A 52,174-nucleotide genomic window follows, 5' to 3' on the forward strand; every position below is an offset into this window, starting at 1 on the left:
TCTTTTTCCTTATAGCTCGGAATTGGGTTTATGATATATGGTTGGAAAGCTTATTTCAAAGCCTATCCAACCAAATAATAATTGGATCAAAATTATATATCTATAAAATCAGTTTCTCTGTTTTGCGATGTGGACACGAAAAGTGGATAACAAGTTATGGTTTAGGGAAATGACCTAGGAAATGGATTGGTTTATGAAATGTATTGGATAGAACATGGATTTAAGCACTCCAAAAGATTAAATACTCAACCCGAACAATAATGGTGGTGAAAGGTGTTCATCATCGGGTTTGGTTTTGGGGAGACATTTTTAGGTGTCTACACTTGCATAGCACTTTCTCTCTCTACACTGTACTGAATTCGGCATCGGAGGGGCCTTCCTCAGCACAACCCCAGAGGCCAGTTTACGTGTGTTTGCTGTGCAAGAAACCCTCGGCCCAGCATCACTTGGACCGAGCCCAATCTTCAGCCCACTTTAAAGGACCTTCGGCAAGGTCCCATTGTTTTCACCCGAAACAATTTGGCGCTGTCTGTGGGGAAAACTTTCAAAAAACTAAGCCAATCTCAATTGTTCTACTCTAATCTTAGTATCAATGGCTAAGAACCGTAAAAAGAAGAAATTTGATGGGAGTGGCCCTTCTTTGTCAAAGAGGAGCCACGGGGTGCCTGAGAAGCCCTCACCATCTCCGCGGCCTTCGCCAAGCAGACACTCCTCTAGGGAGGCCAGTTCGAAAGGGCCTTCTAGAGAGAGAGCCCGTTCTCCCTCTCATCACCTTCAACGGACGAACTCTCAATGTCCGAGCAATTCCAATGCTCGAAGCCCACCTTTGAGCTTCCATTCTCATTCCCATACTCAGCCTAGGACCCCTCAAACAGGGCCCTCAACTGAGGAAATAGCGAGAGTGCTTGCGGTCTTCATGGAAGCCATGAAGTCTGGAACTATACCACCTCCTCGTGACTGATCACCTCCGCATACCAGGCATCAGCGGAGGAGAGTCGGGAAAGAGGGGGGGAAGCCCCAATCCTTCAAGGAATTGGAGGATGGAGGATAAATGGGAGGAGGAACACATGGAGAACCGAGCGGGAAAGGAGAAAGAACCCGCATTTGTTCAAAGAGTCCGACACCCAAATCTTCCAGAGCAGCAAAAGCAACAGCTCTGCCTCTCGGCCAGAGAGTGCTCGCTGAAGCGTCTACGACCGTCTCGGCAGAGGGGAACCGAGTGTGCACAGACGCCTCTCTTTTTCTGACCAAGCCGAGGCTCATCCTGAATCTTCCCGACTAGGGACGAAAACTACTTCTACCTCTTTGAGAGGGCGGAGCGCGATCCCTTTGGCCAGGAATAAAGAAAAGGCTGTGATGCTTCCCACCAGTTCTCCATTCGAGCGATGGATACTAAAAGAGCATGTGCCAACGATTAAAATCCCGTCACACATTACTTATGATGGTACTTCAGATCCGAAGGACCACATTGCCTCCTATGAGGGGCACATGCATTTGAACCCTAGGTCTGAAGCGACCTGGTGCAAATACTTTCCTACCACTCTCAAGGGGGTCGCGCAAGCGTGGATCTCCAAGAGAGTTAAGGAAGGTTCTATAATTGGGTGGGATAATCTGTCCACCAAGTTTAAAAGCAAGTTTCCACGGCAAACCGCCGAGAGAAGACAATTGCAGAGCTCATGACCCTGCAGCAAGGGGAGACAGAGAGTCTCCGAGACTACTTGACTCGTTTCAGCAACGAGTCATCTGGCATAACCAGCCTTGACCAGGAGTTGGTCGTTTTTGCTTTACAGCACGGCCTACGAACTGGACCGTTCCTTGACTTCATGGTCATGCATATCGCGCACACCTTGGAGGAAGCTCTCAAATTGAACCCCAAAGTTGCTCCATTGTTAAACCCAACTACTGTTGCTCGAAGACACCTATCATTTTGCGTAACCAGCCTTGACCAGGAGTTGGCCGTTTTTTCTTTACATCACGGCCTACGAACTGGACCGTTCCTTGACTTCATGGTCATGCATACCCCGCATATCTTGGAGGAAGCTCTCAAATCGAACCCCAAAGTTGCTCCATTGTTAAACCCAACGAACTACCATTGCTCGAAGACACCTATCATTTTGGGTCTAATTTATGTTTTTGTTTCTCTCTCCTCCATCTACCCAGATTTGAGTAAAAGCAGTAGATCATTTATTTTCCTGTCAATTGGAGTTCTGCAACACGTTTTGTCTAAGAAATGGAACCAATAGGGTCCAGCTCGGCTGCAATATTTTATCAATACTTTTCCAAAATCTAGCCTATTATTTACAAGAATGCCATGATATCAACATTCTTTGTTGATATCTGATAACAAATACATAAAATTGAATCATATTAGGGTTTCCTTCATCAAAGCTACGATCGTTGAAAAAATCTTGCTAACAATTTGTTGTAGCCGTAAGGATGATTTTCATCTGATTCACTTTAACGTATTTAAAAACATGACAACCGTTGCGATCCCGAATAAATCTTTACCAAAGAACTGGCAATAGGGCAAAAGATGATTATATTTTTTATAAACCCTAACACACAAACAAACCCTAAACATAAACAAACAACTAAACCAACAAAACTAACGACTCCACCATAGGAAGACACTCCACTATAGGGAGACAGACGTATCCACACTTACTCGTGTAGATTTATTGAAACCTAAATTGCAAAACTAAAGAAAATTTAGGGAAAAGAGTCGAAAGTAGTCTAATTTCTGAAGAAATTAGATTATTTCAGGTCTAAACGACCAAGATTTTGGAGAAACCGTAGAAGAGAGGAGGAGAGAAGAGGAGAGGAAGAAAGTATTTGTTTGACTTGTTATTATTATTATTATTATTATTATTATTATTATTATTATTTTGATAGAAAGCATAAACTTTGTATCATTGTATGACTTAGTTTAGAACATAGGGGTCTGGTCTTCTGGACTTATTTTGTTCCCCACTATTGCCCGTGGCCAACATGTGTATCACACCTTCTCTTTTTTTTTTTTTTTTTTATTTATTTATTTATTTATTTTTTATATTTTTTTTTATTTGTGGATGAAATATATTAATAATTTATGGAAAATGTTATACATAGCCCTTAAGGCTACATATAAGCACTAATTTACACTTTAAAATCGTAAAAAGTTAAGAAATCATCAAAATATAAACACAATTAACACTGATTTACGCGTGTTTTTGTCATGAATTCCTAATTTTATACAATTTCCATAAGTATATTTAATGCTTATATATAGCCCTTAGGGCTACATATAACATTACCCATAATTTATTATTCTTATAAAAATACTTGGAAGTGTAAGTGACAATTTCCGTCTCATTGTACGAAGTATAATAATAACGAGATTGCCCGCCAACTTAAAAGTCATTGATCCATTTAAATTCATTATCAATTTATTTAATTATTTATTTATTCATTATAAATTGTTAATTTGGGTTCATTGGCATGTATAAGATTTAAAATTCCTACCTAATTTAACAAGTAAGCAAATCAGTTTAAAATATTTCATGAAGATTACCAAAGAATTTTTTCACTTATGTTAAAATTTTATTCCTTTACAAAGAATACTTTACGAAATAGTTACTAGTTAGGCACGATAATTTTTAAGGAAAGATTGTTAATGATACACCGTATGTAAGTGATAGTTTTTTTTTAAAAAAAAAAAATAAAAAATTAATTTTGTTCATATAACAATTTTCTTTGAGATTTTTTTTTTTTTTTTTTTTTTTTTTGTCGTTTTATTGTACAGTATTATACATCCGTTTCTTTTTAATTGACACATATTTCTTTTTATGAAGTTTTTTTTTTCTAGTTGACACATTTCATTTTAGGGTAAGTTTTTTACCTTGCATTTACAAGCTACCCCACTTGTTTTATCATTCTCTCTCACTCTCTCTCCTCTCCTTAATATACGTGCTTAAATCAAACGCGTCAACTAAATAGAAATGGAGGAAGTATTATGTATGGGTAAGTAACTAAGTATTAAATGTGGCTAGCCACACATATTATTCATAAGATAAACTAGCTACATATTACTAGCCACACGGTATGGTCACATTACTTTATAAGAGTAATATTCATTAAAATGTATAATTTTATTTTTTATTATTTTTCCCGCTCAAGAGGGGCAAGGCCCCAAATAAAAAACAAAATAAACTACGGGGGGAACAAATCGTGGTATAGCCACACCAATCATGTAAAATTCTCCCTAAGGTTAAAGGGGGGACTTGAATCAACTCCGTAGAATTGTTCTTCATTAAAATATATAAGTAACCAATATACTCATAATTGTAACTCCATATATTTGTTCGAGTAACCACTATTTTTTTATTTTAAAAAATGAAAGAATAATTACACTTATTTAAGAGAGTAACTCATTTTTTTCATTTAAGTAACTTACATATACGTTAAGATAACCCCATTTGCTCAACACCGTGACCATATCAATCAATATCAATATATATTATTAAAATCTATGGCAAGACATGCTATTTTGCCATGTGTCACCAATTTTGCCATTTGGCATATATTGTGACGCCACATCATACAAATTCATGAGGTTATATAAACGGAGGGTTGAGAGAGATGTAGAAGTATCTCGCAGGGGTAAATTGGTCATTTTATGTGGGATTTAAATTTTGCCCTTTTAGATTCAGTGGTACAAAATACACTTTTAGTGGTACAAAATATAATTTTAGTGGTATTTAAAAAAAGGTTCAAATGTCTAATTAGACTGTCAAATAACACTATTACAGCTCAGTGGTACAAAATACACTCCCAGTGGTACTCAATGCGGTTTCAGTGGTACTTATAAAAATCCTCAGTGGTACAAAATATACTCTCAGTAGTTGTGGTCCCAGTTTTTTTTGTCGTTTTTGCACGTGAAACCATTTCTGAAAATTTTTTATGGGGCCCACACCACATTTTTCACTCTTCCTATATCTCTCCTCCTTTCTCTCTCTTCTTTTTACTTTTATGTTATTTTAATGGTTGTGAGACATTAACATTTGTCTCACAACCCTCCATTTGTACTTCCTCCAAATTCATTAATGATTGGAAACTCAATATATGCATAACCTCAATACATTAATGTTTTGTTTAATTGAAAAACTCTTCATATACATAACACTCTATTTAAATTTCGTCCCTAACTTGGAATGTAACTCCTTATAATTGCATAATAATAAAATTTGTAAGAAACTAAACATTGCTCCATTTATTTATGCATTAATTCATAAGATTGTAATTATAGAGTAAAAATTTTGATTTATATATTACAATTGTAATTATAGAGTAAGTTTTTAGGGTGCATTATGGAGTACTGTACTCGTAGAATATATATTGACATTTATACATATTTGATTTATCAGTTACATTTTTTTTTCACATTGGATTGATTTATCATTTACTCTATATGGAGGGTCAAACCACCTCATACAAACAACTAACTACTTAAGCTTATCATATTTAAAAAAAAAAAAAGGCTCTTAATCTCTCAATGACAAACAAGCCAAAATATATATAGTTAAATTAAAGTAATAAATTTATAATGACCCGGGCATCGTCCGCGCTAATAACTACTTCTTTTGTTCTTTTTTACTTGATCTGTTTCTTTTATCACGCTGAGTATGTATGTACGTATGTGGTATGTCACCCGTATAAGAAAAAGAAAGGGGTCCACAAGTACTACGAGTTTATCCTAAAGTTTGCAGATTCCAAATTAAGATCATTTTACATAAATGACTGGATTTGGAATTTCTGAATTTCATTCTTATACAGGGGCTAAACGTCATATTCAATTTTTTTGTTTTAGGATTATCAAGATTATAATCAGTAGTACAGAATATAGTGCAAAAAAAGTAAAAATAAAAATAAAGTGCAAATCAGTAGATTCAGTATTCACTTTTAGCAAACACTTCCTTACCATATTTATTTTAAAGTTGCAAAATTTGTTCCTTAAAAAAATTAAAATAATAAATAAAAAAAATAAAAAAAAAAAAGCAAAATTTGTGTTTTTTGAAATTTAATATTTACCTCTATTTATTTTAATCATAAATTTATATAATTTAGAATTTCCAAATGAGTCATTTTGGATTTAATTTAATTGTTAACCAGTTTGTGATCAAATTAAATCAAATTCTGAATTGGGTCATTTTATAAGTTTTTTTTGGTGTTTAGAGAGTCACAAGGGCGGGGGTGAGAATCGATTCCAGGATCTCCTGAAATCGGGAGGGAAGCTCTAACCACTTGAGTTATCCCTCACTCTCGGTCATTTCATAAGTTGAGTTGCTTGGACTTGGATCATTTTTAACATGTAATACAAATAAAATATGTGTCGATGATAAAATTAATTGGACGAGTAATAATTATACATGTGCAATAAAATAACTACACAGCAAAGTATGTGAAATACTGAAATGTAAAGTATGTGAAGTGTTGAAGACTTTGAAGTTGAGTAGTAGTGTAGTACCAACTTAAAAGTAGGACAAACTTAACAGCCACTAGATCTCATAACTTCACAATTTTAACTAAAACAACATTGACAAACAATGAAACAAACGTGTCAGTTCAAGCAACAGGAAACTACAATCCCTTCTTTAACTCCCATTACTTCAAAAATATCTTCAACTCAAGTTAATCTTTTTTCTTATTCTAATTCTACCCCTTACAATCTCTCCAAATTTACACTTTTACCCCTTTCTAATCCTCATCATTAGTAATTACGGAGTATCAAATAATACAAAAAAAATATTATCTTCTCTCTTTTTTTTTTCTTTTTTTTTTTTATTAAAATTACTTAACTGCCGGATTGACACGCGGCCTTTTCTCCTTATTAGCGTGAAGCCTAGCCGCTCTCCGTTCTCTGCAAACCTGATCCTGATCCTTGTACTCCATATTAAGATCAGGTATCAACCGTTGATTCTGATGATGTGGAATCAACGGTGCTGGATAATGCATCTGCATTGCACCACTCGCTGCAACCGCATTCACTGGATCATTCACCATTCCATGATGATTGAGAATCAACGGTTGAGATTGATTATGATATTGCTGGAATTGTATACCCCAATTATTACCAGTGTTTAGTTGATGATGAAGTGGACTCGCATGTACCCAATCATTACTACCACCACCACCGTTTGATTGAAAAACAGGAGAAATCAACGGTGGTCGTTGATCATAAGATGGAATCAACGGTGGTTGATGGTGGTACTCACTGGATGTAGATGGAATCGCATGTACTCGATCATTGACTGCTGTAGTTGTTATTTGTTGGTGTTGTTGCTGTTCCATTCGAGTTGTTGTTGTACATGCTGGCATTACTAGCTGTAAAAATTTTGAAAATAAAATAAATAAATAAACAAATTAGGGTCCCACCTTCCAGTTGAAAGATTAATTTATTGGGAAAATAAAAGAAATATACAGAGATAATCTTTATGATAATTTTAGTTCTGTATGTAATTCATTATGTTCATGGAGTTTTAATGAAATAGGCGGTGATAAAATTGACTCATATCCGATTATAATGAATAAATCAAATTACCCTAATTGAGACTCGCATTCGACTTTGCGACTTAAAATTAAAAAAAATAAAATATTACCTCGTGCTTTCTAGCCTTCAAGATTGAATTTTCAACCATTAGCGAGTTACGATATTCCCTCACCTTGTCGACGGACTGCACAATAATAAAATTTTATTACTTAATTTTACACAAAGAATCAATTTGTCACATTTATAATAATATTAAATAAAAAAAAGAAAAAAATTAAATAAATAAAATAAAAACTCACCTCTTTGAGACGCTGCTGTGTAACCATTTTTTCCTTAACGCTATCTTCCAATTCCTTCTTCCTCTTAAAAAAAAAAAAAGAATTTATTTAAATTCAATTAATAACAAACACGAACATTATCATTATTAATTTAATAATAAAAAACAGGAATTAAAATATTAAATTAAATTAAATTAAAAAGTAAGAAACATACCAAATTCAAGGGAGGATGTTTTTTCTTCTTAAAATCGAGATCAATAACAGACTTGGAATCAGACTCACTAGGAGAGAAAGACAAAGGAGTATTAGGACTAGAAGCTTCAGCCTTAACCGGTGGCGGCAGTTGAGCAGACACTTTTCTTCGACAACGCGGCGGCGAATACGACGGAGGAAAAACAAGCGCAGATCTTCTCTTCTTTGACCCCCAATCATATGGAAATCGATAACTGGGAAGTGTGTTTGTAATCAGATACGGTAAGTCGAGTAAAACATTGGCCACTTCAATTTCATCATCACTCAATGTTCCATCAGTGTTATTGTTGCTGCTACTAATCGCCATTGTTTGTTAATGATGGTAATAATAATAATATTATTATTAATAATGGGATTTAGTAATTATTATTAATATTATAAAAAGGGAGGAATTAAATCGTTGTTGATTAGGAAGAGAGAGAGAAGATGAAGAGGTTTATTTAGGAGAGGAGAGGAGAGAGAAAGTGAAGGAAAGGAGGTAGGAAGTGGGTTGGAGGAAGGAGAGGAGAGATGTTTATAGTGGAAATCTAGGGACTCTTTCTATGATTGACACGTGTTAGGGTTTTCTTTATGACTTTTTTTTTTATATGACGGTCCTAATTTCGGGGTCGCCGGCGAAGAGACAATCTCTTGCCTTTTTTTTTTCTTTCCAAAAATATAGTACATAAAAAAAATGAAAATTAAAAATTGAAGAGAGCTTGTATGATGTTTTTTTTTCCCTTGTAGCGGAAGACAAATGAGGTGAAATGATCTCATTTTGCAAGAATTTTTTTTCTAAAATGATCTTTGTTAAAAAAATCACCGCGCTCACTTTTTTTGTTTAATGAAACCCGCACCCTCTTTTCCGGTTGACTATAGTTTTTAGGTGTTGACTCGTTATTCTCCCTACTTGCAGCCTATTGTTGGGTAATTTAACCTCCTTTTTTCTGCTCCCTAATCTCCCCTCCATAAATAACCTACGACAAAGCTTAGCTTCCCAATTCAACTGAAAACAAAAAAAAATTAAAAATAAAAAAATAGGGCAAACATCCCCAAATCAAATCAATTGAAAGATAAATTAGAGTTCTTATTCTATTTCTTCCACAATTGTAGTGATGACTTCACCATTGTAGTGCTCACTCCAGCGTTCTTCTCTTTTTTGCATATGTTCTCTTCTTGTGCGTTCTTCTCTCATCTCTAATAGTTCTCTTCTTGTTCATTCTTCTCTCTTCTCTACAAGTCAACAAATTCAACAATCCATCAAAGTTTATTGGTTTGGTATTAATAACACTGTACAAAATCACCAACAACAAGCTACAATTAGGTTTATTTTAAGTCCAATTTTTTAGGAGAGAACCCTAATAACTTATTTCACAAAATTTATCCAATGGAGTACGAAATTGAAGATCTTACCTTAGTTTGTACTTAACTACGTAATCAGGAAACCTTGATTTACGCCCAAATGACCCTTTTCTTTCTCCTATAGCCACATTGACAACACCAACTACATGAGTTTTTCAATTTTGTTAAAAAGGCCCCAATTTTTATAATTTCAGCAGTAATAATCTGATTAATTTACGTACACTTACCTTAGATTAGTATTGCAACATTTATGGTATGCAACAGAGGAGAGAGAGAGAGACTCAAATTGATGTGATAGTAGAGCAGAGCATTCATGGAAGCAAGGAAAGAGAGAATATAGGGGGGCATTAACTTTGAAGGGGAAATAAGAGGGAAACAAAACCATGGAGTGCAAATATAAAAAGACTTGGGTGTTAGTAGAGAAAATAAGGAGTTAGAACCTGAAACTAGAGTCAATGTCGGAAAAAGGGTGTTTGTTTTATTAAGCGGAAAAAAACAAAAAAAGCGATTGTGGTGATTTTAAAAAAAAACAAAGATCCTTTCAAAAGGTTTTTTCTTGCAGAATGAGGTCCTTAAATGGTTTTTTTTATGACTAATTTGTCTATTTATAATGGTAATGTTGAAGGTTTTACAGTTTTTACACGGTCACTTAACTTTCTAGTTCTTCTTTGATTTATCAAATGATACTTGATAAAATTTTCTAAAAATAAAAAGTGATAATATTATAGTATTTTTTTTTGGTCAATTAGCCACATTGGTATAAAAATTAACACCATTGCAACATATCTATATCTTTATCTATATCTATATCTATACTTCTATTTAAAAAACACAAATCACAAATCACTCCTATGCCACATGTCACTATATAAATCACTCATATGCCACATGTCACTATAAATCACTCCTATACCACATGTCAGTATGTCACCTCTCCTAATCCTTTTCTTTTTTTTAAAAAAAAACTTTTTAATATCAAATTAACTTAAAATAAAATAAAGCTAAATTCCTTATGCATTCTGGAACTTGTAAATTTAAATACTCTAAGAAAATAAAGTGTTTCATTTCCACCATAATAAATTAAAGTCGAACTAATTAGTACATATTAATGAACATATGAAGTACAATAAAAAATAATGTTTTCATATCCTAAACTTAAAATATAACTTAAAACCAGTATATCATTTCATATCCCACAATATTCATGTATATATACCTGACTAAATTCTTTCATCTTCTTCTAATTCCTCCCTTATTCTCTCATTGTTTTAAGTTTCAACAGTGATGAACTTCATTCACCTTAATGGTCATGAAACAATTACTTCGGTTTTTTATATCAAAAGTTTCAACTGTTGAAAAATAAACATGCCTACTATAAATTAACCTTAGTAACAACATGTGCATCAAACGGGCCAAAATGCTAGTTGATATAACTGGGGACATATTGGTATAAAAGTTAGCTAAATGTAACATATTGGTATATATAAAAGTTCACATAAGATGAGAGATTGGTATAAAAATTAGTAAACAACGTAACGACAGTTAGCCTTTTTTTCCTTTTTTTTTTTTATGTTCAAATAAGTGTGTATCATATTAGTTTTAAACTAGGTTAGGTTCCGTGCAATAATGCACGGTTGTTAAAGTTCCAATATATATCATATTATTATAAAATAAACTCTTGCTATATAGTTTTTGTACAATTAAGGCAATTTACGTTTTAGCCAATTTATATTTACCTTATTAAAAAATTACATTAAATAAATTTTAACCAAAAAAAATAAAAAATCAAATCTAAAAGATACACCAGGAGATGACACGTGTCATTGCTAGTGTGTCTTTTAGTATATATTATTGATTATTGATTGATTATTGATTTATAACTTTTTTCCTTAGCATTAAATATTATTTAATTTTTTTAGAACTCTAAAAAGCAAAGAACAACCAAGAATTTAAAAAAATGAAATCAAATTAAATAATGTAAAATTCATGACAATGCAAAAGATTTATTCAAGAAAAATTGCAAGATCAAGATTTAATTACATATTTTTGGCTTTAAAATGAGCTTTCAATTTTTTGCAGTATAAAAGGGTATATAAATAATGATTTCGTTCCTGATTTCTAATTTTTATAACCTTTACGCTAATTTTAACTAGTTTTAAGTTTCAAGACATGTAATCTTAAGCCTTCTCTAGAATAATTCTCACTTTTAAACACAATTAATTATAATTATAGTACTAGTTTTGTGCTCGGACGATGCACAGATGATATGGTTTGATAAAATTTTTAAGATAACGTTTTTACTTGAATGTTAAATACGGTCAAATAATTCGTTCGGATGTTGGATATTTAGACATAAGATATCATATGGAGTGTACTTTGTATATTTTTGTTTGTAAATAGATATATATCTATGTTATTATTGACTTGAAATTATTTTTATTGAACTTTAATTAGTTATTTTCATTGAACTTAAAGAACGTATTTTTATTGATTAAAACTTCTTTTTACTAATTCTTTAATATTTTTAAAATAAATGAAATAACAATGCATTTTGTATTTGGCTAACCACGTCATCTGACAGACTAGCCAGAAAAAGTAAACCCTATAAAATTGATCGAGTAACTCATGTAATACTAACTGAATAAATGCTAACACTAACTGCTTGTTCACATTTACTGAATTGAATTGTACTAAATTGAGCTGAAATGAATATTTTATAAGAGAATGAAATTAGGAGCTAAACTAAACTGAAATGATTGGAGCTGAACTGAAATTAAGCTGAAGTGAACATGCCCTAAGTAACTCCTATTTATAACACATATTGAGTAATTATTAAAATACTTACCAAGTAACCCCTATAGCACTAACGAAATAACTCTTGTAATAGTTGGTGTCACGATTTGGCCAACTACATATAAAAGTTTGTCATTAAATATATTATAAATGGATTTTTATTTTAAAGAACTTTATAAAACGAATTTATGATGGAAAATAGACTAAATTTATGATTAATTTTGTAAATGCGAAATATTAGAATTTTATCGAAAATAAAACACTATGCAACAATTTTATGTTAAAAAATCTATCAAAAAATTGCTTACTTAGCATCATAAGTGTCACAATAATGCCTATTTAATACGTGGCAAATACTAAGTGTAGTTGTTTCGTGGCCTGACTGCAAAACCAAATTTATTTATTAGCGATAAACTAAAAATTATAAACTAAAAATTAAAAACAAAAAAATAATGATAAAGTAATTTAGCTATTTTTTTCATTGGAAATAATTCAGCTACTTTCTACTTCGACAAATACGCCAATATAAGCCGTGTTTGATCAATACTCATTCTCCCACACATTTTCTCCTCTTCCCCATTCTATAGAGTTATCACTTTCTCTTTCTTTTTTCAATTCCATTTTTTGAGAATTCTATTTGATCTTACAAATTTTGTTGTCATTATTTGTTTTCATAAGAAAATAATATAGATGTTAGAAATAATAATAATAATAATAATTAATTAATTAATTAACTAATTATTATTATTATTATTATTATTATTATTATTATTATTATTATTATTTTGAATGGATTATTGTTATTGTTGTTGTTGTTGTTGTTATTATTATTATTATTATTATTATTATTATTATTATTATTATTATTATTATTAAAGCCGATATATAATCCGGGCTCCCACTCCTCTAGCTATAGCAAAGTCTACCCTAGTGAAGATATGAGCTGCCGCACGAGCCCTAATGTCTTGCGTCGTCGAGAACCTCTAAACCCGCTTCGGCAACACAACATCCTCCTTCTCTAATTCCCCAAGAGAAGAAAAGGAGAAGGGAATGAAACCATATCCAATCGTCCGACAACAAGCTTCGTACGTAACCCGCTTCCAATGAGCCGCATCATCCACAACCTGTCCAGGAACAAAGTTATTAGCTAGCCCTGCTTGTGTCAAAGGAGAAGACACTGTGAAGTCGACACATACATCATGACCACGATCCCATGAATAAAGTAACACATCGGCAGGTCTGAAGGCCCTTCATTCCCTCTAGATAATCCTATGTCAACCTCCTTTCTTGCTGAAATCCCAGATCTGTAGCAAATATGATCAACAAGGGTACCTTGAACAACATTATGCCGATATTTAATACCCACAATACTAGCACACGACACTGCGTGGTCACAAAAAATAACCCAGTAAAAACCTGAGAACAAGCAGAGCACGGCGTCGAGACAGAGAACAATGGAAACCCCACCCGGTAGCACAACACACATCGGTATGTCTTCGCGTTCATCGTCTGACCCAACCTAGAAATAAGGACAACCCGTAGCCAAGCAGAGGTGTCACAATATTAAAAATTAACACCATTGAAACATATATGATTAATTTATGAATAATTTTGTATATACGAAATATTAGAATTATTTATTATTATTAATTTTGTATATGCGAAATATTAGAATTTTATCAAAAATAAAACTATATGCAACATATTTATGTTTAAAAATCTATCAAAAAATTGCTTACTTAGCATCATAAGTGTCACAATAATACCTATTTTATACGTGGCACGACACTTGGCAAAAAACTGAAATACTAAGTGTAGTTGTTTCGTGGCCTAATTGCAAGACCAACTTTATTTATTAGTGATATATGATATAAACTAAAAATTAAAAAAAAAAATAATGATAGAGTAATTTAGCTATTATTATTATTATTATTATTATTATTATTATTATTATTATTATTATTATTATTATTATTATTATTATATTATTATTATTATTATTATTATTATTATCAACAGAAAACCTACAAAGTAAATCAATTTACAAGAAATTGGTGGGAAGCCGAGATACAATCTGGGCCCCACCCCTCTAGCTATAGCAAACTCGATCCTGCTAAAAATGTGAGCAGCTGCACGAGCACCAATGTCTTGCGTCGTCGAGAATTTTTAAATCGCTTCAACAATGCAAAAGCCTCTTTCTCTAATTCCCCAAGTGAAGAAAAGGAAAAGGGAATGAAACCATATCCAATTGCCTGACATCGAGCTTCATACTTAACCCGCTTCCGATGAGCCGCATCAGCCACAACCCGCCAAGGAATGAAGTCAGATAGCCTTGACGGTGTCAAAGGAGAAGACGCTATCAAATCAACACAAAAATCGCGACCACGATCCCAGGAATAAAGTAACACATCCGCAGGTCTGAGAGCCTCGTCGTTCCCTCCAGACAACCCAATGTCAACCTCTTTTCTCGTTGAAATCCCATAACGATAGCAAACATCAACAAGGGTATCCCGAACAACATTATGCCGATATTTAATACCCACCATACCAGCACACGACACCGCGTGATCACCGAAAATATCTCCATCAAAACCTCGAACAAGCATAGCACGACGCCGAGACAGAGAATAATGGAACACCCAACTGATAGGATAACACACATCGATAAGTCTTTGCGTTCATCGTCTGACCCAAATTAAACCTAAAATAGGGACGGCCCGAAGCCAAGCAGACGTGTGATCTCCCTGCTGAGATTTCCACAGTTGAGGAGATAATGAAAAGGAGGATTCTGCAAAAGCGGTAACCTTCGTGAATTATATATCTGCCAATTTCTTCATGAGTTTTGGGACAGCAACCTCACTAGGATTACTAAAAAAATCAGACTCCACTGTGCCATTAAACAGACTCAATGCATCTTTAAAAGCTTGACCAAGACCAACAATGTCAGCATGCCGTAGAAGCTTCGTCTGCACCCAGCAGACTGTAATCGAGAAGCAAGAAAAAATAATGCCGAACATCACTTGCGGAATAAACACCAAGCCCTCCAAACGCAAATGGTAAGGTGGCAAGCCGCCACTGCCAATCGCCAAACCCAGGCCCTGAAGCAGTAACAATACGCTCCAAGGAAGAACGAAGAGCCTCGTCGAATGTGCGCTGAGCCACCTCAAAAATACTAGGGGGACAAGTACGCAATGCAAAGTAGAGTTTCGAAACTCCGGTACACGCCCTAAGTAACAACAGCTCACATTGTGGATCATCCAGCATAACAACCTTATCCATAAGCGCAATGGTCTTGGTCACCCTATGCATCACAAGCTCACTACTAAAACTGGAATCAGAACTAGCGGGACCACCAAGCAACTTAACACCACGCAAAGGTCGAGCAATGATATGTTAGGTGGAAAGACACCCACAAGCCTGCTTCGAGGGTCTTATGTAGGCCAAATTCTTCGGTTTTTTCCACGTTAAGATTTTACCCAAACCGAGGCCCTTCCTCCATAGTTAACGACAGAACCTTTCCCACCACCAACGTGTAATACCCCGTATTTTCATCGTATTTTCCTAATTAATTAATTAATTATTATTTTTTAGAAAGGGTATTTTAGTAATTCAACTTACTATTTAGATCTTGGAGCCAAAATGATATTTGAATTTTGGCGCCAAAAATATTTTAAAAACAAATTATTATTTTGGATAAGATTTATTATCCATTTATTTTATTTTAAAAACCAGATTATTTATATATTTCGGATATTTTAATTAAGGCAAAAGCTATATTTTATTATTATTATAATAAGGTGCGAAAATCTCATTTAATGGACTAATAATTTCGGATTTCCTAGGGTGAAAATCTGATTTTATTAGTTAAATTATTTGGTGAATAATTGGTATTTTATTAATTAATTATTTTATACAATAAATATTATTTATACAATTATTTTTAATTCCCTAAAATTAGCAAAATAATTTCCTAAATACTAAGAGGAGGGCCGAAAATATGAGATTAGGAAAGCTCAAAAATTTCGGCCACCCCAAGTGGATTCTAGGAAAATTGTTTTGGTAATTTGTATTTTTAATTATCTCCTTAAAATCTCTAATTTTCCTAAATTTTAATTCTCCATCTTTTTAATATCTAATCCTCATATTTTCTTTCCATTCATTATCCTTGATTATTCTCCAAGTAATCCTTCTTACCATATTAATTTTTCATGACATACATACTTTCCATATTCAATTATCACAATCTCTCCAATATCAAAACTTTCCTTAAATCTTTACTCACTTCTCCAAGTAATCCCTTAAAGTCTTAAACCCTACTTACCATAATTCCTCCTATATTTTCCTACGTAATTCTTGTATAATCTAGCCTATAAATACCCCTTCATACCTCTCACATTCTTCACACCAATTATCTTCTTTTCTTCTCCTCAATTTTACACCAATCATCCCGTTTATCTTAGAAGCCAATTTTCAGGAACTTCTGTTCAGTTTTGAGGTATTGAAGTCTCACAAAAAAATGTTCCTCTCAAAAAATCCTTGAGTTTAGGCTCAAGAATCACCCAATTTGGAGTTATATCGCAGGAGTTATAGCCTCTGCAAGTTCTGTCTACTTTTTCCAACGCAAATCCAATTCTTCTTTCTCCTTGGTTTCTTATCTTTCTTCTCCTTTTTCTCTTATTCAATTATTATTATTATTATTATGGGAGATTTATATAAAAATTATTATTATTAGTTTTAAAATCATATTTTTTTATAATGTTTATGTTGAATTAATTTAAAAGGTTCATGTACATATAGTTGGGAGGGTTTAATTTAATTATTTGTGATTATTTGTTAACCTTATACTATTAATTAAGGTTATATTTATTTGTAGGATGTTTTTTATCAAGCTACTTGAGTGTTCTTTTGAAGTGTTTTTGACTAAGTGAGGATCAAGGTACGTTAGGTGGCTAGATACCTTAAAAGTGATCGATTTGAATGATTTATGTTGCTTGAATTAAATTGACTTGAATTATGGTTTATGAAATAAAAGTATGTTTAAAAGATTGGTTTTAATAATTAAATTGGAGTATTGATTTTTATTACATGTTTTGATTAAATAATTTATTATTCATGTTTAAAAAGGATTGATTTTGAAAGAGGTTGGATTTATTAAAAAGGAGTTTGGATTGTTATCATTAAAGGTTGAATTATTGGATTTAAAAGAGGATTTAATGAATCATTGATTTATTATATTATTTATGCTTTATAAGCATGTTGGTAATCCCACTATGCGGTTTTGGTTTATTGATAAGGCCTTGGACTTTTAATGACCGGGTCTTTCCTCAAGAATAGCCTTGTAACGTAAGGAGACTAGTTTGGGGTGTGCACACTTGGGAGAGGAATTGGTTTAATTGGTTTTATTGGTTTAATATGAGGAATTGGTTTTAAATAACTGGTATTGGGTTTATTGGTTATTGGAATATTGAGAATTGGTTTTGAATCATGAGTTTGGAATTATTGGATTAATTATCGGAATTAGTTTTAAAGTATGTTTGCAAATAAATTGAGTTTAATAATCTTGCACTTATCGTATTTAGCATATTTTGCTAACCCGTACTTCTTATTTGTTTTGGTTCGCCCTGTTTACCGTAAACAGTGTTATTTCAGGTGGAGTGAATAAAGTGATGCATTGGAGTCCCGGGATTTGGTTTCACTAAATTAGGAATCTTGGTCTTTGTATTTAATTTGAGTACTCATGACATTGGTTACTATTTATAGTTATTATTAATAAAGAAAGTTTTGGAGTTTCCGTTGCAAAGTATTGTTTTATTTAGTAAGTTGAGTAGCCTAGTGTAATCACGCGACGGTAATACACCCAAGTCTATCTTTACGGTATAATTATATGTATAATACTAGTATTTCCGTAGAGGGAGATTTTGAAGACATACATCAAAAGTGTCTCCTGATTTTTTTTTTTGCTATAGCAAAACTATGTGAGTGCGTACTACTACGTATTATACAAAAACGAGATATTATGGAGTATAAATTGAAACAATCAGGCCAATGGAATTTCAGAGCTTCTCTAAAACACATTCACTGATGAGATCTAATGTTGGTTACAAATCATACAGTACAATGTACTGCAGGACAGATCAATACAATTCTGGGTAGCTATCAAATTTTTAATTTCTAAAATTCATTACACAACTTGAATTCCCTACAATTTCACTGATTTCATTCCTTAATTGACTCTAGCCTTTTTTACCTTCTTCTTTGACAGAACATAATCATCTTCTGAATCTTCCTCAGAAGTTGGATCTTCTTCAGAGCTTGGAGCCTTGCGCTTCTTCGAATGTTTTGTCACAGTTGTGGTTGCAATTTTCTTCTTTTTGTCCGACGAATTCGGGGTGGAAGAAACTACTTTCTTTTTAACGGTCACAGATTTGGTTTCTTTGACTGTCGTAGTAGGTTTTGATGGTGAAGTAACTCTTTGGCTCTTACTCTTCTTCATTTTCTTCTCATATACTAGCATTGCATCCTTCAATGGAAGCAAACCAGATTCCATCATCCTGTAAATTTTATACACCAAGGTGAAAAGTTCAAAGGGTGCTACTTCCAATCATAGAAAATATAACTAAGGATACAACTACAGACTTATACAATATTAAAAAAAAAAAAAAATATATCACACACAACCAGATGTTTATAAAGGACTGACAGATACTAACACTACAGACTTATACAGAAGTGAAGACTTTGAAAGGTGCTGTAAAGACTGACAGATGTTTCTGTAAAACCTAGCAAGTTGCGACTAACTTACCTTCCATTTCCAAATACCAATATCACTAAATGTTTTATCCATAAAAAATTACTTTAAAGCATTCCTTGGTCCTCCAGAAGCTTCAATATACAACGACAAGTATATCATATCCATAAAAGAGCGTATGCTTTACAGGAATTGAAAGGGTTCTTGAATGCCGACACTCAATAGTCAACAGATGGTTGGCAAAGTACTCTAAGAACATAAATTATAGCTTTAGTGAACTACAAAAGAACGCAGTTCCCTTCCGTGATTCTTGAGAAGTTTAAACAAATACAAATAATGATGTCAGGAGCAATTTACATGACATCATTAAATCCTACAAGTCTAGGGTAAGAATCTACAATGCATCTTATATTCTAACAGCATCTAGGGACAGCAATCAGAAATCTCTCAAAAGTTTAACTGTGTGTTTGAGAAGAGTTTTTCTTATATCAATTAGCAATTTGACACCATTACTAAATGTAAAAAATACTGTGCAATGAAAGAGAGTCTAATAGATACAGGGTTAAGTGGTTTTCAAAGATAATGAAACTAGGTTCTTGTTTTGTTTTAAAAGAATTATCCCTGAATACCTTTTACACTATCTTAATCATTATACCTGTCCTTTAACATAAACTTATGCATAACAGCTAGCTCAGCCATGGATTTTGCATTTTTGTGGAACAATACGCACAAATAGCAAGTTACCAACTACTAACAATGACAGACAAGTGAACCAACAGGTTAAAAAACAGCCTACTTATAAGTGTATAACTGGTCTTTTCAGACTACGAACCTTTGCATATAATATAGCGGTATAGCCAGCCTCATGTTCATGAAATCTGTGTATCACATAACAAAATCTTTACAAATGGTTTAAAAGCCCTGAAGTGCAGTAAGGAGATGCAGGGACATGGAGCTTTGGCATGAGAGGAGATATGAACGTTCTCTCCTAGGTAGAGTGAGGAACATGATTGCACAGTGGAACATAGGATTTATAAAAAGAAAATAACTCAAAATTTTGCATAATGAATATGAGCTACAAGTAATAAAGATCACACAAAAGAATGAAATTGTAATCCTTTGTAAGATAATTTATTTAGACAAATCAGAGATATTTACGCAAAATTTGGAAATCGTAAAACTTTTGCTTCAGTTCCACAGCAACTCCAATGTTTTCATAACTTAAATTAAGTTGCAGACACATATACCCATAGAGTGATTAAAGGGATATGAAGTAAAAGATTAATGCTTTGGCTATGTGCCAAGGTAGAGGGTGCAGATAGAGGAAATCAAGTGTAGACATGATCAACAGATACCCAGAAAGTTGAACTTCGTGTGTACCAATGAATTATAACAAGATGATTGGATATATATAGAGTTCATCTCAACATGAGCAGGAGTTTTCAATTAAAAGGATCCTCCACAACAAAATTCTGTGTTGACCAGAAGATTTGATCATTAGATGTATCACCCAAAATACACACAACCCACTGGACAAGAGCTAATTCCATATATTGAGCAGAATAACATAAGTTCAGAACACTAAAAAAACATGGATTTAGTTAACATCATTCAATTTGAAATTTGAACAAGATAACAACAGATGACCATTAGAAGAGTCAGAATACAAATGTAGAAGGGGAACTTCAGCAATATCAGGATACCACAAGATAGATCTGATTCTGAACAAATTAAGAGCCATCATTCTATTGAACACTAAAAACTTAACAAGCTTGAAGTTTGAACGCATGGAAACCATTACAATGCTTTTTCCAACTAGACATTGATGTCACCTTAGAGACACTGGCAAGAACCTTACAAATATCATAAACTCTAAAATTACAAAATCCAAGTTCTACAAAAGCAGAGTCATTATGTGCAAGGAGCCAAGGATAATTACGTGTAAATAGACCGCCTAAATTTTCCCTATCATTACATTGTCTAATTTTGAAGAGTATCCTTGCTCATTCACCATTCAATTCATCCTCGAGTAAATTTGAATCTTTCCACTATTAGATAATCCCATAACAAAGACACAACAACACATTAAAAATTTTCTCAAATGATCATCTTTAGCCACACCTTTTTCCAAACAAAGAACACCTATAATTTAATCAGCAAGGTAACACTTGTTCTAGATTGAAGAAGTGCATTCCATTCATGTAATTTCCTACTTTTCAAATTTCATATGAATAGATAAGAATTCATAACTATTCAATTTCCAACCATCAATTAAAAAGGATAATGAAAACACAAATCCCTTCAATATAAATGAATAAATTCTCACCAAATTGCAGCCAATTCACTGGTAGGTATTTGCTGATACAATGTCTCATAAAATATCCTCAAAGGATCTCTCTGAAAATAACAAAATCACCACATACTAATCACACATTGCTCCCATTATATTTTATAAAATCATTCTAAATAATAAAAACAATAATTTAATAAATTTAAAAAAATAAAATATACTTCTTCAGGAGGGTCGCGTTTTTGCCCAGGCAATTCATACACTTTTCTCTCTCTCTTCTTCACTTCAACCTTCTTCACCTCCTCCATTTTCTTCTTTATTTTTTTCTACAAACCAAGAAAAAAAAAATCAAAATTACAACAAACCCAGAAAAAAAAATCCAATAAACCCAGAAAAATACATCAATATTACAACAAACCCAGAAATTAAAAAACAAATCCAAAATTTAAACAAACAAAACAAAAAGTCACAATCATCACAAACCCAGGAAAAAGAACGAAAATGCAGATAAGAAATTGAACAGGAGAGAGAAACCTTGTCATCTTTAGCAACAACCTTCTTAGAAACAACAAAATCATCTTCCTCTTTTTTGGGTTTGGTAGATTTAGGGGTTAGTTTAGTGGGTTTCTTCAAAGGAGCATTATCATCGCTTGAATCATCATCAACTTGTTCTTTTTTCGTCACTTTAGGTTTCTGCTTAAGAGTCGCAGTTGCAGGAGAATTACTGGGTTTTTTGTTCTTATTGCGAACAGCAGAAATAGGCTTTTCATCATCATCTTCTTCATCTTCAATCTGCTCCTTTTTCAATGGTTTTGCGTCTTCTGAAGGCATTTTTGTTCAATTCAAACCCAATTTGAGGAGAGAGAATTTGGGAATGGTGAACAAGGGTTTAAGATTTTAAGGCTCTAATTGTTAATGGTGAAATTTTTTTAAGGACTTGAGAAAATACAGGTGCCAAAAATGTTACCAGTTTAGAAATTCTGGGTTTGGGTTTACAAGATAATGTTGATAATAAAATCCCATTGGACTGGTTGTGTAATATCTGGGCTTATTGGTCATGTATAGAGGTGGGCTTTCTCCCGTATTTGGGAATATGTAAATTGTTAAATGTTAAGGCAATATCTTCTTTATTAAGTCCTTTTAATAAGGCCTAATGGGTTAGGTCTTCTCAAGTCAAATTCAAGGATCCATTTTGGTGCCCAAATAAAATGTAATTATGACATTAAGAACTTTAATTTGGAACTCTTCTAAGTAGGAATGACATTCTAGTTCGAATCCGCCCCTAATCCGATCCGATTTGAAGAAAATAATTCGAACCGAATTCGAGAAATAATAATCCAAATCCGACTTCGTTTGAAAAAACCGACTCCGACTCGAAGGAGGGTCGGAGTCGGAGTCTACTTAGAGTCCGACTTATCCAATCTGACTCCGACCATTCTGTGTACTTATATACTTCGTATATTTTATTATTCAATTTATGAATTTATAGGTCTTTGAAGTTGACTATATATGGGTTGCTATTGATAATCAAGTCAAAATTAAATTTAAAGTCGGATTCGGAGTCGAATCGGGTCGGAGTCGGAGGTTGAAAATTTAAGTCGGATCGGAGTCAGATGTCAGAGTCGGAGGTAGATTAAAAATCCGATATCTTGTAGGGTCAGAGTCGAATTTTACACAATCCGATCCGATCCGACCCATTGCCAACCCTACTTTTGAGTCTTTGGACTACATTTTGCATGTAATTTAGGGTCAGTTTAAATAGGGGTGTTAAATACCTCCATCCAGATTTATCAAAATCGCCATCATTTTAAGCAAAGTGTATTATTGTTTATACTAAACTAACCCTGGCCTAACCCATTTTTTTCTCCTTTTTTTTTCTCTCATCAAACACCCCAACCACCAACCTTTTTCCACACAACCACCACAACCACATTGTAGAGGTTACCGATAGTTGTTGGTGGCGGCGGAAGACGGCGGTGGCACGGAGCCAGACGATTAGGTGAAGTTCAAGAGGTGGCAGAATGGCCGGAAAGAAGGTAAATTTTCTGATAATAGAATTATTTTTTAGTTTTAAGTTTTTTTTATATAAATCGGTGGCTGGTAACTGGTTGCCCGTTACTGATAATAGACGACCAAATCAGGTAAACAACGACCAGTAACCGGTGGTCAAGAAACCGGTGGTCAAGAACGATTGACCATCGCGACCAACCGGATGATATAGAAAATTGATGCTACAAAAGTGAAAATCACTTTTTCTAATTTTGTATTTTTCAAAATAACACTAGAAACAAAATTGGTTGGACAAAAATTATATTATGTGATAAAATGAGCATGGTCCCAAGTTAATGTTTGAGAGAGTATACTAACGAGATATATGTTGCTAAAAACTCTTTTTTTTAAGTACTTGTTTTTGTTCTCGTGCAATGCAGGGCTTTATAAAGTAAGACATATTAATAATTATACTTGATTGAAATTAAATAGACTTAATTGAAACTAAATGACTTAAAGCTTGTTTGGCATCATTTTTGGTTTTCAGTTTTCTATTTTTTTGAAAACCAAAAACCAAAAAAGGAAACAAGAAAAAGGTGTTTCCACTTTTCTGTTGTCAGTTTTCAAAATTATCATGATTTTAATAAGTCTATATATTTTTTGATTCATTATGTGACATATATAATACACTTTTAAAAAACAAAAAACCAAAAAACAGAAAACCACAGCGATGCCAAACAAACCCTTAGGTATTGTTTTTTTGTTTTTATTTTTTATTTATTTTAACAAAAAACCAAAAAAGGAAACAAGAATTTAGTGTTTTCACTTTTTTGTTGTCAGTTTTCAAAATTATCATGATTTTAATAAGTTTGTCTACTTTTTATGTCATTTTATGAAATATACCATATGGGTTTGAAAAACAAGAAACTAGAAAAAAAAGAAAACCACAACAATGTCAAACATAAGAATTTTATTTATTTTCATATTTGAATTTATTAATTTTTATCTTTTAAATTCTTATGTATTGCATACTATATATATAAATAAAATTTATTAAAATTTTTTTAATTATTAAATAGAATTGTTTTAAGAAAATAAATAAATAGTTAGCATTTTGGAGGGAAAATTTTTCACAAAATTATGCCAAATGTCCCTTTAGTGATTACTTTAGTATATAGTATAGATGTCCCACCTAGTTCACCAGAGCTTAGCTCGTCTAAATCCGTATTCGACTAGAGTTACACACCTGGTTTATGGTAGGTGAGTCTCCTAACAAGAGTTTTTGCATTTGTTGAGGCTCGAATTTGAGATCTCCCTTAAGGGACATCAAGCTGCATACAACTTGAGCGAACTCTTGTTAATTATGTTACAATTAAACTAGTCGTCCATGAAGTTAGGGCCGTCAAACGAGTCATATCGTGTCGGGTTTGTGTTAATATATATTAAACGGGTTTATAATCCTTTGACCCAAAACTAACCCATTTATTAAACGGGTTGAAAATCCTTGACCCAAACCTAACCTACTTATTAAATGGGTTACTTGGGTAACCTTTTTCCCACTTACTTTATTAATTCATACAAGAGACTGTTGGTAAAAATACCTGTTGATTGCAATAACAAAAATAGAGAAGATGAAAGGGAAAATACTTGATTGAAGATCTCAAACTCACAGTCGCGCCGTGGAACAATAATCCACTACCTTAGAAGTGAAATACGCCACCACCGGTACAGGTTTCCTGATGACGCACGCCCCCCAAGTTTAACGCAACTCTCCCCGTAATTCGTGCACCCGAACCCGAAGAGTGGAATTGCTCAAAAGCTGTTCAGATCTCAAAAGGTAGGTTTTTGTTTTCGGCTAGAAAGTGAATAATTCTCATGAAAAGGCAAGGCTCATATTTATATAAGTCTCGGAAAAAAGAAACACGCAAAGCAAACCGACCTAGGAAAAAAGGCGGGCCCGATCGGGCGAGATGCCGCCCGATCGGGCGCGAGATTAAGTTTCTCCAGACCTGGTGTCGCGCCCGATCAGGCGAACACCGCCCGGTCGGGCGATCTAGAAACCCCATCCCGGGCGAGCCATCGGGCGAAGCCGCCAGATCGGGCTCGTCAAAAACTCGAGTCCGCCGCTCGGTCATGCGAGGGCCGCCCGATCGGGCGCGAGAGTTTTCCTATTTTCCTTAGCCACCTCCGCCCGGTCGGGCGAACCACCGCCCGATCGGGCGAACCACCGCCCGATCGGGCGCGAGAATAAGTTTGCATTACCTATTTCCAACAATCCCCCACTAATGCGAGCGGATCTTCAACATGAAATCTGAACAGTAAATGAAAGTCTTAGTACTTAAATGCTAGTATCCAAAGGTTTGAACTAACACATTAGTGCACAAGGTTTTCAACACTTCCCTAGTGAGTATCATAAGATTTGAACTCCTAGGAGCGAGGAAGGGACCTTGAATACACATACCTTGACTTTAGAGCTTAAGCAACTCCGCTAATCTTGGCCTACACCTTGGGCTCTCATGAGTACTTCAGGAAAACTACACCACAATTTTCCCTTGAAGGAGGCCACCCCTCGTACTCACGTAGGTGTTCCGTCTGTGTATAAAATACACATTCCCAGCACATCTATAGTCTTTCTTTGCAGGCTTAAAACACATTCAAGCACCTTGCAAACCCAAGATTTTATGTGCAATGGAATAAGAACATTAAGAACGAAAAGTTCAATCCTATCAACTCGTCGGTGCATCTATTAATCCACTACTCAACGAGCTCTTAAGCTAGATGCATTAAGGGATACTCCCAACCTCAGTCATTCGGTACCACTATCGTTCCCTACTCGAGTAGTAACTGGGCTAGTGATTCTAAGTCATTTAAGGATCACTATTGTTCCCTACTCTCAAGCAACTGGACTAGTAGTATTAAGAGCAAGCAATGCTCAACCTTCCACCTTCGGTGTCTTATCAATCCTACTCTAAGAGCCACTGGGCTAATGGTCTTAAATCCACTTAAGAACATTATCAATCCCTGCTCAAAGAATAACTGGACAAATGACATTAAGAGCCACGCTCAACCTTACTGAATCCACCTGATCAACAAACCACTGAAAAAGGTTATAGATTCAATAAACATAAATGGTGTAAATCCAACAATGAGTCAACCAAAACAAGGCTCTAGACCCATTCAGAACAAAAGTTCAATAAATTAAAATACTTCGGTGTGTCCATGTAAGCTGTCTCAATTGACCACCCAATCTGGGTTATGGACATATTAAGAGCACTTAAAGCTCAACTTGCAAACATCAAGAAACAAGTCTACCAAAGCATCTCAGAACCATATAAATTAGAGGGTTATCAAGCCAGATCACTTCAGGACGTAGACTCAATTTTTTAAACTTCGTCACTAGAATAATTTAAAATACCCCACATGATCTTAAATATATTCTCTTAGACAATCAAGCACTTACCTGTGCTTCATCCTAGTATAAGGGCCTTCTTGATTCTTCTTTGCTTTCACGTACTCTAACATGAGTATCATCTCCACAAGATCTGTCTAACTTTGTCACTACATCTGTAGTTCCTGACAACATACATAGACACTTGTGAAAAGTAATGTAGAGAACATGAGGATCAACTTACCCCCACAATGGACAAACTTCCAGAGATTGATTTTTGCAACAATCATCTTCTTGACCACGTCATCCAATCTAATGAACCTTTGCTTCATAATGGATAGTGTACAACAATTTGTTTTGTAGCTCACTCGAAACAGAGCACCACCCTTCATCATGTAATAATCATACACTGAAGAGGTTCAACTAATCATCGTTGTTCATTCAATCATTGTCTCTTATAATTTACTGGATAGGTACTTGAGAAACTTTCTCACTTTAACCTTCATCCCTGTACTCACTGAAACTCAAACAATAATTGAGTAATTCTCTCTTGACAAACAGAATGAACAATATAGTTTACAACAAAACCACTACACGTCAAGAATAGTTTGTTCATCATTTAGATTGCAAAACATTAGCACATTTCAAATCATGAAAATAACTCTGGCTTAGACATGATAAATATAATTTACCAAACCACTTTCTCTACATCACAATAATGAGATTGATGCGTACCTTTATTAGTTCATCGGCATACTGCCTAGAACCATTCTGCTTATCACATTATCTTGTACTTGTCTCTTGGCTTAGAGACACATATACATCTTTATCTCAATTAACAACATGCATGTGAAGTTAACAACTTATGATCATTCTAGCAAATGAACTCTATCAATGCGAACCATAGTAACATCACACATGCATCAAGAAGTTCAACCCACATGCCAAGAAAAACTTAACATAACAGGTTAGAGTACTCAAATCTAACCCCCACTCACCATACATATCACAAAGGATATAACATCATGAGCAAAAATTACCTCATCTTCTAAGTTGTCACCTGTGCATGCGTTTTAAAATACACACTCTTGATTTACAATAAATCATGCTAGAAAGCTTAATTTAAGAAACCTTACCGCAAATTAGACAAGCTTAGAACAAACCAGGTGAGTCATAAGAGTTGGTCAGCACCAAACTTACAGAGTAAATCCTAACAACATAGTATCTTACCTTTAGCCCATTTCCAATCAACCACCTTTCAACTCACCTTGAAAGATACTTACAACAGATGGATTTCTAATAGCAAGGCAAGATATACTCTTCTCAAACATATCAGACTCAAAGAGAGTGCACAACACGCGTTAACATGCTTCTTTCCATAACTAGTCAATCAAGTTTATCCATATGGTTCAGGAATTTTCCATTCACCCCTACATGAATATATAAACCACACAACAAACATCTACATACAAATTTCGATCAAGAAAGTAAAACCAAGATGATATAACACTAGTTTAAGCTTTAATCCAATACACCTTAGATGATGAACTCATCAACTTTACTGGCAGAATAAAGCTTAGGAAGCAAGAACAAATCCTATGAACGAGCAAAACTAACATGTCATGTCATAGGAAAACATATACTTGAGACACTTCAAGGATTTAACATATCAAGCTCGTACATGATAAACGTAGCAGATATTCAGCATACATATCACCCACAGTCCCACAAGCCTTCATGCTTTACGTGAAACATATCTAGAAGTCAATTCTTTATTATTGGAAACCCCCACATCACAAATACCACATGAAAAATAGTCATGAACCAGGTAACAAATTAGAGAGTATAAACCAAAATCTTGGGTGAAATACTTACTAAACAAATAAGCAGCTGATACATATCTGGAACCCCCACAATACTAACATTCACAAAATATTAATAGTTTGTAAAGACATATAGAATGTTAATTCCCATCCTTACCTCATGTGGGGCACTTACACTTCAAACTTGCACGGCCATTCTAGCTTTACTTAGTCAAGCCTTTTTTATTCTGCTAATAAGCATGAAAATCAACTTGGTCTCATCTAGACCATCAACAAGAAAAATAATTTCTACACCTCTAGTAAATTAAATACATTTCAAGTTCGTGAACAAAGCTAATTAAGATCACAAGAATTATAAGAAACAATAATTCTAAATCCCTTTTTAATCTAAAAAGGGACACTTACAAGCTTATCACATACTCTGTGCTCAGCAAAACATTGTCCATGATTGGGAATAAGGTCAACAAAACACTATCGTAAGATAGAACACATGTCATCCCTAATCTACTAGGACAAAACATACATTAGCAGAAATAAATTACTTGCAAACCAACAAGCAAAAAGCTATAGATAAACGTCACTTTCGGAAACCTTCCTCCTCAATACCACTCATGAAAACCTTACTTCTCAAAACCACTCAGTGTCATGAGTAGAACCAACTTACTAGTTAGTCACAAACATCTAACTCAAAATACCCCCACATTGCAAAGCAATAGCTCATAATAATAAAATTATGCATATTTGGGGCACATATAATAAACATGATATAGAGTTAGAAAAATAATACAAAGTAATTATACTTGAGAAGGAACATATCTGATATTGAGCAAATTGACCGCGCATTCCGTTTGCTAGCTACCTTGGCATACGAACTCACAACCAAGAGTATGATCGAGTGACAATTGGGTCAATTGAATCATCCTTGACCACTATCACAGTTGACTCTTGAGCATTCATGAAAGAAAAAATACTCTGACACTAATCCATTAAACTTCTTTCAAGGAATTTGCTGACGAAGCCGATTAAGGAATTTAGACAATTAGAAATTGCATATCCTTACTCCGTACTATTCCACGCCAAACAGTAGCAACTAATTAATTTTTTTTTCATTAAAACAAAGGATCGATCGTCTTCAACTCGACCGCACGGATAATAATTGCACGATTGAAACTAATTAGATCCCTTCAAAAGTAATTCAGTTTCACCATGACACAAAATAATAATATGATTATTTTAATTAACAGCCCCCATAACTAGGGTTCTTAAATTTTAATTTCCATCCCGATCAAACGATTTATATAATTGAATAATCCAGAAATCAACAGTATAATAAATTAATACTATTTCGCTTCTAAATTGTTGGTAAAATACCTGTCGATTCCAATAACAAAAATAAAGAAGATGAAAGGGAAAATACTTGATTGAAGATCTCAAACTCACAGTCGCGCCGTGGAACAATAATCCACTGCCTTAGAAGAGAAATACGCCACCACCGGTACAGGTATCTTGATGACGTACGCCCCCAAGTTTAACGCAACTCTCCCCGTAATTCGTGCACCCGAACCCGAAGAGTGGAATTGCTCAAGAACTGTTCAGATCTCAAAAGGTAGGTTTTTGTTTTCGGCTAGAAAGTGAATAATTCTCATGAAAAGGTAAGGCTCGTATTTATATGAGTCTCGGAAAAAATAAACACGCAAAGCAAACCGACTTAGGAAAAAAGGCGGGCCCGATCGGGCGAGCTTCCGCCCGATCGGGCGCGAGATTAAGTTTCTCCAGACCTGGTGTCGCGCCCAATCGGGCGAACACCGCCCGGTCGGGCGATCTAGAAACCCCATCCCGGGCGAGCCATCGGGCGAAGCCGCCCGATCGGGCTCGTCAAAAACTCGATCGGGCGCGAGAGTTCTCCTATTTTCCTTAGCCACCTCCGCCCGGTCGGGCGAACCACCGCCTGATCGGGCGCGAGAATCCGTTTGCATTACCTATTTCCAACAGAGACTACAAAAGACTTTAAAGTGAAATAATAGTAAAATTTGTCTTCCTAAACCAAAAATTTTGCCCACTAAAAGTTTTTACTAAAATATACATACTACAACAGGTTAAAATTCCGTGCAATACATGGTTGTTAAATATTTTCGACAATAATATTACAAAATATAAAGTATATAAAAGATATTTAGAAATATTTAATTTGGATATATATATGAAAAAGGCGCGAAAAATTTTCACAGGATAATAACAATTGTCATTGATTTTTCGCTTTTAGTATAAGTTAATAGATAGATTATGTAGTTAGGAACGTTAGTAAGATTGACATAAAAATATCAATTATCTTAACTAATTAAATAGACAAGTTAAGCATGTCGGGCTCTAGTTAACAGGTTGACGTTCAACCCATTAATATAATTGGGTTTTGCGTGTTAGTTTCGGGTTGAAAATTTCAATCCAAACCTAACCCGTTTAATTTCGTGTTGGGTTTGTATCATCCCTATATTTAAAGGGGTTCTCGTTTATTTCGTATCGGGTTCATATAGGATTATCATGTCGTGTCAGCTTTTGATAGTCATACATAAAGTAAACCTCTTTATATACTGAAATAGGGATAGAGTTGGTGGGATTAGGGATGACAATTCTAAATGGATATCCGCAAATCCGATCCACCCGAAATAAATAAATGGACGAAAATCCGCATTAAATGGATGAAGGGCGGGTGACGGATGAAGCGGGTGACGGATCGGGTCGGATTCGGGTGGGGCTCCTTTCATCCGTCACCCGATCCGTCATCCGTTTATCACCCGATCCCCAGTCCATCCGTATATATATATATATATATATATATATATATATATATATATATATATATATAATCCCAATTTTCTTATATGCTAGTATACTACACTATGTATGTACTGTATATTTCTAAAAAAAAAAAAAATTCTAAAAATTCTTTAGTTTTATTTTAAAAAATATAAAACCTCCCTCAATTCCTAATTATGTAGTACCGAAATAAGTTCATGATTCCGTTAAAAAAAAAGTAAGTTCATGATTATTTTTATTGCTATAGTTTGGAATAAAAATTTAATTAATGGTTTACTTTTTAAGTTTAAAATTGGCTAAAAACTTTTTTTTTATTTTTTTATTCTAACGTATTAGATTTTATAGTTAGAGTAGGATTATAATTATCACCCGTTAAGCATCCGATCCACCCACTTCATCCGCGGATGACGGATGGATCGGATGCGGGTGATGGGTTTTGCGGGTGACGGGTGGATCGGGTGGAGCGGATGATTAATTCGGGTGGATGCGGGTGGAGCTCTATCCGACCCGAATCCGATCCGTTGCTATTCCTAGGTGGAGGCTAGCAGACTTCCTTACCGAAAATGAAAGTAATGCAATTGTGAGCGCGGTGACACTGCCAAACTTTTATGCTTCCACCAGCTTCCTGCAGGCGGTGCCTTTCTATTTTTGTCAAAGTACAACGTATATTGGATTAAAAGTTATAATAAAGTTAGTTGTTATTTATCAGAAAAAAAATGTCTGCGCTAATTTATTCTATTTGTAACTCTACCTGATCGAACAACTTCCATCATCATGCATGCATTAGCAATATTCCATGTTAATTACACCGATTAATGCGTAATTTGGTCATGTATATTTTCTAAATTTAATACTACTTTAAATAATATATTAATTTCTTATTTAACGCCTCAGAACGCTTATTAGCAAGATCCATATAGAAATAATACTCATGTTATGAAAATTAAAAAAGAAAAAAAAAATCCAAAAGAAGCTTTCAACATTATTTTCTAAAACAAAATGAAGAACCCACTTCTACGACACAAATTTTTATTCTGTGTGGCTAGGATTACTCGAGTTACTCGGTCCAGGGTTACTACAAATTTTAAAAAGTATTATATACAACAAAACAAACCAATAATTTCCGAGTATCATATATACACGAGTTTTTATAGTTAAAACTTATCTTTTTAAATAGAACAATTTCCAATTGCAGCCATTCAGGGCCTGTTATCTTCAGATTATTTTCAGTTCAGTTCAGTTCAGTTTAGTTTAGCTCAATAAGTTCAGTTCAGTTCTTAATTTTTTCTCTCATAAAATATTTTGTTCAATTTAGTTCAACTCCAATAAGTTCAATCAATCGGATTATGCTCCAAAGTTTGTATTTTGTAAATTGCAGCCATTTAAAAAGAAAAATTACAAATTGCATCCCAAAAGTTCTTATAAATTGCAAATTGCAACTCAATTCAATTTTTTCATCGGTTTGCATGTCAAAATATATTCGATTAAGGTATTAGGGGCCATATTAGCCCTTAAGGATCTGAATTGAGCTCAGAATTAGCAAAAAAGTAACTTAAGGTTTTAGGTGGAAAAAGTGAAAAAGTGGGTCAGTAAAGTCTTAATTGGACGGGAAATGTTACTGAGTAGTGCTACTTAAACGTTTTATAACTTTCGAGTAGTTCTAAACAATTTTTTTTAAAAAGGGTAGTTGTTCACAAATAACCGTATCTTTAGAATACTTCTAGACAAAATTCCCTAGCAGTTACTGTTGAGCAATTAGGTTTTGATGATTATAAACTAATGATGATTATCTATCTAACGTGTATGTTAAGTTGTGCATAGAAAGAGAAAGTTACGCTTGGAACAGGATACAAGGAACCTGAGTAATGACAGGTATATATGTAAGGAACTTGAGCAATATAGGATAAGCAATAGAGGAACAAGAACAACGATAAGTGTTATGGTTGATAAGCATGATGATGGCTAAGGAACCATGAAGGTAACTATGTAAACATGTGTTTGCATATGTTAGATTCATAAGGTAAGTATCCTATACATATATAGGTCATGTATGTGTAAGAGTATTTTAATTTAGTTTGGTTTTCTTTACTGTTTTCATAAATGAAAAAACTAACCTTCTGAGTTAATTTGTTATCCTCAGAAGTTTGCTCAGTTTTTCATCATTAAAAAGGGGCAACTTATTGACCCTTATGAGGTTTTGATGATGATGTTAAGAATTGAGCAAACTTCCATTTAATAAGGATTTTCTAGTGTTGTGATGTTTGCAGGTTCAGTAAGCGTTGAGGGCTGAAGTAGGAACTGAAACAGAGGAACTTTAGAGGATCCATGAGGATACAAGTAAAGTTAGAAGAAGAGTTCCAGAAATGGAACTTCCAGAAGTTTCTTAACAGGAACTTCGAAACGGGTTGTAACGACCTGGTTCCGGTGTAATGATGGGGCAAACCCTAAGATCAAGAATATATCAAGACTACAGGATTCCAGAACAAGAGTTTCAGAGAAGCAACATGAAGACAGAGAAATAGAAGTATATTGCTCTAGGATTCATGTAAGTATGTTGGACATAAAATTCGGTCTGGAACAAGTCTATATAGAACCAAGGTGGACTCCAAACAATCAATGAAATTAGAGTAACTGACTTGTCAGGAACTCGAAGACTGTCAGAGTTTAGGAACCTAATAGGAACTTAAGTATGCACGTCGTTAAAGGTCGGTTTTAATGATATATATATTTACCTTATACGTGCATATCTTTTAGGGATTTGGTTTTACTGAATAAAGATATTTATCTTCTAATTAATCCCTTTTGGAAAAAGATAAGATTGTTTAAAAAGTATTTTAAACAAAAAGATAAGTTTTGAATAAAGTCTGATTTTATGCTAAGTTTATCTTATTATTATTGACAGTTTTTATTCTTAACAAAAAGATATATTTTCGGAAAACTGATTTTTAGAATATATCTTTTAAACTTATCTTTTCAGAAAATCTATCTTTTTCAAGATGAAATGAATATTTCGAGTGTACTATAAATATGCTCATATGTATTCATTCAAAGTTGAGGCTGACGAAGTGTAGTGGTCGTGCTTAATGGTTTTATCCTTCACCACAAAGCTAAGTCAGTCCTCCTGGTCAAAGTTCCTATCAGGTTTTTGGTTACAGTACGTCTAGTGAGTTCCAGACAGATCTTGAGTGTTCAACATATTAGTTTTATCTCTTTATTCATAGATATGTATTTAGGGATATTCGATGAGATCTTGTAATGGGAAAAAGGGTTTTGAGTGTTTTGTATTTTGGGGTGAGATTGTGAATTCTCTTAAATTCACGCTTATGTATGAGTTTGAAATCTGGTAAAATTCGAGTGGTAGCTGTGAGTGCATAGTGAGTGAAAGGAACCTGAGAAGTGTCTTGGGTCACCTAGGAAGTTTCCTGGGTAAAGGGAGAAAAAGGGTCCTGAGAAGTGTCTTTGGTCTGGTAGGAAGTGTCCTATCATAGAGTCAAGTGTCCGTGGTGGAACTTGCAAAGCAAAGGTCTGTGTAATAGGTTGTACTAGGAGAGTTGCCTATTATAGTGGAATTTGTTTATAAGTCCCAATAGGGCCGAGGTTTTACTTCCAGTTAGGCACTGGATGGTTTCCTCGTAAAACTTGCTGTGTGCTTTAAGTTCCTTTACGTTTTGTTTTTAATTTCCACATAAGTTCCGCGATTGGAACCTACTACCATTCACCCCCCTCTTGTAGTAGCTCATCTAAAATAACAGTTACAACTTACAAGTCCCAAACATCATTTAAATTAAAATGCTGCTTGTGTTGTTAGAGCATCTCCAATGGTTCAATTGTGAGGACTTTCTTGCAATATAAATTAATTTTTTTTTTTCCAAACTACAAGATGTTGTAGGCCTTGTAGCTTACCATTGGAACACTTTGTTATTAATAAGTATTGTAGCTTAAAAATTGATGTGGAAAAGTAAGCTACAATGGCATTATAGCTTGTCATTGGAGAAGCTCTTACATGGCTATTGCACCCTTAAGACCTATTGAAATACAGTGAAGAACAATAAGGCTAAGTCTAATTGAGAGAGAATTTAGAGAGAAGAAGAGGGAAATCTTATTGATCAAGAAAATAATGAGATGTAGAGTAAGTACAGCTATATATAGTACAAGTTGTTATAACAACCTTTTCTTAACTAATTATTACATCAGCTAGGATTCTGTTATAACAGAATTCTTCTAAAAACCTTCTGCATACTCATCATCTGACGTGGCACACTCTGCTGTGTCATCACTAACATCCCCTCGCAAGCTAGGAACTGTATCAACATCAGAATACATTCCTAGCTTGGATTTAAGCTTATTATGCTGGAAGGAACTCAAAGCCTTAGTCATAATGTCAGCATGCTGCTCTGCTGCGGGAGTGTAAGTCAGCACAATTAGACCCTCCAGCACCTTTTCTCTGGTGAAATGACAATCCAACTCTATATGTTTAGTGCGTTCATGAAACACATGGTTCTTCCCAATGTGTATAGCACTTTGATTATCACAGTGTAATGCTACTGGCTTCAAATTCAGAACACACAATTTAGTAAGCAGTCTGATTAACCAAGTTGTCTCTGAAGATGCAGCTGCCATAGCCCTGTACTCAGCTTCACTAGAACTCTTGGAGATAGTAGGCTGTTTCTTTGACTTCCATGAAATTGGTGATATCCCCAAGAGCAGAACATAACCTGTTACTGATCTTCTAGTATTAGGACAAGATGCCCAATTTGAATCTGAATATGCTATCAAGGATAACTGATCAGTAGCATATAGGATAATACCTTGACCCAAAGTATGAGAAACATATCTTAACACATGTTGCAAGGCCTTCACATGATACAATCTTGGCTGTTGCATAAACTGACTTAGGGTCTGAACAGAGAAAGCCAAATCAGGTCTTGTATGAGAAAGGAAATTCAACTTTCCAACAATTTTTCTATAATGCTCAGGATCTGAATGCAATTCACCTTCATATGCCAATAACTTCAAATTTGCAGGCAATGGAGTCTTTGCAATCCTTGAAACATCCAAATTACAGTCTAACAAAAGCTCTTTTGTAAATTTCTTCTGTGTTATCACTATGCCAGCTTGTAAATGACTGACCTCAATCCCCAGAAAATAGTTCAGCACCCCTAGATCTTTGATATTGAAAACAGAATGCAAGTGCTCTTTGAACCTACTGATTTTTTCTTCATTTGAACCAGTGACTATTATATCATCTACATACACCACTGCAATAGTGAGCAAACCATTTGTCCTTTTAATGAATAATGAATAATCATTCTTTGATTGTTCATAACCCATCTTCTGCAATTCTGAGTTCAACTTAGCAAACCACTGTCTTGAAGCTTGCTTTAACCCATAGAGTGACTTTTTTAGTCAACAAACCAAGTTATCTGGATTTGCAACACCTTGGGGTACCCTCATATAAACCTCTTCAATAAGCTCTCCATGCAAGAAAGCATTATTAATGTCCATCTGATACAAATTCCACTTTCTGCTTGCTGCAATTGCAAGTAAACATCTCACAGTGGCCATCTTAACCACTGGTGAAAAAGTCTCAAAGTAATCTACTCCATACCTCTGTGTGAAACCCTGAGCTACCAACCTGGCTTTCAATCTTTCTATACTCCCATCAGCTTTTAACTTCACCTTATACACCCACTTACACCCTATGGGTTTCTTACCCTTAGGTAAAGGCACCGGCTCCCAAGTCTCATTTTGAACCAAGGCATCTAACTCTTTCTTCATAGCTGTAACCCACCCTTCATTCGGAGAAGCCTCTAAATAGCTTGTTGGTTCTGAGATCACAGCTGTTTTATTTATCAAAACTTTAATAGGAGAAGGAAGCACATCAAACTGAACAATATTACACCAATGATTGCTGACTGATTCTGCAGCACATATATAACTGTCCAGGTAGCTAGGTCTTTTCCTTGGCCTGTCTAACTGTCTCAAATCAGCAGACTGAATCACAGGAACAAGACAAATTTCTAGTTGTTGTGATTCAGGTTGATTTGGTTCTGGTTGTGGTTGGGAAATAGATATGGGTATAGTTTGGGGTATATTTGTAGAAATATTTGGTTCAAGGTGGGTATTATCAGTTTCAAGCTGAAATGGTTCAGGGATTGTGTATTCTGTATCTGGATCAAAAGGGGTATGAATAGGTAAGAAAATTGGATATTTTGTATTTTGGTTGTGTGTTTCATAATGATAGGGTAAATGTTTCTCATAGAATGTGATATCCCTGGAAATTATCACTTTCTTGGATCCCAAATCAAAAACTCTATAAGCTTTTTGATCTGGTGGATATCCCAGCAGAACACAAGGTGTAGCCCTTGAATCAAACTTTGTTCTACCCATTTTCAAAGTAGATACATAGCACAGACTCCCAAACACCTTTAGATGACTCAAATCAGGTTTCTTTCCATTCAACAGCTCATATTGTGAAGCAAACTGCACAGAACTCAATGGCATCCTATTAATCACATGAGTTGCTGTTAACAAACACTCTCCCCAAAATTTCTCTAGAACCCTTGACTGGAAATACAAAGCTCTTGCAGTTTCCAGTAAATGTCTGTGTTTTCTCTCCACAACTCCATTTTGTTGTGGAGTGTCAACACAAGACTTTTGATGTTTAATGCCACATCTTCTGTAAACAAGCAGTATATCACCTTCACACAACTCCTTTGCATTATCAGTTCTCACAGACAAAACATTACTATTGTACTGAGTTTTGATAAATGCAAGCAAATTTGTAAAAATATTCACTGCATCACTTTTATTTCTCATAAGAAAGGTCCAAGTATTCCTGGAGTAATCATCTACAATAGTGAGGAAATAACTAAACCCATCATGCGTTTTAGTTTTGTAAGGTCCCCATGTGTCTATATGCAACAAATCAAAACACTTATTTGACTTAATGAAACTATCAGGGAAAGGTTTCCTGGTTTGCCTAGCTTTATGACACACTTGACATAATGTCTCCTTTCCTATTTTTTCATCAAAATCAGATACAATTAAGTGCAACTTGTTAAAAGGCATATGTCCCATTCTAAGATGCCAAAGTTTAGCATCCTCAAGCTTGTTATTAATTCCAGCATCAGCTACTGCTACTTCCTGAGATTGTTCCTGAACTTGAGTTGTTACACTCTTATCATCAACAGCATACATTCCAGACACCAGTTTACCAAGAACCACAAATTGACTCAAAGTTGGCCCCTGAATTAAGCACTTATCATGAGTAAAAAAAAATCTCACAATCCAAATCTCTACATAATCTATGAGTAGAAATTAGATTAAACTTCAGCCCTGGAACATGTAACACATTTTGCAACACTATTCCATTGTCAAACATAACAGTCTTTATGTGCTCAACCAGAACATGCTTACCATCAACTACTGTTATGGTATTAGGAACCTTATCAAACACCTTATAACTGTCAAATAAATCCAGACTAGAACAAATATGATCTGTAGCACCAGAATCAACAATCCATTTTTCATTTGAGCAAGTTAAGAGACAAGTACCTGCAACATGAGCCTGAGACTCTGTAGGTACATCCAACTCCTGAGATTGCAAAGCTTTGAGAATATTATTGAACTGGTCAGAAGAAATATGTGTAACATGCTCTTCTTGCTCATTTGCATCATCATCCATGTGAACCACAACTGCCACTTTCTTCCCTTTATTCTTTGCAAAATTAGGTGGATAACCATGCAACTTGTAACATCTATCAATAGTATGTCCTGGAAATCTGCAATGATCACAGAAAATTCTCTTGCCTGCTACTACCAGTTTGTTGCCATTAGACTGAAAAGTCATTCTAGGCCCCTGAGAATAATTTCTGCAGCAAAAGCCATAGATCTGCTACTTGATTCTTCATCGACCAAACTAGCTCGCCTTTGTTTTTCTTCTTGAACAAGCAATTTATATGCCATAGAAATTGTTGGCAAGGGCTGCATCATCAAGATGTTTGTACGAACAACAGTAAACTTATTATCAAGTTTCATCAGAAATTGCACCAACCTTTCCTCCTGCTGCTGCTTCAAGAAAACCTGAGTACAAGTACATCCAGCACTTGTACAAGAAGGTAGAGGATTCATCTGATTAATTTGATCCCAAATAGCTTTGATTTGAGTAAAAAACTCTGTAATAGGTGTATCTGATCCCTGTTTCAGATCTGTCAAAGACTGCTGCAAAGTATACAACTGAGGTCCAGAAGTCCGAGAAAACCTCTCTTCTAAATCTTTCTAGATTTCCTGAGAAGTAGTCAAGAACAATACACTCCTAGCAATAGAACTGTCAAGAGATCTCAAAATGTATGATATGATTATAGCATCACAACATTTCCAGGCTGCACAATTAGGATCAGATTCAGGAGGTTTAGGCAAGTTTCCATCAACAAACCCTAGCTTATTCTTCGTAGCCAAGGCTATCATCATACTTCTCTTCCATTCACCATAAGCTTCTCCAGAAAATTTCTCAGAAACAATCGGCAATGAAGTATTTTCAGAAGGATTGATATAATAGTATAGGGTGAAGTAGGATCAGATGTTACTGGTATAAACGAGGTTGCTGCCATTTTAATCAAGAAATTTGAACTTGAAATTTGAAATGCAGACTAATTTGAATACTTCAAACAATGATACTATCAAAAATTCGATCAAAGTCTCAAGATTTCAATAAAATCCGAAGAAATTTGAATCCGGAAATGACGAAGAATTGTAGAATAACAGTTGCTGAAGATCTATTTTGATCAACAAACAAGAATCTAACAAAATTTGCGGAAAAATTAAGATAAAAAACTTACTATTATTCACTGTAATATATCATAGAATCGAAGAATCTTCATGTTTCCTGCTCTGATACCATATTGAAATATAGTGAAGAACAATAAGGCTAAGTCTAATTGAGAGAGAATTTAGAGAGAAGAAGAGGGAAATCTTATTGATCAAGAAAATAATGAGATGTAGAGTAAGTACAGCTATATATAGTACAAGTTGTTATAACAACCTTTTCTTAACTGATTATTACATCAGCTAGGATTATGTTATAACAGAATTCTTCTAACAACCTTCTGCATACTCATCATCTGACGTGGCACACTCTGCTGTGTCATCACTAACAAGACCCAAATAAACAAAAATACACTGCATGAATATGAGTTGGGTTATTTACCAAGCCAATTTACATGTATGTTGAATTAAAAGTATAACGAAGATAAGGACCCAAAACATAGAACTCAATTTATATATATAAAAAAAAAAAAACAAAAAAAGTTGCGTAAGGCATCAATTCTTCTACAAGCTGTGAGCCATACATGAGTCCAAAAATTCCCAAGCGGTTGAAGGATAGAATCAAACCTTCTTTTTTTCAGCATTTATACCAAATAAAAGCTAACCTTCGAATATTTAACACAATGCAAGTATATGAACTTTAATTTGCCAGTGCATATACTTTTTTCCCTTCACTTTTTTCCACTATCAAATCAAACCACAAAAAAAGAACCCAAAAAAAAAAAAGTTACAAAAATGGAAGGAGAGTTAAAATTAGAGAATGATAAAGGTAGTACTAGTAGTAGTGTAGAATTAAAACGAAGTTGGAGAAATCGAACCATGTCTTCCTTAAACTCTCCTCCTTTGGCTTTACTTGCTTTATTTGGTGTTGTTGTATTTTACCTTTACTTGTCTACTTACTTCCCTTACAAAGAGTCACTTCATCGCGCTTCCTTTAGTTTGAAGCTTATTCTTCTTGCTCTCCCTGCCTTGCTCATCTTCATGATGCGTACCAACTACAATTCTAGCGACTCCGGGTCTTCCAAGGGCTGGTATTGGGTTCGAATTCCTAAACCCGAGCACGACTCGTTCCACCGTGTTGGAGGTTCCCCTTGGGGTGTTGCTTTGGTCGTGGTTTTGCTCTTGGTCATGATCTCCTATCATTCTTCTGTTGGTTCTCATTGGTTTCGGCCTCTTTGGTATCATCACTACTATTAGGTAGGTATACTAATAATTTCCGATGTTGTATATAGTACGCGACAATAATAATATTGGTGACGTGGTGTTACCATTGTATGTTGTTGGGTGTTGTCGACTTGTCGCGTTGATATTTGAAAATTTTGTTGTAACGTAATAGCTATATAGAAATTTTCAATTGATCCTCTTTGTTTTGTTAATTCTTAGTTATTGTAAAAATCTTGTACGGTTGAGCTTTCATGTTGTAATTTGCAGCAAATTATTTTAGAGATTTTTGTAAGGAAATTATTTTAGAGTACGTTTCCTTAATTGTTTACTCCTTTAATTTGATTCTAGTTAACGAAGTCGTATGATTTTTTCCCTTCTAAGCTAGTCATAGGCTCATAGCATAAACTCCTTAATACTAAAAATAAATATTAGGACATTTTTTATAGAGTATAAAACATTTTCCTCACTCCTTAGCTTCCATGTGGGACTTGGGATGAACTAGCCTTACAAACCTCTCTTTAGACCAAGGACCACATAACTCATGACCTCCCCTCTAGTGAAACTATCTTACACTGCCCCTATCACCATATCAGGAGGACTTTTGACGCAAGGGACCACAATCGCGAGGTCACACATTTGAGTAAACCGTCCTACACATAAAGCAGCGAAAGCGTGGTGGGCCCATAGCCCATAGGTCCCAGGAAAATGTATTATACACCATCAATTTTGTCAGAAATTACCTTATATAACCTAAATTTTGTAAAAAAATTACCTATTAAAAAAAATGTTGTAGGAAATTACTTAATAAAGGTAAAATAATATTGTAAGAAACTACCCATTTAATGGTAAAATGTTGTAAAATACTACCTTTACTAAATTTCCACCACTGAACCACCTTGATACACTCCTGGAACCAACACTTCTATCCCCAAAACCAACACAACTTGCTTAAAATTGCCTCCACTATGCCTAAACCACCCTCCAACCCCAGAACCACCATTTCTAATCCAAACACCAACATCCCGAATCACGAAATTAAACTATCCTCACTAACTCGGAATATCCTCCAACCATCCCGAAAGTAACCTTTCCACTTGTAGGGAATATTTCAAGCATCATATCCTACACTTGAACCCCACTGTGATCATACACTTAAATATGGTGGCGTCCAAAGAGAAGGAAGATAGAGCAAAAGAGTCGCCAATAATTATTTTTAGGAACTTGTAAACCGTTCACAGGGTGAAGGTTACATTCCTTCACGATCCATGAGATTTCTAAGTCCATAGTGGTACTGAACCATGACTAGATATTCGGGGATGAAGGTACAAATCCAACCTAAAGGAGATTAAACCTGTCCTAAATAGGCCTCTACTTTATTCTTCTCATATTCATGTGCGCACTCTGATTAACATACAATCAATATATTAATCTTAAACCTGTTTGATATATTCTGGTTGATTATTAATTCACAAATAAATCTATTATTGGCGATCACTTGAATTAAAATCACATAAGCCTAAAAAAAATTATTAATTATCTTATTAAGCGTGGTTTCAAATACAAATCCCCTTTAAACCCGCAAGAGAGGGCGTGATCAAGCAATAACAATAATGTACATCAAGTTACACAATAATATTGCTTGACAGACACAACAAACATAATCATCATAATATCAATATCCTCATCAAAGCATAATAATATTAGCTAGATCCTAGGCGTGATACTAATTAATGACATGATTAATAACAAATATTAGCATGTCACTAATCAATAAAAATTAAAACTTTAGCCTTAACATGATACTAACATGAAAGAAGAAATAGGAAGCAATCTGAGCATGATACTAGAAAGCAATAAATAACATCCTAACATTATACTAGAAATTAAAATAATATAAGCATACTTTCTACAAAATATAGCAATAAAACAACTTACTTTGTTTCCTTATATCTCTTTCTATCAAAATAATACACACGTTAGTAACTTCAATAAAATATTAAATCAAATAATTAATTTAAATAATTGAAATACAGATTAAGGACCAAACCCTCAGAAGTTATCAACCCTTCACATCTAGGGCGAAGACAACTTCGAGCTTGGCTATGTGTGTCTAAGTCTCGTGATGGACGAATGGTGTTTGAAAAGGCAATTCTTAGAAAGAGGGAAAAAGAAAGAATAAGCTTTTATCTTTTAGAGAGAGAGAATAGAAAGATGATAGTTGATAATTGTTGACGATTGAAAACGGGGAAACACGACCCTATTTACAAAGAAAAAAATCGATCGTAAACGATAGAAAAGAGTCAAAATTCGACTCGTAGTAAAACTAGTTCTGTCGCAACGCAACAACGTCATCGCGACGCGACAGAGCCATCGCGGCGCGATGGACCTTATCATGACACGATGGATGCTGTACGATAAAACTCGTACGGAATCCTTCTTCCAATTGAATTTGGCTAAGTAGAGTCCGTACTTATCTTTTATTAAATCAAATTTAATCCTTAAAACACTTGTTTTATTCCAAATAAAATCCTTTGTCTTTTCAAAATCAAATAAAATATTATTATTAATCCTAATTTCGTTAGAACATTAAATAACCTTATAGATTATTCTAGAAAGTTAAAGTAATTCCTAATGACTTTAGGAATGATTATTAATGGACCCTCCACTTGATTATTAGATCACCCATAAAAACTCATTTAATATCTAATTTAATATTTGGGCCATAACTTCCTCATTATTCATCGGAATTGGGGTTATAATACATCGTCGGAAAGTTCTTTTCGAGCCCCATCCAACTATACTATTATTGGACCTATATCATGGACTAATTTATATTGGATTGGACATTTTTCATAAATAAGGTACGAATTTGTTTTTTGGAAAACAAAAAAAAAAGATTTTTTTATTAAAACGATTGCATCACGAGGCTCTTTCACATTTCACTTCGTTTGATAATCAATGACGTGAAATATATTCATTACTGGGTTTGGTTTTTGGGGAAACACAATCAGGTGTGTACAAAAGCCCCCACTTTGACTGAGTTTGGAGAAACGTAAGTTTCAAAAACAAAAATCAAAGTAGCGATAGGGACGGAGAATGATTCAGAACGTTCTGCAATCCTTAATCATTTTTGTAACGCCGATATCTGCAAACTAGTGTTAGTTAAGCATATAAGATAGTTAAGAAATGTGTATCTTGCACCGTCGAGTACACGTCTCTGGAATATCAAATTTTGTTGCATTTGTGACGACCTTCCTCAAGCTAGGGGATATCGCCGAAAATCGCTCCACTTGTAGTTGTCTTTAATCTTTTTGTTGTGACAATCCTCCACAAGCTAGGGAACACCATGGAAGGTTGCTCCACTTGTAGCGATTTTCTGCAGTTTTTATGACCATCTTCCGCAAGCTAGGGAACATCATCGAAGATAACTCTGCTTGTAGCCATCTCCCTTTTTTATGACAACCTTTCGTCGTCGAAGGTAACTCTGATTGTAGTCATCTTCAGTTGTTGTGACAACCCTCCACATTCTAGGGAACATTGTTGAAGACAATTCTTCTTGTAACGATACTCAATTTTGTTGTAGTGACAATCTTCCTTATCCTAGGGAACATTATCGAATATCTGCTACTACATCACGAGCTATTTTATTTGAATCATAGTGACAACCTTCACAATCATATCAAATGTCGTCGAAGACCGCCTTATCACAAACCGCTCTTCTGAAATCTTGGTGACGACTTCCACAATCATAACGAACATTGTCGAAGACCGCTCATCTCGTGATATCTTCTCAATTCTTGGTGACAACTTCCACAATCTTAGTGAAAGATGTCGAAGATCGCCCATCTTGTGCTATCTTCTCAAATCAAGTGATAACCTCCTCAATCATAGGGAAAGCTATCAAAGGTCACTTCATCTCAAACTGTCTTTTCAAATCTGGGCGTGAGACCCTTTTAATCTTAGAGCCTCCTGTTAAAGACTTCTTCATCTTAAGTCTTTAAATCTTCTTTACTCCTAGAAGTAATTGACCTTTCCATCTTAGGAAAATTTATCTTAAGAACCATATATAAGATTCTTACAGTCTTTAAATTGTTTTGTAGAAATCTTCCATCCTAAGAATTCTTTATGATTATAATCAATCACTATTCAAATATTCTTATTCAATTTTTAAATCTGTTTCATTTTGATCGTCATCAAGCCGATCATTAATCAAGTTGTAATCGAGCTGGCTACTAATCAAAAGTGCTCATTCAATATGTAATCAAAGTATGCCCGTCATCAGGCTGATCAATCAAGACTGTAATCGAGCCGATTACCAATCAAATATCTATCAATTGTTCAAAAAGATCAAATACTCATCAAGAGACTCAAATGGATTAGTCACAGACCAACCAATCCAATTTGTGAGACCATCGGAGGCTGACGCGGGCAAATCAGAGCCATCGCACATTGACCAGTCTATCGCGTAGCTACAGGTCTATCGCATTGCGTCATTGTATATCGCGCTGCGTCAGGTAACATCGTGTTGCGTCAGGGAGCATCGTGCTACGCCAATGTGCATTGTGCTGCGTTGGGGTGCATCGTGCTGTGAGGTTTATATTGCAAAGTGCTTGAACCTAAGTAAGAGCTTTTTCTGCTCGTTCGGCTTTGGACTTAACGTACCTACATCTATATTTTGGACTATAGGACTTTGCTCATGTTTTTATTAGGGTTGACCTAATGCTTGGTGCTATTCAACTCATTGTGTGAACTCGACTTAATGTGTTTTGACAAATACGAATCAACATGACTCAAGGTGCAAGACTCCACTTGATGTGATATGACACGATATGATTTAATGTAAATAACTCGTGTGTGCATTGTATTGTGATGTGCTTGACTCGAAATGCAGAAAAGAAACAAAAAAATTTCGTCATTTTTGTGGAGGGTACCGACTTTCTCCCGAAAAAGAAAGACGCGAAAAGGAAGAAGTGAGGTTTTTGCGAGTGCATGTTGAATGAGCTTAGTCAAATGTATGCATTGATGTTGTATCTAACGGTGCAAGGATTATAACATCCTAGACTATCCTAGTTGATAGCTCGATAATGAAAGTATTTGGGTAACTTAGGCATGGAGACTAAGTACTTCATACTTTGTGATGCAATGATGATTATGATAATGAGTGATTCTAAGATTGGCAAGGCATGCCTCAACATTGTGTTAAGATTTCATGAAAAAAGGTTCCTAAGGGAAGGTTTATTTGGTCATGTATATGTGATGTGTGTGAAAGTGACACTAAAGTGTATGGAAAATATATTTTGAAAAGAGTCAAATAGTGGTGACTCTTAGGCTAGGTAAGCTAATGATGTAGGGATCAAACCCCCAAGTCTATCTCTAAGTGGATAGGGATGAGCATTGAAAATCTTTTGATACGATCATGACGTGGGTATGTGAATGTATGAATGCATTTTTATTACGGCCGCACCCCAATGTGAGGTTGCCTACGTATCCGTTAGGAATCAGGCTGAACGTAGTTCTAGCGTAACCTCGCACAAGTGTGTGTATACCTCAAAGAGGTCTTTTAAGGGTTGTAACGTGGTTAGGCTAAAGGTAGAAGAAGAAGGGGATAAAGGCTCAAGACCCTAGATAAGCCCCTTGTAGGGAATATTTCAAGCATTACCCCTAGCTTGATCCCCACTGTGATCATACACTAAAGTACGGTGGCGTCCAAAGGGAAAGAAGATAGAGCAAAAGAGTTGCCAACAAGTTTTAGGAACTTGTAAACCGTTCACGAGGTGAAGGTTACACCCCTTAACGATCCAAGAGATCGTCAACTCCATAAGGTCTTGAACCAAATAGGGTTCAGGGATAAAGGTACAAATCCAACCTAAAAGAGATTGAACCTGCCTTAATAATAGGCCTCTACTTTATTCTAATCATATTCATGTGCGCTTTTTGACTAACATGCAATCAATAGGATTAACCCTAAACCTGTTTATCTATGTTGGTTGAATATTAATGCACAAATAAATCTATTATTGGCGATAACTTGAATTATAATAAAATTAACCCTAAACAAGATTATTAATTATCTTGTTAAGCGTGATTACAAATACGAAATTCCCTTTAAACATGCATTAAAGGCGTGATCAAGCAATAACAATAAATATCAAGCATCATAATAATAATCATAATAAAACATAATATTAGCAAGATCCTAGGCATGATACTAACAAGATTAATAACAAACCCTAGCATGATACTAAACGATAAAAATCATATATTTAACCCTAACATGATACTAACAATCATATATATTAGGAAGAACATAGGAAGCATCATACTTTTAATCATACTTGATATTAAAGTTACCCTAGACATGATACTAGGAATATCATAATAACAACCTAAGCATGAACTCTATATAATAACATCAATAAAAATCATTAGGGTACTTACTTGGATGCCTCGTACCTCTTTCTAATAACAAAATACACACGTTAGTAACTTCAAGGAAAATATAAAAACAAACAATTAAATTAATTAATTAAAAGAGAGATTTGGGACCAAACCCTCAGAAATTAAACCTTTCACGTCTAGGGTGAAGGCAACTTCGAATATGGTTAGGTGTTTCTAAATCTAATGAGTGCGGAATTTTTATATTTGAGAGAAGCTAGTTTAGAAAAGAGAGAGAGAGAGAGAGAGTAATCAAGAATTTCTTGATGAGAGTTGGTGAGAATTGGAAAGAATAAGAATTGATGAGAATTGATGATTTAAAACAGAGTTTTTAGGAGACTATTTATAGAAAAAATCAGCCAAAAAATATAAAACATCAAAACAAAGTTCTGACGCGTAAAACCAGATTAGCGCCAGCGCTAGGCGCCAAGCGTAGCACCAGGCGCTACAGCTGGCGTTTGGCGTTGACTAAGAAATTGACGCGTTTTCTTAAAATCAGATAGAAATTGCCGTATAGGAGGATAAAATCGTATTTTCCTCAAAAACGTTCTTTGATTTTAATTAAAACTCTGAAAAGTCAACCAAAGTCAATTTATCAATGCTAATTGAATTAGGAATGAAAAGAACCTTCTAGAAGGATCTAAAAGACTAAAACCATTCCTAATTGCATTAGGAATGATAAATTCATATTAGGCCCTTCTCTAGATCATTGGGCCGCATATAAGGCTCAAACCGGGCCCAGTTCAGTAATTTGGCCATAACTTCCTCAATATTCATCGAAATTGGGCTTATAATATATCGTTGGAAAGCTCTTTTCAAGACCTATCCAACTACACCATTATTGGACCCATATCATGGACCAAACAAACTAGATTAGTTGTTTTCTTAAAATAGGTTTTCAAACACAGAGAGAAGAGAAAAGAAATTAAAACTATCCGCATTACTAAACTTTCCACACTTTCACTTCATTCGATTATGATTTGACGCGAAAGGTACTCATCACTAGGTTTGGTTTTGGGGAGACATAAATGGGTGTCTACAGAAGCCCCCACTTTGACTGAGTTTGGAGAAACGCAAGTTTCGAAAACAAAAGTCAAAGTAGCAATAGGGACAGAGAATGATTCAGAACGTTTTGCAATCCTAAATCACTCTTGTAACGTCGATACCTGCAAACTAGCGTTATTTAAACAGATAAAAGAGTTAAGAAACGCGTATCTTGCACCGTCGAGCACACGTCTCTGAAAGTAACCGATTTGCTGCCGCTTTACTGTTTTGATGACCACCTGCCAAGAGAATGCCATCCCGCTTGAAAACCGCTACGCTTGTAACTGCTTCTAATAGCGAATATTGCTTCGCTTGAAACGATCCTCTTCCACTTTGTGACCATCTTCCACGTCTAAGGGAACATGATCGAGGACAACTTCGCTTGAAATCACCTTCAATTGTTTTTGGCAACTCTCCACAATCTAGGGAATGCTGTCGAAGATATCTTCGCTTGAAGCTATCCTCATTTGTTGCGATAATTTTCCAAGGAAATTACCGAAGATCTCCGCTTGTCGATCTTTAAAAGTTCGCTTGAACCTTGCTTCAGCTATGCCTGTATGTCGGCGTTTTTACTGCTTTTGAACCTGTATGTCGGTGCTTTTGCTGTGATGACAGTCCTCTTTTCATTGGGAATATTTGCCAACATAACTCTTGTATGATGTATGACAATCCGATTTAGGGAAAGTTGTCAATGCTTCGTAACAATCCATCCTTGGATGAAGCGACAATCCGTATCTCAAAAAATTTGCCAAAATCCAATTTTTGGGAAAAGTTGCCAATGCTTCGTAACAATCTGTCATAAGAACTTTGCTACGATCGACAATCCACATCTTGGAATATAACTCTTGAAAGCAATCCACCTTGGAAATTTGCCAATGCTATGCGACAATCCTTTTAGGAAAATATTGCCACAATTGACAATCCTCGTCTTGGAACATTTGCAAAAAAGAGTCGACCGACAATCCACTTCGGGAAAATTTGCACCTTACTGAAATGAATGAAAATCCTCGTTGAGGAACCTTTGGCGAAATTTATGATGAATAGAGACCTACAACAATCCTTTGGGAAATTTCGCCTTAGGGAACTGGGTGTATGACAATCCAATCTTGGAAAACTCGATGACAATCTAAACTTGGAAAAAATTGCCAAATAGAGAAGGAGCACGACAATCCACGCTTGGAAACTTTTCCAGAGATGACAATCCCAACTTGGAAAAATTGTCGTTGAAGTAGCTGCACGACAATCCATTTTTGGAAATATTGTCAGTTGGGGATGACAATCCAATTTTTGGAAAAATTGTCGTTTAAGAAGAACGCGTGACAATTCATATTTGGAAATATTGTCGTTTAAGAAGAATGTGCGACAATCCGTATTTGGAAATATTGTTGTTTAAGTGCTTGTTTTTAAACCGATACGTTGGTGCTTGTAATGAGCCAGTGTTTTAGGCGCTTAAGCTAAGTGAGACAATTTTTTTTCAGGTCAATCACTTACTATGATTGTAATTGAGCCGACTACTAATCATGTCAATTTGCTTATAGGGGCTAACTGTCGTACCAAGGAACACAAAATTGCTGTATGAGGTCGAAATAACTGTTTTGAGAGGCTTCGAGATTTGTCGCTCTTGAAATATCTATGGCATCAAGAACTGGTTCTGTTGCCAGACGCTGGGATCTAGAGTCAGGCGCTGAAATCTATTGCTAAACGCCAGATGTTGTTGCCAGACGATAGCCTTGTCGTCTGGTGCTGGAGTCGGGTCTTCCCTACTCTGCTCTTGCTGCCGATGTTCTTGGTTTTGCTCCAAACTTTGAGCTTGATCGTTTCCTTTCAACCAAATCCGTTCAAATCTTTTGTAAATTAAAGCTCTTCATCTCTAATTTACTGATCCATGTAACTCCTCTTATCTTGGAGGAATATCCTGTATCATATTCGCGATTTTTCGAAAAAAATCCGGGAATGTCCTCGCTTGCTGGGATGCACCTGCATTTAATCTTTGACTATAGGACTTTGCATATCTTTCTTTAGGGTTGACCTAAGACTTAGTGTTGCTTGACTCATTGACTTGTCGTGACTCAAGGTATGAACTTGACTCACTGTAATTGACTTGAGGTTGACTCGACTCGAAGTGAAATGACACGTGTGACTCATGACCCGTGTGTGCATTGTATTATGATTGTGCGACTCGAAAATGCAAAAACAAAAAAGTTTTTCGTCATTTTTGTGGAGGGTACCGACTTTCTCCCGAAAAAGAAAGACACGAAAAAGAATCGAAGTGATGTTTTTGAAGTAGCATGTTGAATGAGCTTAGTCAAATGTCGTTTCACAGTACAAGGATTGTAACATCTTAGGCTATCCTAGTTGACTCGATAATGAAAGTATTTAGGTAACTTAGGCACGGAGGCTAAGCACTTCATACTTCGATATGCAATGATGATTATGAGTGATGTTAGGAATTTTGACATGACAAGGCATGCTTCAGCGTCGTGTTAAGATCTCATGACAAAGGGTTCCTAAGGGAAAGTATATTTGGTCATGTATCTGTGCGGTGTGTGAAAGTGATACTAAAGTTAGGCCGCAAAGGCTAAGTGTGTGGAAAGATATTGAAAAGAGTCAGATGGTGGTGACTCTTTAGGCTAGGTAGGCTAATGATGTAAGGATCAAGTCCCCCAGTCTAGCTCTAAGTGAATAGGGAGGATATCCTTTGATATGATCATGATGTGTGAATGTGAATGTGAATGCATTTTTATTACGGCCGCACCTCGATGTGAGGTTGCCTACGTATCCGTTAGGAATCAGGCCGAACGTAGCTCTAGCCAAACCTCGCACAAGTATGTGTATACCTCAAAAAGGGATCTTTAAGGTTTGTAAAGTGGTTAGGCTAAAGGTTGAAGAAGAAAGGGATAAAAGGCTCAAGACCCTAGATAAGCCCCCAAGGTGTGAAACTTTGCTTTTGAATATTTGTATTTTCATGCTTGAGTTTCTACTCTTTTTTTAGCTCTTTTTTTTTTGCTTTTGCATTTTTTTTTATTATTTTTATAAGTGTGGGCAATCCCGAATCATGCGGTCTATCACTCGACATTCATGTTTCTCAGGCACGGTACCGAGCACTTGATAAGAGACGCAATGTGAGACGTATTCATATCGAAGACATTTTCATATCAAAGACATTGGAAAACTTGCCCTTTTGTACACTTTAATTATTTTTTTATTGCTTATTTAATAATTTTTATCTTTTGAAATCACTCAAGATTTTTTTTTTAAATTGCATAAGTTGCACACCATCCCATCCCATCCCAAAGTTAGCTAGATATGGGTTGAAAAAATGAAGGGTCTATCGTTAGACGAGGCTCAAAGTGGTTTACCAAAAAAGGATGTATAATTGAAGGGTGAAAGGTGATATGATGTGGCTACAAGGGGTTCCTCAAATCATTGGTATACCTTGTGCTTCGTTTAACATTTTTTTTTTT

The 52,174-nt window shown here is 34.9% G+C and overlaps 4 protein-coding genes across 4 annotated transcripts; 1 reads left to right on the forward strand and 3 right to left on the reverse strand.

Annotated features, from left to right (window-relative positions):
- Nucleotides 1–6,599: 6,599 nt before the first annotated feature.
- On the reverse strand, nucleotides 6,600–8,477 carry LOC110733434. The gene is made up of 4 exons (XM_021913486.1): nucleotides 8,018–8,477; nucleotides 7,825–7,887; nucleotides 7,635–7,709; nucleotides 6,600–7,359 (listed from the first exon to the last, which is right to left on the reverse strand). Exons 1-4 carry the CDS (start codon nucleotides 8,360–8,362, stop codon nucleotides 6,826–6,828), a joined length of 1,017 nt encoding a protein of 338 aa, XP_021769178.1. The 5' UTR covers nucleotides 8,363–8,477; the 3' UTR covers nucleotides 6,600–6,825.
- Nucleotides 8,478–18,217: 9,740 nt separating this feature from the next.
- Nucleotides 18,218–22,214, reverse strand: LOC110733442 (nucleolin 2-like). The gene is made up of 4 exons (XM_021913498.1): nucleotides 21,762–22,214; nucleotides 21,449–21,553; nucleotides 21,264–21,334; nucleotides 18,218–18,740 (listed from the first exon to the last, which is right to left on the reverse strand). Exons 1-4 carry the CDS (start codon nucleotides 22,056–22,058, stop codon nucleotides 18,413–18,415), a joined length of 801 nt encoding a protein of 266 aa, XP_021769190.1. The 5' UTR covers nucleotides 22,059–22,214; the 3' UTR covers nucleotides 18,218–18,412.
- A 13,248-nt stretch (nucleotides 22,215–35,462) lies between these two features.
- Nucleotides 35,463–36,572, reverse strand: LOC110733189 (uncharacterized mitochondrial protein AtMg00810-like). Its single transcript, XM_021913200.1, has one exon. The coding sequence runs from the start codon at nucleotides 36,570–36,572 to the stop codon at nucleotides 35,463–35,465; it is 1,110 nt and encodes a 369-aa protein (XP_021768892.1).
- Nucleotides 36,573–40,802: 4,230 nt separating this feature from the next.
- Nucleotides 40,803–41,264, forward strand: LOC110733204. Its single transcript, XM_021913215.1, has one exon. It carries the CDS (start codon nucleotides 40,803–40,805, stop codon nucleotides 41,262–41,264), a length of 462 nt encoding a protein of 153 aa, XP_021768907.1.
- The last annotated feature ends 10,910 nt before the right edge of the window (nucleotides 41,265–52,174 follow it).

This window comes from Chenopodium quinoa, unplaced genomic scaffold (genome assembly GCF_001683475.1).
Source record: "Chenopodium quinoa cultivar QQ74 unplaced genomic scaffold, ASM168347v1, whole genome shotgun sequence".
NCBI lineage: Eukaryota > Viridiplantae > Streptophyta > Magnoliopsida > Caryophyllales > Amaranthaceae > Chenopodium > Chenopodium quinoa.

Excerpts from the sequence above, each read along its gene's own strand:
- LOC110733434 (XM_021913486.1), bottom strand. The coding sequence starts at position 8,362 with ATGGCGATTAGTAGCAGCAACAATAACACTGATGGAACATTGAGTGAT. Across the intron at positions 7,888-8,017 it reads AACATCCTCCCTTGAATTTG|AGGAAGAAGGAATTGGAAGA; the intron begins GTATGTTTCTTA and ends TTTTTTTTTAAG. Across the intron at positions 7,360-7,634 it reads TGAAGGCTAGAAAGCACGAG|CTAGTAATGCCAGCATGTAC; the intron begins GTAATATTTTAT and ends AAATTTTTACAG.
- LOC110733442 (XM_021913498.1), bottom strand. The coding sequence starts at position 22,058 with ATGCCTTCAGAAGACGCAAAACCATTGAAAAAGGAGCAGATTGAAGAT. Across the intron at positions 21,554-21,761 it reads TTGTTGCTAAAGATGACAAG|AAAAAAATAAAGAAGAAAAT; the intron begins GTTTCTCTCTCC and ends CTTGGTTTGTAG. Across the intron at positions 21,335-21,448 it reads AACGCGACCCTCCTGAAGAA|AGAGATCCTTTGAGGATATT; the intron begins GTATATTTTATT and ends TGTTATTTTCAG.
- LOC110733189 (XM_021913200.1), bottom strand. The coding sequence starts at position 36,572 with ATGGGTTATGAACAATCAAAGAATGATTATTCATTATTCATTAAAAGG.
- LOC110733204 (XM_021913215.1), top strand. The coding sequence starts at position 40,803 with ATGGAAGGAGAGTTAAAATTAGAGAATGATAAAGGTAGTACTAGTAGT.